Consider the following 71,838-nt stretch of genomic DNA (forward strand, 5'->3'; position numbering starts at 1 on the left):
TCCCGGGCCCCCTCTTTTCTGCTGCCTGCAGAGGGAGGGTCCCTGTGCTGTCCCTGTGTTTCCGAGTCTGTGCGCTGCAGGCCGAGTGCCCCTTCTCCGGCACGCTTGGGACCCCAAGTGCTTGGTTGGATTATTTTGGGGGAATTTTTGCATATTCATGATGTGATATCTTGAGGATGGGGCCCAGGTCTAAACAGGAAATTCATTGCTGTTTCGCATACACATTGCCCGAATGTAATTTTATACAGTATTTTTGATAATTTGTGCATGCCTCAAAGTTTGTGTACATTGGACTGTGAGGAAGCAAAGGTGTCAGGTGTGAATTTGCCGCTTGTGGCATCCTGCCCACATCAAAAAGTTTACGATTTGGGAGCGTTGCGGACTCCCAGGCTGGAGCTGCTCAGTCTGTTTGTCAGTTGACCATCTTGTGCATAAGACAGGTCAAGATTTGCACTCACTTTTCGCTGAAAGTGAAGCGGGAGGCCTGCTGAAATCACCTGGCCTCTCACTGCTTGTAAGTGCCAGAGCCAGACTGGGACCCAGGGCGTCTACACTGTGTTTTTCAGCCTCCCTGTTAACTTTTTAAGTTTGAGCCACCTGTGGCCTTTGGTCACCCAGTTACACATATCGTGCCAGCTAGCAGCATATTTTATTTTTTACTGTTGATTAAGTCATTTTGAAGCAGCCACTTTATTCAAGGGAAACACTGTTACAGAGCTCGAACTTTTATTATGCTGAAAGTGTTGATGAATATCTGTTATTTGTCTTGGGAGTAAGTGGTGAGGAATATGAAAATGAAAATAAAATTGTATCCAGCTGCAAGCCTGACACACTTCAAAGGAAGGCCACTTTGGAAATGGATTTGAAAACACAGAAAAGGGATGTCATGAGGGCTGGCCATGGAAATGAAAGTCAGAATAATAGTGTAACATTTGTGTTGAATATGTAATTAAATCTTGCTGAAGACTGTATGACAACAGCAGGTAGAAGAACTGAAGCCCTCTATGAGTTTGTGAGCCCTTGACTAAATTACTTCCATCTCCCCTGTCTGTCTCAACTGTAAAGGGGAGTGATGGTTTTGCCAGCCTCACGGGGTTTGAAAGGATTAAATGAGATGACCGTGTCAAGCTCGGAGCATATCCTCAGAGGCTTCCCTTTCCAACAACTTGGTTTCAATACAGACAAACTTTGTTTTAATTGATAAATCCACAGAACATGTTTTGTGCTTTATAGGTGCATCTGTTAGAATATTTTGAGTAATTCGTAAATAAATCACCACTCCTTATTGCTCTTATGCAAATATACATTTTTGCATAAAACAGCTTTCATAAAGCAGTGAAGAAGTACATGCATTAATATAGTCTATGGCACTTCAGACAAGCAGCCTTGTCCTGATTTGCTTAAGGACATCACAACCCCTCATGTTGCAAATCAGTAAAATAAGAACTGTTTGAACCAGATGGACTTTGAGGTTTTTTCTAGATGGGACCTCAGAATTTGTGACTTTGTCTTGGGACACCCTGGTGGAAAGCTCATCGATTTTTATAGAGCAGCAGCTGTGCTTTTTAATATGGCTTCCTAGGAAACAACACGTGAAACTCCACATGGAAATGCTACAGTGACTTGCAGGAGGAAGAGAACATTTTAAATCATTTCCCCAAATTGGAATACAAAGTTAGGTTTGTCTTTCTGATTTTTGTATCTCTAATCGGGGCCAGTAATAAAATAGAAAACTCAATGCGATATACAGGGCAGATGGGTAGAAATGGATGAGTGCCTCGACCCCCTTCCTCAGGAAGCTTACAGTCTACTTTGAAAGCAAGACAGACCCATTCAGCTAATTACCTAGGCAACATGTTGCACGTCTTGTGTCAGGAAAACTAGCTGAAACATTTTCTTTTTCCCATTTTATTTTTCGATCAAATGCCTCAAATTAAGGAAGCCTAAGAAATGCAAAAGGCATAAGTTGTCTGCCCCATTCATTATCTTCAATGTTGCATTTTTTAAAAATAAAATTTGATTTCTTACCAAAGAGAATTCAAAGTAAGAAAGACTGCAGTCAGTGATTATAATTTCTGAGGAATATTCGGAAATATTCGAGAAATTAAGAGATTAAGGGATCCAAGTTTTTACTCTGAAGTTTTAAAATGAATTATTCAGGTTAAAATACATAATTCTATTGGTAGCAATACAATGTATTTCTTTTTTTTTTTTTGAGTCGTAGTCTCACTCTGTCACCCAGACTGAAGTGCAGTGGCACGCTCACGGCCACTGCAGCCTCGACCTGCTGGGCTCAGGCGATCCTTCCACCTCAGCCTTCCAAGTAGCTGGAACTACAGGTGCAAGCTATTGCACCTGGCTTATTTTTTGATTTATTGTAGAGACAAGGGCTCACCAAGTTGCCCAGGCTGGTCTTGAACCCCTGAGCTCAGGTAATCCTCTAGCCTCAGCCTCTCAAAGTGCTGGAGTTACAAGCTTGAGCCACTGTGCCAGGCACAATGTATTTCTAAAAGTTTTATAAGTTTGATTTTTTAATTTTTATTTTATTTTATTTTTTGAGTTGGAGTCTCACTCTGTCGCCCAGACTGGAGTGCAGTGGCCACTCCCGGCCACCGCAGCCTTGACCTGCTGGGCAACGGCGATCCTTCTGCCTCAGCCTTCCAAGTAGCTGGAACTACAGGCGTGCACTACCACACCCGGCTAATTTTTTGATTTATTGTAGAGATGAGGTCTCGCCAAGTTGCCCCGGCGGGTCTCGAACCCGCGGGCTCAGGCAATCCACTCACCTCAGCCTTCCAAAGCGCGGGATTACAGACTGAGCCACCGAGCCTGGCTTGTTTGGTTTTTAAAAGTTGTATTACATGAGTACTTTAAAGGGACTTTAAAATTCAATGGAAATGGGGACAAAAGGTAGACTAGCATCACAGGACTTGGGGGAGTGATGCGTCATGGATCTGGCATACCTTTGAGGGTGTTCTGAAATGAAATAGCAGTGATGACTGCACAATTAAAAACCAATACCCAAACCCACTGAATTATAACCAAAATTAGGGTATTTGCCTTGTGACCACAGGAGACTTAATAAGTTGGTGCCATGTGGCCTCCAGTGTCTTTAGCAATGAAATGGACCTAATAATATTCACCTCCATAAAGTAAAGGTAAAATAAAGTGTTAGGATGCTTTTTTAAAAATCCTGTGGAGAATACACATGCAAAGTAGATCTTTTTTTTTTGGAAATGAATTCTCTTTTTATCTTTTGTGTCATAATATTCTAGATCACATTTGAATTCTCACATTTATTCACTGCTTGGGTGAAGGTCGGTCACAGTCCCAAAAGCAGGGCCACAGAGATGAAAAGGACATGGCCGGTCCTCTAACCATCCCTGCAGTGGCACTGGGGTCTCACTGTCTCTTTCTCCATATCTGGCTGCCTCATCATCTTGTCATCTTCTTGGGGCAGGGCTCAGGTCTGGTCTCATTCACATTGAGAGTGCCCTCAAAGCTGCCACTGACTCATAATTGGTGCTTAATCACTGTTCTTTACTTGACTTGGCCTAAGCTTTTTTCTTTTTTCTTTTTTTTTTTGAGTTGGAGTCTCACTCTGTCACCTAGACTGGAGTGCAGTGGCACGCTTCTGGCCACCGCAGCCTCGACGTGCTGGGCTCCGGTGATCCTTCTGCCTCAGCCTTCTAGGTAGCTGGAACTACAGGTGTGCACTACCACACCAGGCTAATTTTTGATTTATTGTAGAGATGAGGTCTCGCCAAGTTGCCCAGGCAGGTCTCAAACCCGTGGACTCAGGCAGTGTACTCATCTTGTCCTTCCAAAGTGCTGGGATTACAGGCTGAGCCATCTTTTGATGAAGAGAAAATAGAAAGGAAACTAGGAAACTTTTGAGCCTCCTTTGAGTTAAGTCTTGGTTGGCACTTTATATGTATTTTCTCATGGAATTCTCACTACAGCACTAATGCATCACTTTCATTTTACAGATGAGAAAAATAGGTCAGTATGAATGACTCCAGAAGGGTGACTGCTTAGACTGAAGGCCTTTCCATAGTCAGGATCCTGGCTGCTGGCCATCACAGTCTTCTCTGCCTTTTTCACTCTGGCAGGCACCATGTCAAGGACTTTTCAGGCTTGGCCCTGGGACTTCCCATCTTAAAAATAAGAAAACTGGACTTAGATGAGATGATTGACTTCCACTGCCATGGAGTGAGCGACAGAGCTGGGTCTCACAAATCAGTGTGTGCCTTTACCCACCATGGAGCACAGTGGTTCTCGGGTTCTCAACCTGTGTCAGCATGGAGGATTATCTGTGTGTTCACATGCGCACACACACAAACGCCTCGGGCTCTCCAGGACCTAGACTGGTGGCTCTTTTTTTTTTTGAGTTAGAGTCTCACTCTGTTGCCCAGGCTGGAATGCAGCGGCTTGCTTACGGCCACTGCATCCTTGACTTGATGGGCTCAGGCCTTCCTTCTGCTTCAGCCTTCCAAGTAGCTGGAACTACAGGTGCATGCCACCACACTTGGCTAATTTTTTTTTCCTGATTTATTGTAGAGAGGAGGTCTCACCATGTTACCCAGGTTGGTCTTGAACCCCTGGGCTCAGGGAGTCCTCTTGCCTCTGCCTCCCAAAGTGGTCTCAGTTCTGACTGCACTTTAGAGTCAAGTGTCACTGACTGAAGCAGAACCGCTGCTTCTTTGTTCTTACTCTTTAAGTACAGGTTCCAGGGCACCACCCCAGGCCAGTCACATTAGAACTGGGGGAGGGTAAGCCTTTCTAGGTGTCATGATCTGGCTGGAGTTGAAAGAACGGTGCTGGGAACTACCCAGAGTTTAAGTGCCTTCTCCCATCTCTCATATTTAGGCAGAATGCCTTTAATTAGCTCCTTGAATGAGGTAAGTGTCTTGCAGGGTTATTTGTGGATTCCCGTGATGTTTGGCCTTGTCCCGTCCCTGGAACATAAGAAGTGCTGAAAGTGAAATTCGGGCTGGATGTGGAGCGTGGGTTTCAGAAAGCTGATTTTTCTAAGTAGCATCATGTTAATAGGTAGTAATACAGTTAAATTCCCCTCACAACTGGTGGGGTAAATTCCTTTGGTCAAGATGAAAATGCAGAATGTGAAGGGTGGTAAACAGTGGTATGACAGGAAGCCTGGGGTTTCAGGAGAGCACAACTAAGTGCTCCCTGTGTCTCTTCCTGTGAGTGAACAGCCGAAAGGTGGCCACGCTCAGGAAACCCATGAGCACTTCAAGGGCCTGATTTCCTGAGGCCTCCAGGGGACCTTTTTGCTTTGTACATTTGTTCCGACAGTCACTGTGGAAGATCCCTCAACCATTGCATGGATCTCTCGAGAGGATCTATTGACCTCCAGAAACCTTCCTGAGGGCCTGACACATTCAAAACACAGGGTCCCCAGGTCCAAGGCTGTGGACAGTGGGCTCTCAGTGTTTCTCAGTCTGTTTTCATTATTGCTCCCACCCCCATGCTTCTTACACTTTTTTTTCCTTAATCACCCTCCATAGATGTACTATCTACTGGCTTATGTACTGTGTATATATTTGTGCTGTGTACTGACAAAAAGAGTAAGATTCCCCCATCCCCAGATCCCACTTTGGCCCTTCTGGGGGCGCTGTCTAAAGTCATGTCCCTGCCACCGGCACTTCATCTGACAGCAGGCTCAGTGATTCCTGATCAGGGACATGGAAGCGTCCCAGGAGACCTTAGCACTTTCCTGTCCTAGGGCTTTGCTGCTTAAGCCCTGGCTGAGGGCTCTTTGCTGAAGCAGGGATTCCAGTAAGAACACAGACCTAGCTTGCTTGCTGGGAGTGCTGTGTCATGGTTTCAGCAGGAGTATGCAGAGCAGGTCTCATGCATGGCCTGCTACACTTTTGGAGGAATGAGAAAAGAAAGCTCGGCACACATATCTAGGAGGTGACTGTCAGCATGTGCATTCACAGGGCACACACACCAGGATCAGGAGAGCATGGCTCGTGGGACCTACCCCGCCCCCCATCCCGTGATTCTGGAACTGCAATGCAGTGTGTTTTTGTGCCTTTATCTGTGCTAGTGCCTTTTTTGTGTTTGTTACAGGAAACATCCAGGATGTGGGAACATTGTGACATTTGCACAATTTTTATTTATTGCTGTGGAAGGCTTCTTCTTTGAAGCTGATTTGGGAAGGAAGCCACCAGCTATCCCAATAAGGTATGATACATTGAAGTCTCTTTTAGCTTTTGGTTTTTTAAAAAAGTTAACAAGTGGTACCTGTATAAGAGGAGTAGAAGACATCCTTTTATAAAATTTATGTTAAAAATATTGACAAAATAATCATTCCTTTTCTGAATTTAATATGTTGTGAAATTCCAGGGAGCCTATTTTCAGAATAAAATTTCTGCCACAAGATTTAAGTAACTGTAATGAACAAGAGAGAAAGAGAGAGAGTGTGTTTATATCGCATAGGGTCAGTCAGGAGGCCTAGTGACCATAAATTTTTCCTAGTTATGTATGTGGTCTTCTGTGTTGGTGAAGCTATCAAACATGCTAAAAGAGTGGTATCATTGTTACTTTTACAAAAGGAATGACTTTTGGATATAAGTGGAGGTGGTGGCTTTACAACATTGTGAATGTACTAAATGTTATGTGAATTTCACCTCAATTAAAAGAAAATGAATGACAAGCTAAGTCAGGATCCATGATGCCATTAGTCTGGAGTTGCATAAGCACCCTCATGGGGCCCAACATAAGGCGGGTAGCTCTTGTGACAATAAGTGTATTGAAAACTCTGCGTTCCTGAGGGAGAGGCTTGTGATGAAAATGGGACCCACCTCCCTGTGAGCATTTAGTCGAATAGTATCATGCCCTCTGAGAGTGACATCCTTGTGCAAATGTATCCGAGTACTAAAGTTTCAGTGGGGTTCTTCCCCAGTGTTCCTGAACAGCCCGTTATGGAAAATCTGCCTGAATTTTGTTATTAATATTATACTTTCAAAGTGTCCCAATATGAAGCTAAATATTCTGAATACTTTAGGTTTTCACTGGCCTGCATTTGCTTTACAGCAGGCGTCAGCGTGATTGACCCCAATGACCTTGCTTACTCTCAGGATCTCACTCCATTGCCTCCACCACTGGTGTAGGTCAGGAAGGATGCACGGTCACAGTGACTTTTATAGCAGTGTACTAGCATACATTGTCACCCTGACTTTTACAACAGTGTTCCAGCATGCACTGTCACCCTAACTCTTACACTAGTATTCTAGTGTGCAGTCACCCTAACTTTTATAAGTGTTCCAGTGTGCACTGACATCCTAACTCTTACAACAGTATTCTAGTGTACACTGCCACCCTAACTTTTACAACAGTATTCTAGAGTGCACTATTACCCTAACTCTTACAATAGTGTTCCAGTGTACACTAGCTCCCTAACTTTTGCAACAGTATTTTTGTGTGCAGTCACCCTAACTTATAGTCGTGTTCTAGTGTGCACTGTCACCCTAACGCTTACAATAGTGTTCCGGTGTGCACCATCACCCCAACTTTACAATACCGTTTTAGTGTGCAGCTGTCACCCTAACTTTTGCAACAGTGTTCCAGCATGCCCTGAACCCCTAGTTGAACAATAGTATTCCAGTGTGCACTGTTATCCTAATTTTTACAACAGTGTTCTAGTGTTCATAGTCACCCTAACTTTTGCAAGTGTTCTATTGTGCACTGTCACCCTAACTTTTACAAGTGTTATAGTTGCACCATTACCCTAACTTTACAATACTGTTCTAGTGTGCAGCTGTCACCCTAACTTTTACAACAGTGTTCCAGCATGCCCTGAAACCCCAGTTGTACAATAGTGTTTCAGTGTGCGGTTACCCTAACTTTTACAACAGTATTCTAACATGCATGGTTACCCTTTTACAGTAGTGTTCTAGCACGCACTGTCTCCCTAACTTTTACAACAGTGTTCAAGCATTCACTGTCACCCTAACTTTTACACCATAAGTGTTCTAGCATTCACTGTCACCCTAACTTTTACAACAGTGTTCCTAGTTGTACAATAGTGTTCCAGTGTGCGTGGGTACTGTAACTTACAACAGTGTTTTAGTGTGCACTGTCACTGCAACTTTTACAACAGTAATCTAGCTTTCTCTTTCACCCTAACTTTGACAGCAGTGTTTTAGTGTGTACTATCACCTTGACTTTTACAACACTGTTCTAGCATGCACTGTCACCCTAACTTTGACAGCAGTGTTCTAGCTTGCTCTTTCACCCTAACTTTTACAACAGCGTTCCAGCATGCACCGTCACCTTGACTTTTACAACAGTGTTCTACTTTGTTCTCACCCTAATTTTTGCAACAGGGTTCTAGCGTGCACTGTCACCTCAACTTTTACAACAGTATTCTAGAGTGTGCTGTCACCCCAACTTTTGCAACAGTGTTCTAGTGTGCACTTGTACCTTGACTTTTACAACAGCGTTCTAGCATGCACTGTCACCCTAATTTTTATAACAGTGGCCCACCTTACTCTAACTTTTGTAACAGTGTTAGGCTGGGCTTGGTGGCTTAGCCTGTAATCCCACGCTTTTGGGAGGCTGAGGAGAGTGGATTGCCTGAGCCCACGGGTTCGAGACCCGCCTGGGCAGGCGAGACCTCATCTCTACAATAAATCAAAAAATTAGCCGGGCGTGGTAGCGCATGCCTATAATTCCGGCTACTCGGAAGGCTGAGGCGGAAGGATTGCCGGAGCCCAGCAGGTCGAGGCTGCGGTGGCCGGGAGCGGCCACTGCACTCCAGTCTGGGCGACAGAGTGAGACTCCAACTAAAAAAAAAAAACAGTGTTAGACCACCTGCTCTAACAGTAACCTACCTTGCTCTAACTTTTACAGCAGTGTTCTAGCGTGCACTGTCACCTTAACTCTTACAGCACCTTAACTTTTACAGCAGCGTTGCTCTTTCACCCTAACTTTTGCAACATTGTTCTATTGTGCATTGTCACCCTAACTTTTACAAGTGTTCCAGCATGCACTGTCACCTTGACTTTTACAACAGTGTTCTAGTGTGCACTGTCCTAGCTTGCTCTTTCACCCTTTTACCTCAGCGTTCTAGCATGCACTGTCAACCTAACTTTTACAATAGTGTTCTAGCTTGCTCTTTCACTCTAACTTTTACAACAGTGTTGTAGTGTGCACTTTCACCCTCATTTTTGCAAGTGTTCCAGCTGCTGATCTCACTGCTGCTTCACTTCCACCAGTTTATCCTGCTGCCCCCTCTCTGTGGTTACTGTGATGTCAGAATATTTTCCGTACTCCTCATCCCACCCTCTGAGATGGCTGTGACCTTTCCCTAACAACTATACTCCCATGCATGTTCTATGCATGGTAGCTATTTTTTTTTATTTGAAACAATAATGAAAGTTATGCTTATGTCTTTCATCCCTACAAGTGATTTCTAGGCAGTGATAAATGGGCAACAGTGTGGAATAATTGAATTAATTATCCTGAAAGACCTTGAAAAACTGTGTTTCTCCACGTGGCATGTCTTCAAGATAGGACTAAGAAAATTTGGCAAGAAACTTTGTGATGTTGCCAGTAGTATATGATTTAGAAGCTGCTGCTGGTAATTTTGCAAGTGTGCTCACTGTCAAGCTCTTTGAACGTTCTAGGTTGTGTTTGTGCAGCCTTTTCTTGGCTGCCTGGCATGGTATATAGCTCCATGTCTAACCAGCAACACAGAATTAGTTCTTGTCAGGAAGTTCATTTAGGACTCAGTGTGTCACTTTCTCCAGATGTGCAGAGGGGAAGATGGTTGGGAACTGGTCAGAGATCAACATTGCCTGAAGAGTGTGTATCCACTTAGTTACCTTTGCCCTGCATTCTTAGCCATTTCTTTTAAGTATGATTTTTCCTCTTACTGAATATATTAATTTGAATCACATGAAATTGCTGATATTCAGCCCTTTTTGATGTTTAAAAATGTAGCAGTTTTATATGGTTTAGCATAATATGTGTGAAAAACATGTATTTTCTTTCTTATTTATTCATTTTTGAGTTGGAGTCTTACTTAGTCGCTCAGGCTAGAGTGCAGTGGCATGCTCACAGCCACTGCAGCCTCGACCTGCTGGGCTCAGGTGATCCTTCCACTTCAGCCTTCCAAGTAGCTGGAACTACAGGCATGCGCCACCATGCCTGGCTACTTTTTGATTTATTGTAGAGATGAGTATGGGTGGCCATTTATGGAGGGCCAGCCCCTTCAGAGAGATTTAGAGAGTCCCTAGAAGGTGGGGCAGTGTCGGTGATTATTCTGGAGAAATAAAGAGAAAGAAAGAGAAAGGGGGAGAAAGAAAGAGACTGGATTCTGTCTAGTGCAGAAGCCAATTCTGTAGTAGGTACAGATGTTGAAAGAAAGATGGAGGGATAGATATAAAGAGAAAGAAAGTAGACAGCTGTTCAGTGAAATGAGCAGAAGCCGATTTAATGGGGCAGACCATAAGCCTTTTATCCTAAAGTTTCACAGGCAAGATCACAAGATTTTTGCGTGAACACAAAGCCAGTTGGATGAGGGGCGTCCCCCCACCCACCAGATGTTTCCTCAAGCATGAGGAAGGACAGTCCCAATATTATTTCACTGTTCCTTATGCTTGGTTAATGTTCCTCACAAACAATACAACAATTCTAACATCATAATGTTCTAATAAACAATAACTTCTAAAACGTATGCATTCCCAACACCTAATGACTGACTTAAATCCTAATACCTTTCTACTCTGTGCTAATTTTACCTGTACTATAAAAAACTCTTAATTATAGCTCAAACCAGTTCCTAAAGAATGTGGCCCAGTCCAAAGATCATGTGGGGCCATTTACAGGAACAGTTGATTATAATCTCTTAACAAAATGGCTATTCTCAAGTCCTATGTATCTATCTTAATTTCTATAAAAGTTTCTAATTCCTAATCCTAATATATAAAACTGATCATCAGTAATAAAGCTTCTAAAATAAAACCCAAATACGAACTAAATATACTAGGGTCAAAACTGCAAGTAATAGAAAGTGGGAACAATGAAATTTCTAATGTTAGCTTTATTCTTATAAAACCTTAAAGTATCATGTTTGATCATGCTTGAACTAACATGATTCCCTCACGTAGCATGACCTATTCTACAATACTTTCTATGAATAAAATAAATTCAGTTTCTATTATAAGTAGAAAAAAACCTACATTAATTGTAGCTAAAGACAGTTTAAAAGAATGCAGCCCAGCCCAAAGTGGACACTGGGCCCTTAGGAATGTGGCCCAGTCCAAAGTTCATGCTGGGCCATTTCTGGTAACTCCAGATAATCATCTATACCATCTAAAGCTGGAAACAGCTCTCTAAATGTATATATTAATTCTACAAATATACTTTTAAATCTTATAAAGAAGCTTTTATCATATATAAGGCTCCCAGATGTGACCTGAGCTTGAACTGTGTTAAGTTTAAAGCCGAAACTGCAGTCTGTGAGAAACGGGAACAGTGAATCCCTTAGAGTCAGCCATGCCTGTCATATTCTCAGAACTTTATGCTTAGATCATCAAAGTCCCTGCTAGTGGGTCATGCCAAACAACAAAGAAGGGAGGAGGGAATGGGCCTTCAGCTCCTGAATGCAACCTGGTGGTCTCAGGGTCCGCAGCCCACCTGGATCCCTAACGCTCAGGTGGACCTCCACGGCCGGCTCCCAACAGATGAGGTCTTGCGAAGTTTCCTTGGCTGGTCTCGAACCCTTGGGCTCAGGCAATCAATCCTCTTGCATCCACCTCCCAAAGTGCTGGGATTATAGGCATGAGTCATCGCACCCAACCAAGACATGCATTTTCTAGATCACAGTGGTGACAAATAATCTTTTTGTAAGATTATTTGTTTAATTTATTTGTTCATAATTGTTTGTATTTATCCCTTTATCTTTCTGGGTTATTAGCGTTATCGGATTTTTTAAAGGTTTTGTTTTTATTAAGATTTATAAACTTTCAAAAAACAGGGACCTGATTTTAAATAAAAATCTGTATAAGTCAAATCATGTCCTCATTAATTTGGAGGCCACTAGGTTCAGAATGTGGGACAATTTTAACAGTTGCTAGGCCGAAAGTAACCCTTGACTTAGCAAATCTTTTCTCTAGAAATAGTAAACATTAATAGTATAAACAAATGTATAGAGAAAATATTTGAGAGAATTAATCATTTCCAAGTTCTTCAGAAGTATATGAAATACAAAGGATTAATACAATGACAAATTATCCACTCACTTTAAAAAAAACCTATTGATATATTTTAGGTAACATTTTTAAAGCCTAGTTTTAAGGTGGTGTGTATTCTTGAAAATACTAAAATAGTGTTTCTTTAAACATACTCAAAGTTTTCACATGTTAGTCTGGTTTTGTGAAGTATTTTGATATGTACTCAGCATTTGACTTCACATGATACTAATGATACGATCTTTTAATGCAGAGGAAGTAAGCAAATGCTTTTTAACCAGACTGCGTATTTCTTTCTATGCTTGACTTTTTGGAAAGAGCAGATTTTGTGTGAAGTGCTGTTCTCTCTGCGTTCCAGGTACTACGCCATTATGGTGACCATGTTCTTCACTGTCAGCGTGGTGAACAACTATGCTCTGAACCTCAACATTGCCATGCCCCTGCATATGATATTTAGATCTGTAAGTGCTTCCAACTCAACACGTGTATGTTTCTCTGAAACATATAATTAAGTAAGTAGATTGTACATATGGCAAAAGTAGGAAAATCTTGGCAATAAGTGAAGTCTGGCCTATAAAACAGGTTTGTGAATGAGTGAGCAAGGAATGGCTTTCCTCTGGGAAGTGTGGCACAAAGAGAGAAGGATGAAAGTAGATGGCTTGCTTTTTTCATCTGAGATATAATGAGTAATTAATAAAAATCTGGGAAACAGATTTTACCTTTGATTGCCTATATCAGGTTGGTTTTATATTCCAACACGGCTATTAGTGTGATTTAACTTCTTATCACTTCTTGTTTTTTCTGTAAAATTACATTCACTACTAGTACCTAAGAGATACTTGTCTTTTCTGATTTTGTTTAAGTGGAGAGATAATAAAGGGAAATTCTTGATAAAGGTGGGGTTTCTCCCCAAGCAGCATGAGTTCCCTTCTGTACCTAATGTGTGGTGGGAGACCTGTGTGCAGTGTGTCTGTAAATAAGAACAGAGTGTTCCCTGAAGCACAGGAGAGACTTTAAGGGTAATGTAGTCAGAAATGCAGAGGACTGTAGAGTGCGTGATCCTTGTAAGATGACATCTCCACATGTGGACTGAGGTTTTTGTAAGATTGAATATGTTCTTGAAGGGACTTTTTCAGAGCTAGTTGCAGTGATTAAGGTGAACTTCAAAGCACTGAACACGTGATAGACTTTCAATAAACACTTGTTGATTGATTGATACCAGAGATCCTTGCATGATTTCTTTCATTAAAGCCAGGGGTAAGGAGAAGCTTATTAAAAACTCTTATAGACTAGATAGATGGAAAATTTGACACAAGTCTGTAATATTTATTCCTGCTAGCCGTAGCTTCACCTATGACCAATCACAGTTGACTCTTGGACAGCATGGGTTTAAACTGTGTGGGTCTACATACATGTGGATTTTTTCAACCAAATGCAGATTGAAAATATAGTATTCCTAGGATGTGAAACTGCATATAAGAAGGACCAACTTCAGGATTTGAGTGTTTGCAGCTTTTGGCACAGGAAGTCTTGGAACCAGTTCCCCAAGTATACCGGGGAATGACTGTGTTCAGAGTTGATCACTTTTATTCTCATTGTCATCTTTAAAAGATTTTATTCTGCATAATAGATTTTTATGGTCTATGCTTTTTGCAATTGTTGGTACAACTGAATTTTATTAATTATCCATTGTAGCCTCCTCCATTCATGTTTCCCCTTATTCATGTTCATGTTCATCCTGGATTATATCATTTTCATTCTCTGATGCCCTGAAACTCCTGTTACTGTTGTCTTCTTTTGCAGGGCTCTCTAATTGCCAACATGATTCTAGGAATTATCATTTTGAAGAAGAGGTAAGCAACACACTTTTGTTTTATGTTTAGAAATGATGTCCTAGTCACCATCCATAAGCTAGCACCTGATGTCCTTTCCCATAGTGGTGATAAGGTTGCTGCTGGCCATCTACATGTTTTCTCTTTTCCTAGTACTTTCTTTAACAGTGATGCACCAAGATGCAGTCTCCTGAGGTGGTTGGCCAGGTAGGAGGCCACCTGTGGCTCCTGTGTGTCGGCCTGTTCAGCTCTTGTCGCCACTGAACCTTAGTGGCACACAATCCTGTGAAGCCAGCTGGTCTGAACTTTAATGTGTAGTATGGCTGCACCAGCCACATGTGACTACATCTACAATACTCCGGGTTCAATGAAACTGAATGTCTAGTTTCTGTCTCATTAGTCACATTTTAAATGCTCAGTAGCCACATGTGGTTGGTTGCAGCCATATCGGAGAGCCCACATGTGGAGCATTCCAGCATCCCAAAAGTTCTGCTGGACAGTGCTTGCCTAGAACATGCCTGTCAGTACAACAGAATGAACCAAGGAATAATCAGTACTAAAAAGGAAATTCCTAACAAAGGCCAAATAGCCAAGAAGATGAAATGAAAGATTCATAACTGTCCTTTGTGACTGTCACCAGTGACTTTCTGTGGGTTAAGGATGGAAACTACCAGAAGTGCCTGGGATGATTTTTCAGAGTATGTGTCTCCCACCTTCATTGTGACCTCGCCTCTCACTCCTAAGGAGGAGGGACACTAAGGGGAGAGAACTTATGTTCATGTTCATCCTGGACTATGCCGTTTTCATTCTCTTATGCTGAAAAATTTCACTGTCATCATTAAGACCAAAATTGCCCAAATCAATGGCAGCTTTTCGATGTGCTCAGTATCCAGCCTCAGCATTAGAATGCTCTCTGCCAGTTTGGAAAGTGGCTGTCGGCTCACTGGCTCTCAACGTGAGAACTTAGAATTTTTGGTAGTAGGGCTGTGTCCCTCAAAGCACAGTAGTTCTATCTTCGTAGGCGCCTTATCATGGACCCTTTGTCTCTTGAGGCTTGTGTTTTCCTTGAAAAATACCATTGTAGTTGATTTCTTTCTCCTAGGTTCTCTTGAGTTAAACATACAAATGTAACGGTCAGGTCTATTACATTTGAAGTGACCATTGTGCTTCTTGATAGCATAGAATTCACTTTGGGACAGGCCTGTGGTCCTTCCCAATCGTTGATTTTGGCCCATAACAGGAATATATATTATAAAAGGAATAGTATTCTCCTGATATTGCCCCAGAATGTCAGGGGACTTTCTTAAACATCTGTTTCCCTTAAGAATTTTTTTGAGTCTGTCATCTGGAATCTATATATCTAAGCCTTTCTATATGTCTCACCCATAGAGCAGGCATTTTCATCAATTAACTATTCAATGTAGTGAGTGAGTAACTCGTTACCCTTTTGTTTATCTTGGGTAGAGGTCCCTCAGGATCATAGTGTGCTCCTTGTTCTGGGATTTGAAGACTAAATCTATATTTACCATACCGTGCCTTCCATTATTTTATGGCCTCTTTCCAGGTGGAAGAGCTTCATTGTTTTTGTAACCACCTACAGTAATGCCTGCTTACTCCCCTTCCTCTCTTCTCTAGCATGGTCCCCCTGGCCCTTTTAGTTTCTTTCTTTGCTTCTTAGTTCTCCTGGCCTTTTATGAGGTTCTGTGACCAGAACAATATGATGTATTTGAGTAGGAAACCTCAAAAGGTTCATCTTCTACGTTTAATTTGTATTAATTCTTGCCTAAGGCCTTTTACTCATCAAGAATCTGAGAGGAATGCTAATGATACTAATTTAGTTAATGTGAAACGCCACTGTTAGTACTGCCCATAGTTCTGTAAATTGACAGAATAGTCCTCCCTCTTATCCAGCTATGCCAACATTTAAAATCAGCATCGAGTCATTCAGATTTTTTAATAATACCCTCCCCAGAGTGTGGCTGATTGGGTCGTTTTCTGAGTATTGGATCCTGCTTCTTGGGCCGATAGTTTGTTCTTTCTTTTGTACTGGGTGAGTCTTATTATTCAGATTTGGGACCCCTAAAGATAGAAACAATAGACTGCAACTAAGACTGGATCAGGCTTTCATTTGGATTCTTGAGAGCAGGATGGAACATCATGTCTGGTCTGTATCTGCTTCTGATGAAATAATCAATTGGTCAGCAAACTATTGGAAAAAGACCAAGGAAAAGTGTTTAGAAACCAATCAGTATCCTGATTCCTTCATGGACATACGTAAATGGACTCCACTGGCAAGTGATCCTCTCATATTTTCATGACTTGTACTTCCTTACACCATCTGACTGTAAATACCATTTGGAAATTTGTATCTGTGTTTTTTCTAAGGTGTTTTTGTTCTCATTTTTGCAGATACAGTGTATTCAGATATACCTCCATTGCCCTGGTGTCTGCAGGGATATTTATTTGCACTTTCATGTCAGCAAAACAGGTGGTAAGAATTAGCTCACAAGTCATCTACATTCACAGCTTGTCACTGGGGCCCAGTTTCTAGGCACTCATTAATAATAAAATTAATTCAGATCCTTATGAATATAAGGATTCTGAAAGATAAGAGTGGACAGAAATGGGTGACGTAACTGTTTCCCCTGTACCTGGGCACCTTGCATGTAGTCCTGCTCTCTGTACCGAGTATATTTTCTTATTTCCTAGACTTCCCAGTCCAACTTGAGTGAGAATGAAGGATTCCGGGCCTTTGCGTGGTGGTTACTAGGCAAGTATAGTGATTATAAAGAAGCTAATTGCCTCTGCAGTTGTGTTTGCTGAGATTTCTCTTTTAAGAGACACATTCTTGGCAAGAAGCTTTAGCTAAACAAATGATGCCATGGAAGAGAGGCACCTGGGATCATGTCTCTCTGAACCTTAGAGCTCAAGAAAGGAAACAAAGCACGTGTCCTCACTCAAGGCAGTGTGTTCTGTAACCCGGATCCGTGCATTTCTTGGTCGCCACTGGTGTGGAAAGCAGTTTCTACTTGCCCATCCCACTCTTACCGTTATCCATCTCTTCACAGTCTGCCTGCCAAGTTGGAGCTCATACAAGAGAAGGGAGCATTAGAGCATTCGCTCTCCAACTTTCCAAGGGACCCATTTCTAAATCTTAGACTCATTTTCTTCATAGGTTAGCTATTCCATATGGCAGTGTTCCCAAACCTGACTGACCATCTGAATCTCCTGGGGAATTGTTTACAATACAAGGATCTCTGTGTGGGATTAATTAGGTGACTCCTAGAGCTCTGTTCTCATGTCGTTTGATGTGGAGGTGAAATTCTTTCCAGGTGCTTTCAGTGATGACAATAACAGATTGAAACTGCCCAGTGGAGGAGAAATTAGCAATAAAAGAGCTGTGTTCTCCTTGCTTCTTGGCTTTGAAACTATCCCTTCAGCTTGCTGTCTGAACATAAAGAGACCTTCATGAGCTATTAGAAAAACACCCAATGGCAAAAATTTGCAAAGGATAGGAACATAACCATCACGGGGAAAAAATAATGTCCAGTAATTCTATGTTCAGCCTTACTAGTCTAGTAATCAAAGAAATGCAAATTGAAGCCAAAATGTATTAAGTTTGTATTTTTGGCCTATCATATTGGCAAGATGATTAAAAGTCATATTCATTGCTGCTGAGGATGCAGTAAGACAGCTATTTTTATATTAACCTGTTTAGGGTGTAAATTGACACAGATTTCCTGGAAGAAGATTGTGTATAGAGTTTTTTAAATATCTACAGCCTTTGACTCAGTAATTTCACTTATGAGAGTTTATCCTAAGGCGATATCAATATTTGTTTAAAGATCCATATATAAGGATGTACATTGATTTTAATGATGAAACAATTAGAAAAAACCATTCTCATAAGATATTTAAGTATGGTACATCTGCATGATAGAGTAATATACAGTCATTAAATCATGCTTTTGAAAAAATTTTGATGCATGATTTGAAGAAAATGACCAGGAAAAAGATGATTAAAATAGCAAGATATGAAACTGTATATACAATCTGATCCTGTCTTAGTGTAAAAAATATTTACATAAATGAATATAAAGAGATGTAGAAAACTATTAAGGACTGGATGATAATATCGTGGTTGGTTTTTACTTTTTAAAATTTGTACATGTTCTGTAATTAGTCTGCAATAGCTATAGAACTTTAAACAATCAATAAATGTTTTTTAAGAAAACACGTGGGAATTACAAATGCAAGCATCTTACAACCCGATGTTTGTCTTCCAGGTATTGGGGCACTGACTTTTGCTCTTCTGATGTCAGCAAGGATGGGTCTATTCCAAGAGACCCTATACAAGCAATTTGGAAAGCACTCCAAGGAGGCTTTGTTTTATAACGTAAGCAACTTCTGATGTACTTCAGGGGTCTGTTTATCATTAGTAAACGGCTTTGAGTTCCATAGACTGAAGTGCTTTTGATAGACTCCTGCAGGTGTGCGTTCCGAGCCATGGTTCTTGACACGAAATGATCATGATCAATCACAGTGAATAAAATGAGTCTGTTAACCAGGGTCAATCCCAAAGGATAAGCAACCCTAACCTGCAGCATTCATATAAGAGAAATCAGGCTAAAACCTAGAAAAAGAAACTCCCCCTAGCAGCATGCTAGGGGGAGTTTGTGCAGGAGCCTGTGGGATATCAGGGAGGCTGGGGTTGGGAGGAGTAAGTCCCCCAAGTAGGCTGTGATCATCTAATAGAGTTTAATTGACTAACGCTACATGCTTACACCTCCCAATTCTAACTACCAACCTAGTCCCCCTCCCCCAGTCTCCTCTTCCCCTTCCTCCTCTCCTGGTGGAATACCCAGGGCACGGCACCTCTCGAGCAGGGCGAGGGATTCCTTCTCCAAGGATTTCTTCATGGCCAGGGTTTGCACTGGAGCTGCAAACAAGCAATCAAGATACCGGATTAGAGTCAGAGGATGTGGCTGGGAATTTTTAAAAATTAAACATTTTATATGGTTCTCATCTTGTGTTTAAAGCAGTGCCTGGCACATAGTAACTGCTTAGTAAATACTGGATGTGAGTCACTGCCATGTGGTGGTGGGGGGGTTGCTGTTAGCAACCTTAACCTCAACTTATCTGTTTTTATCCTCCTCTTTGCCGCCTTTTTATTCTTTCATTTCTTTTTCCGTGACTTCATATTGTCCTCAGTATCTTTCCCTACTAGTTTCCTAAACTCCCTAAAATCCGCTTTTGCATTCTTTTTTAATTTTAAGTCTATTATGGTCACCTAACCTTTCTCAAAAGTAGTAAAATGTAACAAATCCTTTTGTGCAGAATGGTGATGTGTTTAAATTTCTCCATTCCTTCTTTTTGAGGAAGGGATGCTGGCCATCAGATTCCATAAGGGCAAAAACCATAATTTGAGGGTTTAAACCATGCCATACGTTGTCAAGTGGTCAGAAGCACTGTATGCAGTTAACTTAGGTTTTCTTTGCTTTTCTTTATATTGTTTGTCAAATGAGTTATACAACTTTTAGCCACTGTCAAGCTGCTCTAGTTTTTCTGTAATGTTTTTCCCTTAAATTTATGTAGCCTGTTTCTTTCCGTAGCACGCCCTTCCACTTCCTGGTTTTATCTTCTTGGCTTCTGATATTTATGACCATGCAGTTCTGTTCAATAAGTCTGGTGAGTTTGGGAATATACAGTAGAATTACCTGAACGTTTCTGAAATGAAGTCTCACTCTTGCCTTAACCACAGCTTTTTGCATGATCTAAAGTTGTCCTCTCAAAGCTGCCTTCTCACAGGAGTATAGTGCTATGAGTCATTGCTATCACTTGCAGCAGCAAAAGCTTTTTACAGGGCTTCTCAGCTGTTTACAAATGAAGTGGGAGAATATCTTTGAATTTTCTATGGTACTTTGGCATGTGTGTATTTGCGTCTGAATGTGGAATGTTTGACGTTTTGAGAATGCCAACGAATAGTAAGACCCTGCAGAGTGGAGCCTGCCACGTTGGTACAGTACAGCTCACTCTGTTGCTGTTCTCTCTTGAAAGGCAGAGCTGCTCTCAGGTCCAGCCTGAGCAGCCTTGGAGCACAGCAAGAGAGTGCAAAATGATGACAGTGATAGGTGAGATCGACAGCAGGAATGAGCAAAATTAGTTTCAAGTGTCTGCAGTATAAGCCAGCTATTACTTTTTAAAATGACCATTTAATAAAAATTATCTGTCAATTGTCAATTAACTTGAAATAAATCACTTAAGTGATCTTGTGACTAGATATAGAGTGTTATACAGACAGATGGACACACAAGAAGCAAACATTTTACAAATCTAGACTTAAATTACCCAGGCATGGTGGCACATGCCTGTGGCCCCAGCTACTTGGGAGTCTGAGGTGGGAAGATCACTTGAGCCCCAGAGTTCGAGGATGCAGTGAGCCAGGATTATACCACTGCACTCCAGCCTAGATGACAGAGCAAGCCCCTGTCTCAAAAAATAACCAAATAAAATAAAATCCCCTCTTTATGATGCACACACCTCAAATGGCAGTTGCATTGTTGGAGTGACAAGTCCTCAGGAAGCATTTGCCATCTGGGCATGAGTTGTGACGTTATGACTGGTCCCTGCATTTGTAGTGTTGCCTCTGCCATCTGGTAAAAAAAAAGTGTGTTGAGCATAGTGTGTAAGAACGTTTGTAAGACGCCGAGTGACAAACACAATTGTTTCTAATAATTCACACATAGCAAAGCACTGTTGAAATCAAAATATCCAATTTCATGGAATTGGTTTAGTTACTAGAATGCTGCTTCTGAAAGTCACAGGGCTGGGTATTGCTGGCAAAATATTTTTTTAAATCTGCCTTCAGCTTCTTCAGAATCATCTCAAAATTAAATATACATTTCTCCTCTTGCTTTTCTTGAGGTTGGGCATCTGAGATCCTTGAATTCTCCAAGAGAGCTAAATGTTCACCTAAATATTTTAGGTCATCCTGATTGTCTCTTTCCACAGCAAATTGATTCAGTGGCTCTCTGGAGTTATTAAATAGTAATCACACTTGTTAATTTCTTTTTCAATGCTTGTTAAGTATATCAAAGACAATCAAATACCAGATTACTGGCATTGCCCACTGGTCCAGAACACAGCTCCAAGAATTTGTGTGTGTGTGTGTGTGTGTGTGTGTGTGTGTGTGTGTGTGTGTGTGAGAGAGAGAGAGAGAGAGAGAGAGAGAGAGAGATTTTTGGCAAAAGAAACTTAATATTTATTTCCTTTCCAGTTCTCAGTATCACTTTATCAGAATTTCTTAAACTATATATGTAATTCAGAACCCTGAAAACAATTTAGCAGTACAAAGAAACTGACCCTTTGAGGATTATATGTCCTTATTCTCTTTGACCTTCATGTTTTATTTCCTCTCAACTGTTTGTCATATTATATAAAACTAACACAAGAATATATCCAAAGGAAAAAGTTATTCACAGTTTTGTCAGCCTACAAATCTGCTAGTTTTTTTCCACTGGTTTTCTTCCACATACTGTCTACTTACATGCATTCTTGCATAGCTGTATTCCTTGTGTAGATGTAATTTTCCATTTCTTTTTCACTTTTATTCTGAATTTTTTCATGTAGCTGTATTATCTCTGTGGTTTTTGTTTTTGTTAGATGTATAATGTGTTATGTAATTAAAGTGTCTTTGTTTCCATAGCCATTGTTCCACTGAGCATTTAGACTGATTTTGAGTCAGAGTTTTTCCATATTATGAACAATGCTGCAGTGGATGTAGAACTTTTTTCTTTGCTTGAATTGTCTAGGATTAATTTCTAAGGATGGGTATAAATACATTTATGCCCCTTAATAAGGCTTGTGAAATTGATTTTTAAAAGAATAATGCCAGTTTATACTGCCACCAACTGAAAGGCTGCCAGTCTACCATATTTGTGCATTTTGAATTGCTAATTAAGTACATATAAAATGGCAAAAGGATACTGTCTTGTTTAATTTGTAATTCTTTAATTACTAGTGGAGTTGAATATATTTCCAAATGTTGTTTAGTTATTGCAGTCTTTTCTCTTGTGTTGATTGTCATTTAAGGCCATCTCATTTTGAATATCTGTTTCAGTCTTTCTTTGTAAAGACTTTACCATTCAGGTGAAGATTAAGACAAATTATCCCTTGTTTGTGAACTTGCTTAATGACTCTTGTGGCTGGCTGCAAGCAGGTAAAGTGAGGTTTGGCCCAAGCCTGTCCCAAGGGAAATAGTGTTGCTGCCCCTGTTATGCTCAGTCTGTGTCCCCTGTTCAAAAGATGCAATGCTCATCTGTCAGAAGGTGATCTGTCCCCTCTCTCAACTTTTGCAGAGCTCTATCAAGTCCCCATCATTGGCGTGACCGTGCCCGTCATGTGGCTCTGCCTCCTCTTGAACGTCATCACTCAATATCCTTTGGCCACCTGTGGGAACGGGTACTCTTTTCTTCTAGCAGGAGGGCGGTGTGAGCTTGGCTTTTGCCTGGATTTATTCTGTATAAACAGGAGACAAAGAGCCCATTCAGGGAGCACCCCTGTTGGGGCAGAAGACAGAAGAGGTGTTAGTGGTGCAGTGGGTCAGAAAGTCTCAGGGCAAGAGAGGAAGGGCTCTGGGAGGAGTGTGGGAGTCCCTGCTTGGCTGGAAACCAGTCTGCAGCCTGAGGGATCCTGGATGCCCACCTGCCATTTTTTGGTACCCTTGGATATTTCCAGTTATCACAGCTGCCACAAGTTTTGAAGGACATGTCAAATTAATCAACTTGTTTTTTTAATGGGTATTTTTAGTGACCTTAAGTTCATTGTAAATATCATTTGAAATAGTGAGTGAGATGCATGGCGAGTGACCTCATTTCTCTGAAGTCACTTCACAGATTTGCTATCTGGAGGCCCTTTCTGGAAGAGGAGGTGGAAGGACTGGGGACAAGGTAAAATAGAGTGGATGGGATTGCCTCTGCAAAGTGTCTCCCTCCACCAGTGCCTCAGGGTCAACTTCCTTATCCAGAATAAGGATAATGGAAGTTTCTAGGCCATTTCAAATTGAGGTTATAAATGGAGTGGTGGGGCAGAAAATCTGCAAGGTGTGGCGCCTGAGAGGAACCCACAGAAGCTCTGGCAGACCCTCGTGCTTTCTAGGGAATGGCAGCTTGAGCTGAGAACCAAGCCAGAAGGTTCCACAGACCCACAGTCTACAGAAGCTGCCTTAACTGCCCTCCAGGTATGTGTGCATCCGGGGCGTGTTCATCCTCACCACAGAATGCACCTCCCTCACCGTCACGCTCGTTGTGACCCTGCGCAAGTTTGTGAGCCTCATCTTCTCCATCTTATACTTCCAGAACCCTTTCACCCTGTGGCACTGGCTGGGCACCTTGTGTGTCTTTGTTGGAACCTTAATGTACACAGAAGTGTGGAACAGACTGGGGACCACAGGAAGGCAGCCTCCGAAGGGTGCCAAGAAGAACTGAGGCCAGCCTGAAGCCAAGCTAGTGTTGTGGTGAGGGGAGATCTGGCAAGGTTGGCTACCTTCACTGCCAAACGTGGCAAGAGGAGGGGGCTTCTCAGCCTCCTCGTGGCTACACAGACCAACATCTGTAGACCAAGTAGGATCCCGGCCCTGAAGTCGCAGGAAGAGCAGCTCTGAACTTTGAACAGCTCGTTCACATGTGGCTTTTGTTTTGTTTACCAGAACATTCAGTGTTAAGCCTGTTTGTTGAATTCTGAGTCCCACAGCTCCTGGTTTCGCATCCATGGACCGGGCCGGGGCCATCCCTCAGTCGCCATCCTGAGGCGTCTGCCTAGCAGTCGTTCCCATCCCGTGGCCTGTCCTCCTGTCGCCCCTCCATTCTTCAGCGGCACCTCATAGTCAGTGTCCAGGCACATCACCATCAAGGGTGGCCAGGCACACTGAGCCGCTGGGAACCGCGGAGTGAACTTCCCAGCCTGCTGGGAACGAAGCAGCTGTCCTGTGAGCCTGGCCCTGAGGGCGCTGGCGCGGGACTGGCGGCATCCCCATTCTACATCTGGCTTTTTTTTCACTATGCAAAAGCCAGCTGATGCTCGCGTCTGCTGCTTTCTGTGCTTACAGCAGTCTGTACCCGGTCTCAGGTGGGCACAGTGTTAATAGGAAGAAAAGGCTGTCAATGGCATGGGAGCCCATGAAACCCGTTGTCCTTGACCCAGATGCTGAAGGCTGAGGCCCCGCCCACATCTGGGGAGCTGCAGCTCCCCCTGCCGGCTCAGCTGGGCGCTCACAGCATGGGTCCCGGGTGGCAGGGTCTCTGGAAGACCTAGTCACCAGGAGACCCAGCTAGACCAGGCAGCTCTGAGAGTCAAAACCCGCCAGGGGAGGGAGTAGGCTGAGGTACACGGCATGGTGTGAGTCAAATGGGATCCCACTGCAAAGAGAGCAGCCGCAGGTTACTCTTGCTTTTCCTGTAAGGCACCTTAAAATCGTGATGGGTGTGCTGGGATGGCAGTGTGTGCTCTGTAAGTGTGGAAGCATGCCTCTCTTGCTGATCGTTTCGAAAGCCTAGCCTTCCTCTCATGGGTGGGTCTTGAGGAAGAGGCGCTGTCCCTGCCTGCAGTATGTGGCCCACGTGTAGTGTATGCTGAGGAGCACAGGAGTCGGTGGCTTTTTTTTGACTGTGCAAAAGTCAGCTGCTTCTCGTGTCTGCTCTTTCTGTGCTTGGAGCAGTCCTGCAGCTTGTCTTGAGGGACACAGTGTTAACAGGAAAGAAAGATGGTTGATGACCTGGGAGTCCATGAAACCCTTTGGCCCAGAGGGAGGCAGCATGAGAGCCTGGCAACCACCAGCTTTTCTTCATCTACCATCAGCTGGGCCTTCTGCGAGTCACTGACTTGCTGGCTGTGTCCCTTCCTGCCTGCAGATGACCCAGCTTTTTGCTTTCACTGGTGCAAGTTGTGCTCTTAGCTTGAGATGTGACTCTCAGGCCCCCTGGGCTCCCAGGTGTGGTGTGTTTAGAGTATTCTCTGATGGGTCTGAGCAGCGGCAGTGAAGACAAATGTCCTAGAACCATGGCCGGGGGGTGGGGGGCTTGGAGTAGTCATTGAAGCTGCCTTTGTTTTTTGTTACTTAAAATGAGAATATTATTTCTCCACCTTAATCACAGGGTTTGCAGAGTGATTTGTTTTTCTGAACATTGACAGCTTTCCAGGGCCAGTAATGGTCTGTTCTAAAAGATGCTGAATTAGATGTGAACCCATTCATGGAATCAAAAGCCACTTGCTTTGAAATATATGGAGTTCCTCAGAATTGATGGTGCTATAAATATCCAAGTGTTACATAACCTCTTAAGAAATGAAGACAACAAAAGCTACTGTTTCTTATCTCTTAATAGAATAACCTGTCCCTAAGGGCTACTTGAGTGCTACATTTCTGAAGTCTCCGAGTAACTCTTTAACAGGATGTAACCTTATACAACATAGTGTTACCCCTTTTATGTTGATGGAAAACATCTTAATTTTTAGTTGAGATGTGTTGATGTACTCAGGCAACATTTGGGCCCATTAGGTTTTAGATTGTGATTTTAGAGTGTTCCTGTTCCTCTCGGCGTGAATACCTTGGCTGGCATTAAGGATATTGTGGACAGATAATAGATCAGAGCACAAGAATACAATAAAACAAGCACAAGAAGGAGCAGAATGCCTGAAATGTCCTGTGAATGGGTTTTCTCTCTAGTAGGTGGGTATTAGGAGATATGGCTAATGGATACCAGTTAATACTTTTTTTAACTGCTCTTTTAAAAATCCACATTTATTCTCCTTGGTTAACCGATTGTTCAGTCTGGATTGAAAATTTTTTCAACCTTTATTCAAAGGGCAAATAAACCATTTTGTAGAGGATCAGACTCATACCTAACTGGAGAAGAAATGTCTATTAAATGCTTCTTCTCTTTCTGTGGTCCCAGACTATGAAATTTTGTGCTCCAGAGATCCAGGATATATATGTTTACAAGAGAGTTTGGTGTTTAAGACATTCAAAATGATTGGTCCAAAAATCGTGTACGGCCATACCACCCTGAACGCGCCTGATCTCATCTGATCTTGGAGGCCAAGCAGGGTCGGGCCTGGTTAGTACTTGGATGGGAGGTCCAAAAATCAAACAACAAAGGACACTAGCCAGGAAATGCGGTGTCTGTGCCCCGGGCCCCCACTGAGCAGCTGGCAGTCAGTGGATGTGTAACAGGAGAGGACAGTGGATGCATGAGTTATGTTTGTTTAATGTCTACATGTCTTCAGTTGAATTCTATTGTCACATTATAAATAACATCTTTTCCATGCTTATCGGTAATTTCTGTTTTAGATTATTTGTGCTTGATTAATAAATGCACTTCATAAGTATATACCAAGTTCTAAAATATTTAAACACACTCCAAATAGTTGGCTTTGTTTGTTTTTGTTTGTTTGGTTTTTCTTTTTTTATTCCTTCTTTCTGTCCTGTGAACCAAAATGAAATGCTGCAGTATTTTTACTTTGGTCATGCCACAAACAGGAAAACCTTGAGTGCCACCCCGAACCCACCCTTCCATTCTTCCAGGAGGATGCCATGGCATTTGGAAAGATGCTAGTAAAGATCTGGTTTCCTCTCTGAACACCTTCCTCTGGTTTCACTTCCTGACCTTCCCTCTAGTTTCTTCACTGCAGCCTCTACTGGCTTGCCATGCTTTCTACTAAGGAAGACCTAAGCCCTATACTTGCTTATGCCTCTATTCTTTGGGGCCTCTGGATGTTCTGTGGATTTTTACAGGGTATTTATATCTGCACAGCATGCATTTTGTTATATTCTTATAAACATGAGGAGTGTGTATTTATAAGGGTGAGACTATCTGGCAAAGTGTGTGAATACTGTATGTGTAGATGGGTGTGAATGTGGAGGGCTAGTATAGACATGTCTGTCACAGCTCCAAGTGGGGGCCAAGAACCTTTACTACCAGGCTCTTCTGTATTTGGAATACAGTCGTTTTCTTATTCTCTTTTCACCCCGCCATTAACTGGCTTCACTCACAGTGCCAGATATCTAAAGATGAGGGAAGTAAAAAATCTGAGGTCAGTCAGGAATGATTCTGAACCACAAACGAGCTCTGGGCTATGCACAGGCTGGCACTGACCTGAGCAGATGCACAGGTGCATGTGGAGAGGACCATGTCATAGGGATCTGGAATTAAGAGCCTGTGTGTCGTATTTTGCTTCACTTGGGCTTGGAATCAGTAGAACCATGGATCATGAGTAATTCTGCCCTTGTTAGATAACCAAAACATTTTGGTCTCAGAAGCTTTCTCCTGAAAAATGTGATTGAATCTTATCTGTGGCAGCTCACTCTTGGAAAGAACTGTGGATATGGATAAAATCCATTCATTACTATTTGTGATTGGTGTGGTGTGTTTAATGAGCTTAAACGATACCTGTATGTAAAAGAACTGGTCGTGGCCTTGGAATATGGTCAGTATGTCCAGCCTGGTGAGAGACTGGCCCTGCTGACTTGGCAGCTTTCTCAGAGCAGCCATCCAGGGACGGGCGGTCCAGGGTCCTGTCTTCTCCGTTCTGTGTCACTCATATCTGGTGTCATGTCTGACTTGTGTGTGGATCATTGAATGCTTGCCGGGATCTCTCCTTCCCTCAGGTTTCTGGAACCTTCTCAAATTGTTCCCACTCTTCATCAGCTGGTTGACAAGGAAGCAAATAAGGGAACACTGTGCTAAGATTTCAAGCCACAGAAGGAGGACTCTGGCGACATACACCAGGACCACTGTTGTGTGCAGCCTGCTCCCAGCTTCTGCTCTCTTGACTGCCTAGGGGCAGAAGCGGATTCTCTGTTCAGCACCTTACATATCTGATGCTTAGGGAGAAAGTGTAAGGAGATGGCTGCTGGAGCACTGAGGATTCTTAGAAGTTTGGAAGCTGGCTGCCTGGGATGGCCAGCACCGCTCACATCCCCATAGCTGGTGCAAAGGAAGCCTGTTCGGACTGTCGGAGAAATAGGACCCATACTTTTTCAGAAAAAAGTTGTAATAGTTCCTTTGGCATACTGACTTGTTGATGTTTTGAGATGTAAAGAAGATTCCTGTGAACCAGAGAGCGGCAGTTGTTGTCCCAGCACGGTTAAATGTCTTTGTGCATCACTTGCAATTGTAGTTTCTGTGTCAGTTGCTTTCATTCTAGAGAATGGCCTCATCCTTGAAAAAGAGAGGATGGTTTTAGAGGTAGGATTTTCTAACAAATTATGGGGTGTAGAGAGGGACGGTGGGATTTTGCTTATCAGCCTCAACTCTTCATTCAGTGTTTTGACTGCATTTTAAGAACAAAGATGGCAGAGGAGGGAGCAGAGAGCTGCTGAGAGTGCTAAAAGGCACTAGCGAGTATTCAGATTCTGAGCCACAGTCCGCTTCCTGTCTTAGGAGTTATTTGAGCAGAGAGTCGAGGAGAGGGAGATTTTGTGAATAAAATGTTCTGCCAAACTGAATGAGTCTTTTTACCATTATTTCTTAGATCTAGCCTTTTTTTTTAAACCTTCTAAAACGACTCATTAGACATCTGGGGTTTATCTTGAGTGGTATAATCATTGTTTCTTAATAAAAGTGACACATTTCTTGCAGGTGTTTCCAATCACCCTCACCTTTGAAGAGCTTGTGAGCAGTTTCAAAAGCTCTCCAGTTTTTACCTTGTGTAGTGGCGGTGGCATATTTTACTACAGATGGCTGTCAGCAATCGTATTCCTCATGCCTGGCAGTTGGATCAATAAGAAACCACTTCTCAGGCTACAAGCCCATTTCTGCTTCAGGAGTTTAAAGAGGGTCAGCCTGCTTTGGCAGATTTTAGAGGTTCGGGGCAGTAAGTTTCTGTGGCAAATCTCTCAAAACCTCTTTTCCTGAATAGAAATACACTGATTTTTCTAAGCTACCATGTCCAGCTCTCTCTGCCTCCAGTATGCTGCTTTTAAGGAAACCTTAGCTCAAAAGTGACTCTCAAAGCAGTTTACTTCACCCAGTCTATTTTTAATCATGTGGTACCCCTCAGGTACAGAACAGAACAGGAAATGAAAAAAATAAGAGAGTGTGTATACTAAATACAGCACAATTAACATTCATCTCCTTGGAAATCACAGCCCGCTTTTATCATGACAGGGCTGGGTGTTCTTCATCAACCCTGGCCTGTAATCGCAAGCGGGGTGGTCACACGGCCTCTGAAGCCCCTTCACCCCGGAGTCACTCCAAAGTGTTATGAGCCACAAACCCACAAAAAGGCGTAAGTCACCTCTAGCAAACTGTCATCTCATACGTGGAGCAGCTTCTACACAGAAGCCAGTGATCCTAGTGCTGCAGAAGCCCATTGCAGGTCGTCGCAGCTTGGGCGCCTTTGTTCACGGGGGCACACGCACACAGGTGGTAGTTGGCGGAGAACCAGCGTCTTGGACCCAATCCTACAGTGGGCATTCAGGCAGCCATAGGAAGTGAACACAGATCAGAGAACTGCGTGTACGTGTCAAAAACTCTAAAAGAAAAAACACATCTGGCTATGCAAGTGTTGGTTAATAGTCAAAGCTTTTCAGTGATGTTCATCTGCAAGTTAATAAAATCATCAGAAAAATTGTTTTAGGGTCTGATTGTTTCTTAGCATTTCAAGGAATTAGCAAATGGCTCTGTTATTACATATGATGCCATGATGCACAAATGCATTCTAAAGCTAAGTGAGCTTATGCTTATACTTACTAGAGCTTTATTATTTCCTGTCATAGTTTTGAATAAAGTTTATTGCATGAACACATTCTTTTTAAGAAACTGTAAATATGTATTGATTTCCCAGAATCTTTAACACTGTTAAAGGGTTTCATTTCAGCAATTAATAAAGCGACATAGTAATAATAATAAACATAGACCAGGCTCGTTGTAATCCAGCCTATAATCCCAGCACTTTGGGAGGCTGAGGCTAGTGGATTGCCTTAGCCCGTGGGTTCAAGACCAGCTCAGGCAACTTGGCAAGAGCCCATCTCTACAATAAAAAAATTTAGCTGGGTGTGGTAGCATGTGCCTGTAGTTCCGGCTACTCGGAAGACTGAGGCAGGAGGATTACCGTGAGTGTGCCACTGCACTCCAGCCTGGGCAACGGAGTGAGACTCCAACTCAAAAAAAAAAAAAAATAGTAAACATACTTACCGTGTGTGAAGTACTTACTAGAGAGGACCCCAAAAAACCTGGAATTATCTTTTGGAGGGCATGCCCCTTGAAGTACAGGCTTCTCCTGCAAGGTAAGTGTTCTAGGAGCCCACCAGCTAGCATTGTGAGAGACTGCAATTGGCTTCAGTGAATTTTTTTTTTTTTTTTGAGATTTCCTTCAATGCGTTTGCCCATTTCATGATGGGTGATTTACAGTCACACCTACCCCTACCGCACTGAGTGTAGAGCAGTTTCTGACCAAAAAAGGGAGCTTGACCTCCATGCCTCACCCTCTCTATTCATCCAATTTGACCCCCAGCAACTTTTTTGTTTCCCTGGATGAGAAAAGTCCTCAAAGGGAAATGTTTTGCAAATGTGGAAGAGGTGAAACAAAAAATGGCAGAAGCACTTTTTGGTGCTTTAGTATCAACATTGATGAGTTCAAAAACTGTTTTGACCAGTGGGAAAAACATCTCAGGTGTATTGCATCAAACAGAGGGGACTTTGACGTTTAAATGTGAGAATAAATAAACAATTTTCTGTAAATTTGGGGGGTTTTGGGTCCCCTCTCATGTTCATTTATTTAATCCTTACTACAAATCATTGGCATTAGAAAATTATCGCTCGTTTACAGATAAGGAAACCGAGGTGCAGAGGAGCTGCCTATATTGCCTCAGTTACACGTGTGTTGGAGCCAGGATTTGAACTCATGAAGTGTGATTCCAGAACCCATACTCTTACATCACTGCATTATGCTACGTCTAAAATCTCAGTGATGAGACTGTACAGTCTCATCAGTAAGTCCTGAATCTGTTTTCTTATCACATATCTGAATTCATACCCTGTTTCCTCTCTAAGAGCTTGTGATCTGTAGTTCAGCCAAGGAGAAAATAAACCTAGGAAGTCAGTAGCAAAACAGGACTCTGAAACCATTCTGATTCTTAAATGTCCACATCAAAATGTGAACATTTTCCCTGGTGTCTGAAACACGTGACATTCAGGTTAATCAGTAGTAAATATGCAGTATAGAAATGTAGGTAATTCAGTCACACAGCCCTTATCAACGACTTGCTTAAGTAGCTGTAATTTACAGGATGTTTAATGTATGTGTTAGCCAGTCTTTGAGTTTCTCCAAGTCCTGTCCCAGAAAACATTTAAATTCTGTGATCTCTTCTACCCGGCTAAATGCCATCTCTGAATCATACTTTTATAATAAACCTTCAACCGTTATATAAGGGCTATTACAAGAGTTTTCATTTTCAGTGATTCAGTATCTCTGGCACAAATGGAGTTTAACACATAACCCATTATCCACTGGAGTGCCTAATGTCATCCATTCAAACAAGAATCAGTGTTACAGTATTGTTCAAGTTTTGGTTCTAGAAAACATGTGTCTCTGCAGATGTGATAGCATATGTCATTTTGTCTAAATATGAAAACTAGCTGTCATCCCTCTTAGACAAACTTTGTCAGAACCATGCGTAACTGCATGTAATAGAAACCCAGCCTTCTCTTACTTAGCCTCATGGTTTATTTTTCACTGGAGGTAGGCACGTTGGGGCTGGCTCAGCTGCTCAAAGACATGGATATATTAATATCACAACATTAGCAATTTGATGTCATTATCAGCACCAAGTTCACCCCTCCACTGTATATAGGAAATGTGGTTGACTTTTAATTTTTGGCTCTAGGTTACAGGGCTATCAGTGGTACTGCAACCGAACGAGAAAGGAGTACAGCCCTTATTAAGGGGCTCCAGGCCTCCGTCTGGGGGGAATGATGGCGCATTCACGTTTGAGGGGCAGTCACAGCTCGTCGGGGTCATCTGCAGAAGCCCACGCGTGTGCCCACTTTTGCCAGAGGAACAGTCGGATGGCTCATTTCTGCCTTCCGCACCTTTTCGGGGTCCCGTCACTTTAGGAATCCCTGAACCCTGCTGGCATAGTCTGTGGGAAATGTAAATTGCAAGACTTGTGTCAGAGGCTGTTCATGGGCCTCCATATCTGTTGTGACAGCCATCGTGTTAGAGGATGTTTCCTTTGTCCCCTGCCAGCTCCTCAGCTGGTCTTCCCTCCGCCCCTTCTGCTGGCTGTGTTGTCCACTCACTTTTACCTCTGAACGTGAAGGTGCTGAGACAGCACCCAGGGAATATCTCTTCCTTACGTAGTGCGAGCCCCACTGTCCCTCTGACAGCCAGGATCCGCTTCCCTCACAACTGCAGTCATCCTCTTGCCTGCTGCTCCAGTGTCACCAGGTGGCAGTCTCCTCATTCACCAGCCACTGCAGAAGTTGTTAAGTATGGAACAACACCCTCCTCCATGGAACCTTTGTTGCGTTCCTGGGTGACCTCCCTTGGGGACTGAGACTTCCAGACCCGCAACCCTTGGCGCTGTGGGCATAAGAAATAAAACTTTTGCAAGTGGGTTATTAGCAATAATAGTGAAAAGTCACTTCATTTCACCTCCCAGGTCTTAGACCCGCGTTTTCCACCCGTGGGTAAAAGGCCTCATGTTAACTGGCTGCGGTTCAAGCATATACTGTATCTTGTGGGTCCGCAAGTGTGCATTAATCTCACAACCAGCCTGCACTGGGACTGAACAAGCAAACCACGACGTGTGGACTTACCAGCTCCTCTTCTTCTGGCTGGTCTCAGAGGTTTGTTACTGGTCTAAAACAAGCAACCCAGATCTCAGGTGTTTGTTACTGGCTTAAAACAACTTGAGTTTTTAAAAAAGAGACGGCTGCACTTAATCTATACCATCATCCTTAAACATTGCTTAAACACATACAAATGAACATACATACGTTCGCAGCGTTTCTGCTGTGAATCTTGAAAGCCGTCTTTTCTTCTGAAGGCTCCCAGCTCCCCCTTCTTTCTTTGGTGGGCCCATCTTAAATGTGTTAAATCTAGGAAAAGATGTCATCAAAAGGAGAAAAACAGGTGGGGAAGAAAGAGATGAAAACACTCTTTGACAGTTCACTTGTTTTTGCAGCTGTGCGAGCCATAGTGCTGAATTGTGTTTCTTCCCTCACCAAGCTAATTAATTCTCTTTTTTCAAAAAGCCACGTCTCGTTCCTTCAATCAGTGTCAACAGCCAATTACAATCTTTCATCACCCAAAGTGTAATAGCGCAAATGATATCAAGGAAGAAACAGTTGGACTGACAAGATTAGCAATTCATTCCTTCTTTCTTAATCTTGTAATCACATGGCCTGCAGAAGTTTACAATAATACACGCCCAAGTTTGCTAGTAAATTACTCTATAGAGGCAGTGTGTAAATTCCCCATCATGTCATGTCTACACTTGGCACAGAAGCGTGTGTTTTCCGTAGGAGACACGGGCGAATTAAGATCGCTTCCCTAGAGTGCTTTCTCCTCACCCATTAACCACTGCAGAAGTTAAGTGTGTGAAGGAGGGAAGGAGTAGTCGGTAGAAAATACAACCATGAATGGCATTTAGGGGCAACAGAAAACCAAGGCAGCTGACAGCGACAGAAGGTGTTTCACCGGTGCCAAAGCTAACACTTTGCTGTCATCTGTCGGAAGACAAAAAGCGTCTTGCTTTGTAGGGGTCAAATATTTGCTGATGTCATTTGGAATTCATCCCTAAAGTCTTTGGGAAGCCCAACCGGGTTATCAGTCCTCAAGAACCACACTCCCCACACCCCAGAGGTGTGAGTGTCATGGATGGCTGAATTTTGAATTTTGCACCACAGACTGGGTTGTGGAAGGAATGGCACATAGAATTGATATATAGACATTGATTTAAAGAATTCATTCCTGGCCCCCCTTCTGCCAGGCTGGAGGGGGGCTCAAGCTGCACCTTGGCCAATGCTCCTTCATCTCCTTTAGGTAGAACAAAAGCTCGGAAGCTTATGTGACCTTGAGACAAGGATTGAATTTCTGCCCGTTCTTGGTTACTGGGGTCCCAAAGCCTGGGGACCCTCCGCCCAGTGCCTGGCCCTGGAAACACTGCCTTGCCTCCCCTGGGTGTGCTACTCAGAGCATTTCCCGGGGTCCAAGCCCCAGGCTGACCTCAGGCAAGGGAGCACAAAGGGCCCGGAGTGGGGACGCTAAAGCCAGGGCTTTTGACGAAGAAAAAGAATGTGAGGGCAGAGGCAGATTCACTCCAGTGCTGGAAGTGTAGCTTCCATTTCTCCTGCTTTGCGGGGCAGGAGGAATGGGGAGCTTCCATGATTTAGCGTTTCCTGTGCCCCTGGTCTTATTTTAACTTCCAAGGAGACTCCCCACCCCCTCCTCCTGAGGGAGATCTCTCTTTGACAGGAGATGAAATAGCTGTGCCTGGGTTGTCTGTAGGGGTCCCCTTGCTGCCGCTGCTGTGTCCACACCCAGTCTTTGGCTCGAGGCCCTGAAATAATTTCTCCTCCCTGAGTGGCCACAGGAAGGTCAGGCCATCTTAGAAGGTCTCGTCTGAAAGCAATCACACTTTTTTCAGACCCTGTCTACTGAGGAAGCTGAAACACATTCCCTCCTTTCACAACGTCCTCCTCATCATTTCTGCCAGGACACCTCGAGGGTTCACATAGCCAGGAGACTTGTGATCCTATAACTGAAAACCCCAGGAAGACATGAAGCTCCCAGCCTTCCAGTAACCACCCCAGCATCACACACGGTCGATACAGGCTCAGACCTTGGTAGCCAACGGGTAATCCAAGAAAATTAAGAGTGAAAACACATTCCCAAATCACCCTTAAACAGCCAATGTGCGGCCACGGTGATCACGGAAGGCTTCATCGCCGAGCTCAGTAAGGTTGGTGCCTTGTGCTTGATGGTCTTCTTCCTCCAGGAGTGAATGAAATGTATCTATGTCAAATCAAGCAAAAACACACACCCTCTGCCATAGGTGCTCCATGTAGAGTCGACATCACGCAGCCATGGCACAGGCTTACTCAGCGCCCCGGTCTGCGGATGTTCAAGGTGCTGGTGAAGAGAGTGGTAGGTACCTCTGCCGTTTCCACTCCCAGAATGCCCTTGGTTGCAAGCAGGAATATGTGATCATCACTGAAGGTCTAGAATGCATGATCACGAAGAAGGTGGGGTCCCTGGAGAGCAGGGCTGCCTGTGCAGATCAGACTTCAAGGAGATCTGTGTGGCCCCAGGCTCATTGTTTAAAGGAAAATACAGGTATCACCCCACCCCAGGGGCTAGTACCTGAAGATAATCAGTTGCTCTGCTGAAGCAGTTGTGTGAATGTTCGTGCAAAGGGGAGAGCAAACTTAGAAGCAACAGATGTGCTCGTTTCTAGTCAAGAGCTGTCACTTTGCAGGGCTCAGGTCTCTTCTACAGCTTTCACCATGTGGCCCCATGTTCATTTGATCCGGGCATTCTAATTAGTGGATCAAAGTGCTCTCATTTTTCATAGTTCTCGATCAACAAAACTTGCTGCTTATGAGTGTTTTTAAACAGTGGTGCCCCAGATTCTGCCTGCCACTCTGCCGATTGTTGTACTGAGTAGCCATTCCTTGTGTGTTGATTCCATCCCCTTTCTGAGAGGGGAGATAGAAACTGGTTAGGCAGACAGAGAGGGAAGGTCTCGGGGAGACGTAACACCTGAAGGAACGCCCCCTGCACCACCCCCATTATATAATTATTGGCTGAAAATGTGGTTAGTGTGATTCAGAACATCCTGTCAACCCAGGATGTACAGCTAAGAGGGACTTTTTGCTGCTTGAACCCAGATGCAGTAGCTTAACTAAATGTCCTAACTTGACCTTGGTTTACTATAATATTATTAACATGGCATTTGCATTGCGGTCTTAACCCCGCCCCCCCCCCCAGTGGGCTTTTCTTGTGGTACTTATGGGTAACACTCAAGATGAAGTAACTTTGGTCAAGGACACATATGCATGGTAAGAGGGGCGGATGAGATGTAAATGAGGGAAACGCCCCCAGAAAAGATAAGAGGAAAACCACAAAAAGAACTCCTAATGGCAGACAACCCACTCCGGACCCCTCTCCTTTTCTAGAGAGCTTTGTTACTTAATAAACTCCTACTTTCACTCATCATTTTGGTGTCCATGTTCCCTAATCTTGGTCAAGGGACAAGAGCCTGAGGTGGCTGGTTTAAGCTGACAGCGGAGTTCAAAACTCCGGCAACATTTCTAAACAATACCCCATGCTATCGGTCGCATTTGAGATTGGGTTGTTTTCATCAATCAAATACTTTCAGAAAGTTTTTCGAAAAGGTATGAAAACAAAAGCATACAAGCATTTGGAAATCTAAGAAGCACATAGGCAGATGTGCACACAACGTTTCACCAGCCTTGTTCTGAGAAGTCTGTGCCAGGAGTTGGATGTAGCTTGGGGGAGGAGCCGTCTTCCCCCGAGACCCTGCTTGAGCCCTGCACTGTGAGCCAATCATCTGACCACTGAAAATATTGCTGCTTGTGGACTTCCAGCTCAGGCCCAGTGTTCATTCCCCCCCCCATCTCTTCTTTAGTTTTTGGTTTATTTGTTTTGCTAGGAGATAAATATTATGTAAATAGAAGTATATTACTAATACAAGCAAGCATATGTGTGTGTCATGCACAGATGTATTGTTTTAGTGATTTTTCTTGCTCTATTTTTAGGGTCTTCTATTTACATTCATCCTATCTTACAATCTATCTATTTAAATCTTTAGATTTTCTATTTTGTCTTTTTAGATTTATTATTACATGTCTTAATTTTATACTTTAAAAATATTTATTTTGAACTTCTGGTTTAAGATAGCTCTTTTAATTTCTCAAAGGCTTTTATTTAACAAGTCTGATAAAGAAATTTTCTATATTATGATATTTATTCTTTTCTTTTTAATTTGAGGTTTTATTCTTGATGTCATGGTTTTGAAATTCTTGTTCTTAAGCTTTAAAGTATTCTACCAATTCAGTTTTTTATCCTTCTATATTTAAATTATTTAATTTCTCATAGGTATGACTAGAAACAGACTCCCCTGACCCGCACATAGAGCGATCATAGACATTACAATCTGCGCTAGAATACTTGAAAGTGTGAAAGGGAGCTCTGCTAATAATTCTCCTGCAACAGCCACAAGCAAGCCAGGAGGCATGATTGCTCAGTCCCAAGGGAGTTTTTTGGTCTCCCTACCCCAGCATTCCCACACACCATGGAAGGCAAAGGAGATGACTGGTATTTCCTAATAGACCCTCCATATCTTCCAAATCCATCTTGCCAAACATACTTACAAAAGTATATATAGCTAACGTTTATTGGCCATTTATCATTTGATAAGCAATTTACATGGACTGCTCTGGGGGAAAGGGGTGTAAGTTTTCCATGAAGGCAGACCTAGCCTCTCCCCAAGTTGGGACCATGCAGCTTTTCACAGCCTGCCCCACCCATGCTTCTGTGAGTCTCTGTGCTCAAAACCCAGTGACCTCTGATGCTCTTCCCAGTGGATCTGGGGCCAGCCTTGCCAACAGTGTGCTATCACTCAGGAGGGAAAGGCCAGAGGAAGGTCTAGCCCTGACTTCCCAGCAGTCCTGACAACTCGATGAAAAAACGCAAAGCTGTGGGGACAGGGACCTAGAGAGGCCCCTGGAGGCTGCAGTGGACCTGCTCTTCACCGTCCTCAGATATACTTGCTCTTACGCAAAAGCAATTTCCTGGTCTGGGCAGGTCCTGGTGCCTCTTCACCATGATGAGGAATTGCCTAAAGTCAGAATCTAGCAAGTGGCCGAGCCAGGATTTAAACTCAAGCGTTCCAACAGCAGTCTGCCTCAGTTAGCCATTCTGTTGTAAAGCCTTCCCACGCCGTGAGGCTCTTGAATCATTGCTAGGTGAGAGTGGTGGCAGGGAGAACTATGATTTTGTATTATGTCGTCTACATTAGAGGACAGCACAAGAAATGACCCTAGGATGTTGTGTCTTGTAATAGACACCATCACTTTATATTCCACCAGCAGAGAAAAACAAGGGCTAGCTCCAGAAGGCTTCTTTTTCAGATAGGAGAGTGTGTTTCTGCTGAGCGCCTTCTCACCTGACAGCACCCCAACTGGACGGCCGTGGCCTCCCAGACTGCCAGAGGTTTGGAGAGCCCCTCCCCACCTCCGTGGACAGTCCTGACTGTCCCTGAGAAGCAGCTGGTCTCACAATAATTGTTGCTGACGTATTTGATTGACTTTAGGATATTGTGCATTGTAATGTACACCACTTTACATTCCACCAAGAAAGAAAAACAACGCCGCCAATTCAACTATGGCACGTCATCAATTTTAAAATGTGCCCTGAGTTCAGAGACATTAAAATGTGAAAAATGTCTCTCTTAGAATCAATGACATTCGTTTTTTTCCTTCCATTTTCCACCACTGGATTATTAATTCTCTTCCAAGACCGGCCACAGGGGATTGGGGACTGGAGTCTGGAGGCCTGCCTGCTATTGTTCAACCTGATTCATTGCAGCCCATCCATTCCTCAGCCCTCAGGTCTGTGAAATGACATCTCCATCAGTCCCTCCGTGACGGAGCCCTAACAGCTGAAGGAGCAGAGAGCTAAGCAAATTACCTAAAGTCAGAATCCTGGCAAACGACTGAGCCAGGATTTGAACTCAGGAATTCCGACAGCAGTCTCCCTCAGTTAACCATTCTTTTATAGAGCCTTCCCACGTGGTGAGGACTCCCTCTCGAGTCACTGCTTGGTGAGGGTGGTGGCAGGGAGAACTGTGATTTCATATTGTGTAGTCTACATTGGAGGACAGCACAAGAAATGGCGTCATCAAACAAGGCTGAATTTAGTATAAGGTACTGAGAATGTGCCCCCCGTATCCCTACAGTGCCCTTTTGAGACTGGGGAAAGGAATGTCTTGGGAGTTACCAGGAAAAGCTGCACAGCTCCTAGGCAACTCGACCTGGTCTTAAGGTTACTGTGAATCCTGAAGCTATGGAATTAATCATGCTTCTGTCTTTGCTGTGGCTACCAGGAAGCTTAATTTTGTGACTGGATAGTCAGAATAAGTATTTGGTACTCTAACAATTAGGCCTTGCACTTGATAATTTGAGCATCTTTTTTCTCCCTGCCCTAGTATCCTTACCTTTTTGTGTTTTTCTCTGATTGAATTGAATTTACCACTGTCAGCGTCCTCAAATATTTCTGGAATGGGATGATGTAAAATATATAAATACATACATCTTTTTGAACTTTTGAATACTTTGTGCTTTCTAGGTATTGGAGTACATATAAACAGGTTAATATGGCAGGTTATTAGCAGTTGCCTATCCTAACTTCCCATTCAGTGAATTATGAAAGACATCCCCTTTATAAAATGCAGGGGGAAAAAGGGGCAGTTGGAATAAAAGCTACAAGTTAAATCCATATGCCAAAGTCTTGGTACTTCCACTGAACACAGCATCCTGGGCACAGCAGAAAAAAAATATATATCCTAGGAATAGCAAAATAAATTCAAAGAAGAAAAATGCAGTCATTTCTCACCTCTCAGCTTTCCTGCTAGAGTGCAAAACCAAGCCGACTCCTCTGTGACTGTAGAACCATTTTCTTCAATACTCCCCGTGAAAGCCATTTTATACAAGAGCCACCTTCAACTGCTCAATGAACAGGCTAAAATCAAAGTTGAATATTAACCAATCAGAACTGCCTCATTTACATGGCGAGAACTCTAGTACATGATAGGAATCCCAGAAGTCACCCTAACTGAAAAGAACATCAAACTCCACTGGGAAGAAACCCCAAGCCAGCAGCTCAGTGCAGACAGCTCTCTTGTGGCTGTGTTGTATGCTATCTCCCTTTCAGTATACTTGATAAACCTGTTTGCAATCCAGTGGTCTCCAACTTTTTTGGCACCATGAAGACAACTTTTCCATGAATGGGGTGGGTGGGAGGGAGCATGTGCAGTCAAGCCTTACTACCCATGTTCATCTGTATTTGCAGCTGTTCCCCAGTGCTAGTATCACCTCAGCTCTACCTCAGATCATCAGGCATTAGGTTCTCATAAGGAGCTGCAGCCTAGATCCCTTGCATGCACAGTTCATAGCAGGTCTGTACTCCTATGAGAATCTAATGCTGCCCTGATCTAAGCCTGACAGGGAGTGGAGCTCAGGTGGCAATGTGAGCCATGGGGAGTGGCTTTGCGCTGTTCACCTGCTGTGCGGCCTGGGCCTGCTCTTGTCTGACTTGGGTGAATTCCTTCAGTCTCGGGTAAATTTTCTACACCAGAGTAGAATTTTCTACTCTCATCTGACTTGGGTGAATTCCTTCAGTCTGGTTGCTACCGGGGACACTCCCTTCCCTCGCTTTCCCTTCTGGCTTTGAGAGTAAGAATTTGACAATGTGAAAGCTATCACATAAAAGAATTGACAGCAAAAATAATTGAATTAGTAGTGTGACAGAATTTCATGTTATAGATTTTGTTTTCAAGTTCACTGATGATTTTATAAAATTGGGCACAAGATAAAGCATAAAGATCATTATTAAAATTTATAAAATATAAACTACATGAGGCATATTTTTATTTCTTAATTATATTCCACCAAAACTGGAATTTATAAGAAAAAAAAATTCTCAAAGTTACTATTTGGTCAACAAAAACAATACTATGATACTAAAGCCTTTAGAATTGCACTGTCCAGCCGGGCTCGGTGGCTCAGCCTGTAATCTCGCGCCTTTGGGAGGCTGAGGTGAGTGAATTGCCTGAGCCCGCGGGTTCGAGACCCACCTGGGCAACTTGGTGAGACCTCATCTCTACAATAAATCAAAAAATTAGCCAGGTGTAGTAGTGCGTGCCTGTAATTCCAGCTACCTGGAAGGCTGAAGTGGAAGGATCACCGGAGCCCAGCAGGTCGAGGCTGTGGTGACCAGGAGCGGCCACTGCACTCCAGTCTGGGCGACAGAGTGAGACTCCAACTCAAAAAAAAAAAGAATTGCACCGTCCAATAATCACACATGGTTGTTTACATTTAAATTAATTAAAACTAAATAAAATGAAAAATTCAGTTCTCTAGTCCCACCAGTTCCGTTCAATTGCTCAATAGCCACATGGAACTGGTGGCTACCACAGTGGACAATGCAGACATTTCTATACATTTCTATCATCACAGAAGCACTATGCCTCTGGATAGTTGAGATTACAAGAGTGGCTCACTCTTGTAATCTCAGCACTTTGGGAGACTGAGACAGGAGGACTGCTTGAGCCCAGAAAGCATAGTGAGGCCCCATGTCTACAAAAAAATCCAAAAAAGTAGCTGGGCAAGGTGGCATGCCACCTGTAGTCCCAGCTACTTGGGAGACTGAGGCAGAAGGATCACCTGAGGCCAGGAGGTTGAGGCTGTGGTGGCCATGAGTGCGCCACTGCACTCCAGCCTGGGCAACAGAATGAGACTCTGACTCAAAAAAAAAGAATTCACAAGCATCCACAAGCAAACACTACATAAGAAAATACAGTTAAAAGCTTCTCTGTTTAAAATAAATACAAGCCAATAACAAGTTGAGATGAGTATTTGTAACAAATGGGGACCACGTAGCTAATATTTAATAGACATAGCTCTCACAAAAATATGAGGGAGAACACAACATCCCAGGATAAGATCATCACAGTGACGTGAACAAACAATTCGTGGCTCAACTAAGAGTGAAATACTAATAAAAAGTAAGCATATGGAAAACAGTAAGCCTGTCCAATAAAAAACATATTTGTCAACCACCACATTAGTAGTGATAAAAATACTAATACGGTTCATGCTAATGAGGGTGTGATGAGATGGTCTTAAACTGCTGAAGGAAGAAAAAATTGACAAAATTATTCTTTTTTTTTTTTTTGAGTTGGAGTCTCACTCTGTCACCCAGACTGGAGTGCAGTGGCCGCTCCCGGCCACCGCAGCCTCGACCTGCTGGGCTCCGGCGATCCTTCCACCTCAGCCATCCAAGTAGTTGGAACTACAGGCGTGCACTACCACGCCCGGCTAATTTTTGTTTTTATTGTAGAGATGTGGTCTCGCCAAGTTGCCCAGGCGGGTCTCGAACCCGTGGGTTCAGGCAATCCACTCACCTCGGCCTCCCAAAGTGCTGGGATTACAGGCTGGGCCACCAAGCCCGGCCCAAAATTATTCTAAAAAGCCCACACTCACCCTCCAGGAGCAGTGGTTCTCAAACATAGTTATGCATTGGAATCCCTCTGGGGACATTTAAAAACACCATGCCTGAGCTGCCCCAGGTCCTTATGTAATAGGCTTGGGATGGAGACCTTGGCGTTGGTATTGGCATTTTGGGAGTGCATGCATGGTCTGATATGCAGACCAGGTTGAGAACAACTATCCAGAGGCATAGCTGCAAGGTACAGGGTGCCCTAGAAAGCCCCCTAAGCGAGAGACTCCAGCAGGGCCTGCGTCCCACCTGGAGATGGGCCAGGAGGGTTCACTGGCTCCCAGAATACTCAATGATGGGAAGTTGTCCAGGCAAGATGCCTGCAGGAGTGTCCAGGCAGGGAGGGCCGAGTCCGACCCCTGGGAGCAGTTGTGTATGATGCGTTCTCATGATGAGAACCAATATTTTACTCCCCTCTGAATGTTTTAGTAATTTCAGTATTTACTACCAAGTAATAAAGCCTGGAGGGGTCAGGATGACGGGGCAGCCACAACCCTAGGCACAACTCTGGCAAACAGGCCACACCCTAGGTTTTTTCCAGGAAGGTAGGGACCCCATGACTTGAAGCTCTGGAGCCCCCTGGAGGCTGGGTGCAATCGAGGTAAAAAGCAAAACGGGGAAATTGTGAATTGATTGAGATTGTCCTGAATTGAGTGAAAATTGTTAGGTCAAATGGACAGCTCAACAGTAGCACAGGTTTATTCCAGGGAGGACGACTTGCGGAGGGGACTCCAGATAAGACGGAAGCCCGCCTGCTCACAGACTCAGGGCAATCTACAGGGGTGTGGGGAAGGGGTGCTGGTTAGCTGGTTGCTAGGGGGTAGCTAAGGAAGAAGCCTGTGGTTAGCCAGCTGCTGCTTACAGGATGCACTCTGTGGTCAGGGCTCAGCTGACCAGTCTCCATCCCCATTTGTGTTAGCAAAACAGCAGGGACTATCTACAATGGCGTCCTAAGGCTAACAAAAGTAAGATTTCTTTCACTTTGGCTTTGAGCTTAAAATTGAGTGTGTGTGACCTGAGGTGTTCATACTCACCACACATCCATTGTCTAGCTGTAATCATCATCACAAGAATTCCAAAAGGTAGTTGTGTGAAATCCCAGTTCTATAGATGCTATTAGGTGATTCAAATACGGTCATTGACATTTCTAACATTTTGCTCTGTATACTTTGATGTTACACATCTCATTAGTGTTGATGACTGTTATATCTCACTAATGGGGTGCACCTGGCTTAATGTAAAAGGGTATTTTTGTGTCATCTAATGATTTTATCTTGACTTCTTCTTTGTCTGATTTTAATATTCTTACCCCTGCCTGCTTTTTATTTGTGTGATATTCGCTTTTGATGCTTTGGTAAACATTTCTTTTATGTACCACTGACTTTTCTGCAGCCACCATGTAATCCAGGAAGAGAGAGAGTGGTCAAAAGGGAAAGAAAGGTAGGAAGGAGGAAAGAGGAAAGGAGGGAGGCATGAAGAAAGGAAGAATGAGAGTAGAAAAAAGGAACAAAAACCCGATTGTGGTGTGAAGTTTTTGACATATCACTATAAGTAGGAAAAATCTAAAAAGGAAGTAAATGGTTTGAATATCCAATTAATATGATTGAATTAATACCTACCTCACATTTTTTGCCCTATAAAACCACCTCTTATCAACATTTATTCACGGTAAAACTCTTAGTAAACCAAGAAGAAAATGAAACTTATTTTTCCAGAGAGGCAAATCTCACACTTAATAATGAAGCATTAGAAATATTCTTTTTAAAATTAGAAACGAGACAAGGATGCCGACTATCAATGCTTCTATTCAACATTGTATTGAAAGTTCTCTCCAGTGCAGCTTGTAAAAAAGACAAGAAATGAAATGAAATGAAAGGAAATAAGAATATAATAACAAGAATGGGGAAAGGGGAAAGCTGTTATTTTTTAATATCTCCGTAGAAGTCCTGAAATAATCTATAATATTTGTTAAAATAAATACACATGATATCTGTAGAAATGAATTGTGTTCTATACACCAGACCCAGAAAAGATAATCTTTAAAAATATTCCATTTACAATAACCAAGATAAACAGTACCTAGGAATAAATCTCACTAAAGATACCTATGTCCTTTATGGAGAAAATTATACAAGTTTATAAAGAAATGAAAGAAAACCTACATAAATGGAGCAATGTGTATGGATATATCCAGTATCAGAAAAAAGAGAAGCCTTCTCAAATTTATGACTTAAATGTAACTCCAGTTAACGCCAGACAAGGCATTTGTAGAATGTGAAAAATAGGGTCAACAATTTATGGAAACAACAAATGAGAGACATGGTCTTACACATTAGTGGGGTAAGGAAGGGGACAACTGGAATAAAACAATTTCAGTACTGCCTCACATCATACACAAAAATCCATTCCAGAAAGAGAGACTTCAACTGGAAGAGCCAAACTGTTTTTTAAAGAATGTTTAGAAGAATATCCAGGATATTAGGACTGTGGGATAAGACACAGAAAGTGCAAGTCATAAAGAAAAAGATCGGCAAATTTGGCCATATTAAAAGCTTTTATTCACTAAAAGATAACATTTTAAAAAGTGAAAGGCAGGTCACAATGTGGGAAAAGACATTTGCAATACACATAATTAACCGAATTACTAACCAGAAGATATAAGTAGATTCTACAAATTGATAAGAGATAATAGCCCAATTTAAAACTTTTCAAAACATATAAATAGGCAAGTCACAGAATGGAAATCATAAATGGTCAATAAACTTCTTCTTTTTTTTTTTTTTGAGTTGGAGTCTCACTCTGTTGCCCAGCCTGGAGTGCATTGGCATGCTCATGGCCACCGCAACCTCTACCTGGCTGGGCTCCGGCGATACTTCCGCCTCAGCCTTCCAAGTACCTGGAACTATAGGCACATGCCACCATGCCCAGCTATTTATTTATTTATTTATTTTAGAAACGAGGTCTCACCAAGTTGCCCGGTCTGGTCTCATACCTGAAGGCTCAGGTAATCCTCTCACCTTGGCCTCCCAAAGTGCTGGGATTATAGGAATAAACTTTAAAATGTTCAACATTACTAGATAATTGGGGGAAATGCAAAATAACATCACAATGAGATTATAATCAACACTTTTTGGATTAGTAACAAAAAGACTGTCAATGCTACTTGTTGGTGAAGATGTGGAAAAAGGGGAACTCTCAAACATGTTTGTGAGAGTGTATTAGAGCCACCACTCTAGTAATATCTGGTAAAGTTGAAGATTTTTATACTTATAACACAGCAATTCTGCACCTGGACAAGAGTGTTTTTAGCTGCATTCTTCATAACAACAAACATGTGGAAACAAATGTAGTGTTCATCAACAGAAAACTGAATAAGTAAGTTGAAATATACTCTTACATTGGAATATTATATGGCAGTAAAAATTTAAAACTATAGCAATGCAATCTATATAGATTAATCTTATAAACATAATGTTGAGGAAAGTTAATTGCTGAATTCAGGCAGTATAATTTGAAGTTTTAAATCATGGAGAACAAATGTACATATTGTTTAGGGATAGACACGTGCACCAAAAGTATAAAGAAATACATGGGAATGATAAACACTAAATTGAGAAGATGGTTATATCTGGGTAGGAAATCAGTGGACTATAATCAGGAAGGATACAAAATGGGCTTTAACTTCTTGGTGATGCTTTATTTATTAACGTGGGTGCATTATGGTTTTTATTATATTATTATTTTTCTCTTATAACATACAAGTCTTTACATTTAAAAAAGAGTCACACTTTATTTAATGATTGTAATTTAACTTCTGTTTCCACATGTTCACTGATAGTGAATTAAAAATACAATTGATTTTTTATATTGACGATTCCTGAGACCTTAATGAACTCATGTGTTAGTGGTAAGAATTTTTCTTTTCTAGATTTCTTGGGATTTTCTAATGTTATCTGTAAATAGGGATTTATTTTTTTTTCTAATCTGTATTCCTTTTCTTATCTTATTGCACTGGCTTATTTTCTTATTGCATTGGCTAGAACTTCCAGTGCTGTGTTGAATAAGTGTGTGAGAGTGGTCATTCTTGCCTTGTTCTTATCCTTGGGGAGAAACCATTCAGTCTTCAACCATTAAGTCTGATGTCAACTGCAGGTTTTTTGTAGATGTTCTTTATCTAATTGAGGAAGGTTCCCTCTATTTCTAAGTTTTTATTATGAATGGGTGTTGAACTTTGTCAACTGCTATATCTGCATCAATTGATATAATGTTTGGAAGTTTCCTCTTTACCTTGTTAATATGATGCCTTAATTGGCTGGTTTCAACTATTGAACCAGTCTTACATCCCTGGATTAAATCCCACTTGGTCATGGTGCATAAGTCTTTTATGTATTGCTGAATTTTATGTGCTAATGTTTTGTTACTGGTTTTTGCATCTTTATTTATGAGTGGCATTGGTTTGCAGTTTTCTTATATTGTCTGTCTGATCTTGGTGTCAGGGTACTATTAGCCTCATAAAATGAGTTGGGACATGTTTCTTCCTTTTATGTTCTCTGGAAGAGATTTTACAGAGATTGTGTGAATTTCTCTGCAAACATTTGTTTCTCCAGTGAAAGCATCTGGGGGCCTGAAGTTTTTGTTTTGTTTTGTTTTGTTTTTTAGACAAGGTCTCATTTTGTCAAACAAGCTAAAGTGCAGGGATGCAATCATAGCTCACTGCAGCCTTGAATGCCTGGGCTCAAGTGATCCTCTCACCTCAGCTTCCTGAGTAGCTAGGAGTATATGCACACACTACTATACCCCAATTTAATTTTGTGTGTGTGTGTGTGTGAGGAGACAGGGTCTCATATAGCCCAAGCTGGTCTTGAACTAATAACCTCAAGCAGTCCTCCCACCTTGTCCTCCCAATGCACTGGGATTTTAGGCACACATCACTGTACTCAGCCCTGGACCTGGAGATTCTTTTTCAAATTCAGTTATACATTCTTTAATTCAATTTAATTCATCAGTTTCTTTAATATATTTGTTGGGCTATTAAAATTATCTATCCTATATGGATGAGTTGTTGTGGTTTTTGACTTTTGAGGAATTGGTCTGTTATATCTAAGCTGTCACATTTAAATGTGTAAAGTTGTGTGAACTATTCCCTTATTATACTTTTGATGTCTGCAGAGTGTGTAGTTTCATTTCCTGTTTCATTCCTGTTACTGGTAATTTGTATCTTCTTTCTTTCTTTGTCAGTCTTACTAAAGAGAGTGCCAGTTTTATTGATATTTCAAATAACCAGATTTTTGTTTTATTGAATCTTCTTTATGGTTTTTTCTGCTTTCATTTTCATTAATTTCTACTCTTATCTGTATTAGTTCCTTCTGCTTGATTTGGGTTTATTCTTCTCTTTTTCTAGATTCATGAGGTAGGAACTTTAAGATTTATCTTATTTTCTAATATATGCATTTAGCACTATAAATTTTCCTTTCAGCACTGATGCGGCATATTTTCGTTTTCACTCAGTTCAGTATTTTTTAACCTTGAGACTTCATTATGGACCCATAGATTATTTAGGAATGTGTTGCTTAGTTTCCAGATGTTTAGAGGTTTTCCTGTTACCTTTCTATTATTAATTTTTAGCTTGATTCCATTGTGGCCAGAGAACAAACTCTACATGATTTCAATCATTTTAAATTTGTTGATTTTTTTTATGGCTCAGGGTATGTTCTATCTTGGTAAATCTTTTATAAGAACTTGAAAAGAATGTTTATTGGGCCATTGCTGGATGGAATGTTCCATAAATGTCAACTGAATCCTATTGGTTGATTTATTGTTGAGTTCTAATTGTTCCATTGTTGAGAAAAGAGTGTTGAAATTATAAGAAACATTCTGATGGTTCATTTTCAAGGCCTGTCTAAGCAGGCTGGTGGATATGTTAATCTGTAGCCATCAGTTCTTGGCGGGCTCCTAAACAATTAGGAGATGGAAACAGGCCAATGAGAAAATAGCATGCTATTCTTAAGAAAATAGAGACTTAATCAAGGAAGACTTAATCAGGAATCACCTTATAATGGGGAAAAATGGAGCTTAGGTGACATCTGAGTAGATTGTACACGCCGTAGTACTTAACCAATGAGGAACTAGTGGAGGAATTTGCACACTAGGGAATAAATAGCTTGCTGTAGCCAGCCCGGGTGTGTCTGCCTACCACACACCTGATCTTGCTACACTGCCATGAAAGTCTCGCTTCTGCTGTACTCCATGTCTCCATGTCCATCCTTTGATTTTGGATGAGTGAGTTTGTTTCTCACAGAAATCACCAACTATAATTGTAAATTCATCTATTTCTCCTTAAATTCTACCAGTTTTTGCTTCACATATTTTGAAGCTCTATTTTTTGGTGCATGTATAGTTATTCTTATGTCTTCTTGGTCTTTATCATTATGTAATGTACCTATCTCTGGTAATTTTTTTCTCTGAAGCTTACCTTATCTGATAATAATATCACCATTCCTACTTTCCTTTGATTAATGTATGCAAACATTTTCCCATCTTTTTTACTTCCAACATGCCAGCATTGTTATATTTCAATGAATTTCTTGTAGACAGTATATACTTGATCATGGGGTTTGGGTTTGTTTGTTTTGAAAGACTTGATTTTTTTAGAGCAGTTTTAGGTCCACAGTAAAATTGAGAGGAAGGCACAGAGATTTTTCATGTAGTCCATGGCTCTGCATATATGCATAACCTCCCTATTATCAACATCTACTACCAGAGTGGTAGGTTTGTTATGATTGGTGAAGCTACCTTGACATATCTTTATCACCCAAGGTCTGTAGTTTACACTAGAGAGCACTCTTGGTATTGTATATTCTCTGGGTTTTGACAAATATGTAATGACACATAGCCACCATTATTGTATCATACAGAGTATTTCTACTGCCTTAAAAATCCTCTGTGCTCTGCCTGGCTTTTCCTTCCTGTCCCCTCTCTCTGGCAACCACTGGTCTTTTATTTGATTTTTTTATTTACCATCTCCACAGTTCTGTCTTTCCTAAAATGGCATCTGATTGGAATCATACACTATGTAGTCTTTTCAGATTGGCTTCTTTTACTTAATAATATGCGTTTAAGATTCTTCCATGTCTTTTCATGGCCTTATAGCGCGTTCCTTTTTAGTGTTAAATAATATTCCCTTGTTTAGATGGATCACAGTTTATTTATTCATTAACATACCGATGGACATCTTGATCACCTTTAAATTTTGACAATTATAAAGTTCCTATAAACATCTGAATGCAGATTTTTTTTTTTTTTTTTTTGAGTGGGAGTCTCACTGTGTCACCCAGGCTGGAGTGCAGTGGCATGCTACCGCCACTGCAGCCTCGACCTGCTGGGCTCTGTGATCTTTCCACCTCAGCCTTCCAAGTAGCTGGAACTATAGACATGCACCATCATGCCCAGCTAATTTTTCTTGATTTACTGTAGAGATGAGGTCTCACCAGATTGCCCAGGCTGGTCTCGAACCCATAGGCTCAGGCAACCCTCTCACTTCAGCCTCACAAAGTGCTGGGATTATAGACATGAGCCACCATGCCCGGCCCTGTATGCAGATTTTTGTGTGGGTGTACATTTTCAGTTTTGGGGGGTAAATATCAAGGAACACAGTTGTTGGATTGGATGGTAGGAGTGTGTTTAAATCTGTGAGAAAGTGCCAGAGTATCTTCCAAAGCGGCCATATCATTTTGCACTCCTACCAGGAACAAATGAGAGTTCCTGTAGCGTTTGATGTCAGTGTTCTGGATTGTGGCAATTTTAACAAGTATGTAGTGGTATTTAATTGTTTTCATTTGCATTTCCCTAATAACATGACAGGGGCACCTTTTCAAATGCTTATTTGCCAAATGTCTACCTTCTTTGGTAAGGTGTCTGTTAAGGAGAGTTGGAGTCTCACTTGGTTGCCCAGGCTGAAGTGCAGTGGCACAATCATGGCTCACTGCATCCTTGACCTCCTGGACTCAGATGATCCTTCTGCCTCAGGCTTCGAAGTAACTGGAACTACAGATACCATCATGCCTGGCTAATTTTTTTTAAAATTTTGTGTAAAGATAAGTTCTAGCTATGTTTTCTAGGCTGGTCTCAAATTCTCAAATTTTCCAGGCTGGTCTCAAATTATAGGCGTGAGCCATGGCACCTGGCCCATATTTTAATCATATTGTTTGTTTTCTTATTGTTGAGTTCTTTGTATAACTTGGATAACAGTTATTTAACAGACACATCTTTTGTAATTTTTTGTGTTTTTTTTTTTTTTGGTTTGGGTCTTAATCTGTCACTCAGGCTGGAGTGAAGTGGCACATTCACAGCTTACCACAGCCTGGAATTCCTGGGCTCAGGTGATCCTTCTACCTCAGTCTCCTGATTTGCTGAGGTTACAGGCACAGGCCACTGTTTTTTTTGTTTTTGTTTTTGTTTTTGTAGAGACGAGGGTCTCACTATATTGCCTAGGCTGGTTTCAAACTCCTGAGCTCAAGCAATCCTCCTACCTTGGTCTCCCAAAGTGCTGGAATTACAGGAGTGAGCCACCATGCCAGGTTCTTTCCTATTAATTCTTATTAATTCTTGGATGTCATATCTAAAAATTATCTCCTGTATGTTTTATAGTTTTACATTTTATCTTTAGGCCTTTGATCCACTTTTAGTTAATTATTTGTAAAGAGTGTAAAGTCTGTGTCTGGATTCTTTTTTTTTTTTTTTTTTAAATGCATGTAGATGTCCATTTTTTCCAGCACCATTTGTTGAAAAAACTGTCTTTTGTCTATTGGATTGCCTTTACTCTTTGGTCAAAGACCAGTTGACTATATTTATGTGCGTCTCTTCCTGGGATCTCTATTCTGTTCCATTGATCTAGCTGTCTATTCTTTTGCCAATATCAAACTGTCTTGATTGTTGTCATTTTATAATAAGTCTTGAGATTGGCTAGTGTCAGTTCTCCAACTCTGTTCTTCTCTATCATGTTTCTTATTCTCTTAACCTCTGTCTTTTAATTGGTGTATATAGACCACTTACCATTATTGTATGTAAGGGCTTAATTTGCTTTGGGTTTTTTGTCTTGTTTTCTCAGTTTTTTGTCTTCTGTTTTCTTTTTTATGCTTCCTACATGTTTCTTGACCATTTTTGTAAACTCTATTTTTTCTTATCTGTAGTGTTTTTTGGTGCATCTCTCTGTGAAGTTTTTTTAGTGGCTGTTCTAGGTATTACATTATTCATGTACAACTTATCACAGTCTACTGGTGTGGATGTTTTACCAGTTCAAGTAAAATGTAGAAATCTTTTCTTCCCTTAATCCCTCTTTGCTCCCTGTTTGTAATTGTCTTAACTTATACATATCTTTGACATATATTGAGAACCAAATCAGTGTGATAATTTTTAATCAATCATCAAATATAATTTAGAAAACCCAAGATGAGAAGAAATTTCTCTTGCATTTACCTGTGTTGTTGCTCTTTCCGTTTTTCTTTCTTCCTCCTGTCCCTTTAATTTCCTTCTTGTGTCATTTCCATTCCATTTCAATAGTTTACTTCAGCCATTCTTTTAGGACAGGTTTGCTGGTAACAAATTCTTTTGATTTTCTTTCATCTGTGATTGTCTTGATTTCTCCTTAATTCCCAAAGGACATTTCCACTGAATATAGGATTCTGGGTTGATGGCATATGTTGACTGTCTTTTCTTATTCAAGTTGAAGTTTTCCTGCTTCTTGATACAAGTGGTTTAACTACATCTGGGACATTTTGAATAGAGCGTTGCAAGACTCTGGAGTCTTATTTAGACTTCTGTCTTAGCAGGCCTCCTCTAATACCACGCCCCTGGAGGGAAACGGCACTGATTTATTCCTGCCAGGTGGAGGTAGACGTTCAAGGTCCTCACTTAGCCTTTGTTGACACACAGGGTGAAAAGAGGGAAATGATATCTCATGAATGTTCGGTGCGGGGGTGGAGTTTTAGGGTCCCCACCAGGGCTCTGTGGGACCCCTCTGGGAGAGGGCCTTGTTACTGCACCACGCATGGCCTCTACGGACACTGCAAGGAAAGGGCCAGTAGGAACATCTGTGCCATCCACCACAGCTTCTCTGATGCCGTCCAGTGGAGAGTGGAGGTGGTGCCTCATCATGATCAGGTGGGTGTGGACCCAGGCTCCCCAAGAGACCTTCAGGGATCTTGTGGAAGACCTTTCTGATACTATCCTAGTAGGGAGGAGGAGGAGGAGGAAAGTCTTGTTACAGCCAGAAGAGGTTGAAAGCCTTTGCTGACTTGGGTAGAAAGTAAGAGTGGAGCCATGGTTTCATCATGGTGATTGGCTGGAATGGGGCAGCGACTGTCTAAAAGTTTTCTGTCTTTTGCAGTTGCCCTTTCCTAGTCCTCTAGCTAAAGAGAACAGGCTTTCACTGGGGCTTGTGTTGACACATCCATCCGTGTTTTGGAACTGTCGTTTCTCCACCCCCCACCAAGCATTTATGAGCTCTCACTTCCCTCTTTCCACCCTGAGTGTCAGCTTAGGATGAGGGAAAGGTAAACCCAGGGAACTCACCGCCATGTTGTTACTCAGTTCTGAGATCCCTGGTCTATCTGTCTTCTTCTTTTCACCGCTCAGAGTCCTCTTATGTTTGCTTTGTATGTAATGTTCAGGGTTGTTGCTGTACTTCAAGTGGGATAAACAGGGAAACATGTACTTCCTCCATGTCATCTCAAATTGAAACTATTTAAAAAATATTGTCTAGTGTCCCTAAAATATTTCATAATTAAAAAAAAAAAGATTGGATGGTATTTGTGAAAGTTAAACTGCTCTTGAAGATTCCTGGAGTACCGTGACCCCTCACCTCGCCTCCCCACTTTTCCAGAGAAGTTGATCTTCTTATCCTGCTCAGCTCTGTCCTCTCCCCTGTGCCTTCTGCACTCACCAACCCCAAGAAAAGTGTTTCAACTCCTGCGTAAGACCAGGGCTAGGTGAGGGAAGACAACAGCAGATCATGTTGCATCAAGCTGGTTTTGGGGAGAAGGGTTATTAAAGGGGGTTTTGGTATTTCAAAAAAGGAAGTCATTGGAGGATTCTGATATTTAAAATATTTAACAATTAGTAGAGTACAATGTGGAGGCTCCTGTTTTCGTTAGTCATTGTGCACAGAGGACTCAGAGAAGAGACCACTGGCCAATCCAAAGGGATGTCTTTCAATGCTTTAACAGTCAGGGTAGCCTTACTGACATATTAGTTAACACCAGCCTTGTCTCTAACTACTTAGTGAACTTTCTTCTGCAAAAGGCAGATAGCAAAACTATGAAGATAAGTGAAGTTGTTTACAGACACTTCTATGACCAGCAGTCCATAGCAGAGTCAGAAAAAGGTGGAATCAAAGAACCGCTGGCCACTCTTTATTTCTTATTCCTTCATATTGCTAAAGCAAGTCAGGGACCCCCAAGTGACATTAACTGATTCCCTTTGAAAGGAGGAGTCAATATCAGGTTGGTCACAAGTCAAATGGCACTCTACGATCCTTTTATAATCAGAACAAAATAATTCAATCCCCTAGAGTATACACTAATGTTATAAATGAACACATTGAAATTTTAAGAGCATGATCTCAATTGGTTATATTCAAAAATCACTATGCATATCGCAATGCAGAGATCTTGAGAGATTTTGCCATCTGATATTTCAGAGCAGGAAGCAGCTGAAAAAATCATTTATAACCATGGGAAAAACTGAAATGACATTTTTAAAAGCTAAGAATAACTCACATTTTTATGAGACTGACGCGCTGCCTACTGCACTAACGAGGCTCCCAATTCACATTTTTAAAAAAGAAAAAATAATGTAAGAACTTAAAAAGAAGTAAATAAAAGACTATTCAGAGAATCACAAAAGAAACTGTTTGAGAGAATTAAGGCAGATGAAACATTCTTTTGTAGGTAATTGGTTGAGGAACAGGGGATCTGTGACCAGGCAAGGCAAAGGGGTTAGACGTTTCAAAGCAAAGTCTCCATGGTAAGATCAGATGCCAAGTGCTGGTCTACTTGTGGCCCAGAGGAATTGGAGGGAAGATGGGTTTGACATTGGAACCTGGGCGACTGACGGCTGAGACCGAAGACTGTCTTTTCTGTTGGCGAGACTCTTTTTCATGTGAAAATGACTGTATAGTTAATGCTGTAAAACATTCAGAAAAAGAGACACAGTGCATATAGTTAATCCCTTGCTCCGCTAAACAAAGACAATAAGCATTGCCTAATGTAAGCACTAGAACCATTTTTAGAATTCATTCAGGACAAACTATAAAATGCAAGTGAACATCCAAAGAAGAAAAGTAGTGGATGAGGTTAGAAAGTACTAGGTGCATGGTGGAACACATCTTAGGGTGTGTAGACTTGTCCAACGACTAGACAGTTGCTATAGCAATTGCTATGGTGTTCTTCCGCCTGTGCATGCCTTCCGTTACAGGGCTGGACAGCCACACACGTGCAGATTCAGCACAGACACTCCCTGCCCACGTACACAAGCACACACGCACACACGCGGCCCATGAAGTCCTTCCTACAGAAGCTTCACCTAATACCCTCTAACACGGGCCTGTTTACCAAGCAGGAAGCCTCCTTTGGGGACTGTGGGAAACAGGAGTTTGGAAGATGGAGAGTAAAGATCAACAGGCATGGTGGCCACAGAGAAAGTGGAATTCTCACTGGAGAGAAAGTGTCATGGGGCTGAGGAAGTCACGCGGAAGATCTACAGAGTGGGCAAAAACAGAAACAACTTACAAGGTAGGGAAGACTGCACTGATTGGCCAACCCAAAGCAATACAAAGTAAAAGGTAAAACGGACCCATCTGAGGTCCAGTCTGAGCAAAAATGGGGCACTACTTGGGAATACAAGCTCATGTTAACAGAGGACCAAAAAAAGAAAAGGAAAGAAAGTGCCTCTGTGTTTGCTTCTTTTTCTCTTTTGCCATGGAGATGTTTAAACAGGAAAGAGTAAGGCAGACATGTTAAGAGAAGGAAAGAAGCAGGAGAGGAACAGGCCTCCTTTTTCAGTCAGTTCAAGTTTCCACAGCCAACAGTTTACACCTCAAGGTGGTGAAATCACATAAGTCGTCTTAAAGTATCTGAGAATTCGTTGACGTCAAAAAAAGCACTGGAGACAAATAATATTGCCATTTGAAAAACAGGAATAAAGATGAATGAACCAGTACATTTGACTTTGAACCTTAGCGAATTTAAGTTTGTTGAAGAAATTATAAGGTAGAGAGTGATGAGTGTTGGAAGGAATTTGCGAAGGAACTTTACTTCAGATTAACATAATTTCCCTATGACTTTGCCGGGGTCAACAAATTATAGTCCGTAGGCCAAATCTGCCCTGCAGCTTTTTTTTGTAAATAAAGTTTTATTGGAACCCAGCCAATGCCCACTTCTTTACATGGTGCTCTAGCTGCTTTCACACTCCAGTGGGAGGCTTGAGTGGCTGCAGTAGTGCCCGTATGGCTCACAAAGCCAAAAGCATAATTGGGTGGCCCTTTACAGAAAGCTTGCTGGCCTCTGCATCAGGAAATACCACCGATATAAAGCATCTTGATTTCTGCAGGGCACCCATCAGAACTTCTCGTATCAACCCGGTAGGGAGGTGTGAGCAGTGATCACACACAAGGTGGACTCTCTCTGAAGTTGAGTCTCCAGATACATGTTACACGATGCTATTCTTGGCCAAGTCCTGGGTCCTGTTGCTGACAGTGACTATGACAAAGGCAGATGTCTCCTTCTTGCTGGCTTTACAAATGTAAAAAAAAATCTATAAAACCATGAATATGGGAGATGGTCAGATCCATCTGATCAGACTGGAATGTAGGGCTGAAACCAAAATGATCAAAGGACAGAAATAAAAGGTGCGTTAATATTAAAAAAATCTGCTCATATAGTGGATGATGGAGATCTGGTTTGGCAGCTCATGTGAAAAAGGCAGGAGCGTCTGGCTGCCCCGGAGGCAGCAGTGTGATGTGGATGCCAGAAAACCCCACACACAGCAGCAAATGGCAGCCTAGAAAGCTCCAAGCCCTCGCTCAACATGGAAATATTAAGTGAACACCTAGAGACAGGCTAAAATAGCTTCACAGGAGCTCCAGAGTCAGCCAGATGTCAATAGCAAGCAAATACCCAACCAAGAAAAAGCCATGTGAACATGGCAGGAAGTGTCCCGTGTCACCTGTCCTTGCTCCTCCCAGCATGCTGTGGTGTAGTCTGCGGAGAGTGCAGGCAGGTCCCTGGTCATATTCGGGAGTCAGGGAGAAGAGCAGTGCTCACCTGCCAGGGCTGCCCACTGACCTGTGTCATGGATGGAACCTCACACCATGGTGCCACCGTGGGCACTGCTTCAGAAAACCACAGAGGCACATGAGAAAAACAGCGAAAGCCCCAAGACCTCAGGAAAAGGAAGACCTTTAAAAGCGCACTCACAAACCTGGGGAATGCATACCCGGAAAAGGCCTGAAAAGATATGAAGCTTCCACACAGGGCTGGTCCAGGGCTCAGCACACGCACTGCTAATTAGTCTTCCCTGCATAGAGCCAGTCTGCAGCCTTGGAAATGTGGCTGTTTCTTCAAATGCCCAGTTTTCAACAAAAGATCCCAAGGTGTACAAAGAAACAGAAACATGCAGCCCCTTCACAGGGACAAAATACATCTACAGAAGCTATCCCTGAGGAAACCAACACAACCTTCTGCTGTGTGCATAAAATGTACAATCACAATATCTAGCAGGTGTCTGGCAATGTACTTCTTACACAATAACATCATCTTATCTGGTCCTATATTATACATCATGTTATGATGTACATGTCTATATTATAGAAATAAATGATGATGCTATATTACTATAGGATATATATTTTTATTCCCAGGGCTCAATCACTAACTGATTTGCCCAACATTATGCAGCCAGATGGTGTAGAAATGGAAGCAGAAACCAGGTCTTCTGACCCCTAGTCTAATGCTCTTCCACTGCCTGGCCAGGCTCAGTCTGGAATGCAGCATTTGACTCCAAATTAAGGGAGGAAAATGGGCAGACGAGAAAAAAGTGAGGGGGGTGTCTAGGAACACTGTCCTGTGAGAAGCGAACCGTGATGAGCCTTGGTGCCATGTTGGTCCAGGGCCCCTGATCCCCTGAGCCCCCAAGTGATAGGTCACAGTCTTTCAGGGATTCCTAGCACATTTTCCTGTGAGATGACATAAGGTCCATTGGAGGATCTGTGATTGCTTCCTGGAGCTTTGGTCTTGGAATTCTCACCCTTATTGCCTGTGACCTTACAAGTACAGTTTTTGAGGATGCCTCGGTCCGCCAGCCGTCCTGACACTATAGCAGCTGCAGGGCGTCCACCTTTGGTGTGGTGTGAAGAGCCTGCTCCAGTGAACCCCTCTTTGTGGAGCCCCCATCTGCTGTGTCTTCATGTCCAGGCAGCTTAGGGGGCCTGCATTCTCTGCCTAGCTTCTCTGGTCACTGAGCAAACAGGGTTCAGGCAGAGCGTCCTCTCGTGGGTTCAGGCAGACCCCCAGGACTACACGTAGCAGCTGCCTCCTGGCCTCCGGGTCCTGGAGGACTCTCCCACTCCCTCACTCCCCAGCCCCACCTTCCTTACTGAACCAAATCCCTTCCTCCCACTTCTACTTTTGCCCCAGCCCTTCAACGTCCCTGCCCGTTCAAGGTCTTGATGCAGTGGTATTTGTGAACGCCGCCACTGAGCCAAGAGAGGACAGTGTTGGCCATTTACTCTCTGCCTGGACATGCGCACTCACGTGTGTGTTGGGGAGCCAGGGGCAGAAAAGGAGGTGCTGGGAGGCCGGGCCAGGTCTTTCAGGCCTAACACCATCAGAATCCTGCCAGCCCCGTGGTAGAGACTGGACAGGAGTTCAGACCCCTCCGTGCTTCTCTTTCCCTTCCTTAAATGGAGTCTAGGTCACTTCCACCAGGGAGCGTGTGCCCTGTGCCCCAGACCCCTGCAGGTGATGAGACCAGGTGGGAAGAGCTGCAGCTTCCTAAGTAGCTAGGTGACCTTGGGCATATTCCCCACCTCTCCTGACTTTGTGACAAAATAACACACCCTTCCTCGGGAGATTCCAACTTAATACACTCATTGAATTAAAAAAAAAAAATTGGGACCACTAGAAAGACAGGAGGAAACGTATATCAATACAGTACATATTTACAGAACTGTGTATCAAGCAACTCGTACCTTTCAGGGCCGGATCCGTCTCGCTGTCACTTACTCTTGATTCTGGGCGTGAAGAAACGCTGCCCTCTGGAAGTTGAAAAGGCAAGTTTTTTGCCCATGGAGAAGACTGAAGAAATGACTGTTTCATGGAACCATAGGAGTTCTTGCCACTGAAAAAGTGAGAAATGAAAGATCTTCGTGAGATGCAGACTGCTGGTGGCCACACCTCGTGTTCCTGCAACTTCACTGGGTCACCTTCATCCAGTCCTGCCAGTAGTTTGCAAACACGGTGTTCTCCCTATGCATGCTCTGTGTTCAAAGCACTCATTTTATGAGGATAGTCACACTGGATGGGGGGTCCAGCCTACTCAGTATGACCTCATCTTAATGAATCACCTCTGCAAGGACCCTCTTTCCAAATAAAGTCACGTTCTGAGGTTCTAGGTGCCAGGGGTAGGGGGACACAGTTCAACCCACGACACACGTTTTGGTTCCTTATTTTTAGAAAATACATCCGCGTTTAAAACACATACCAAGAAAGGATTGCAGGGCAAGTGGTGCCTTTCCACGATTGCGTTTCCTTTTTATCACAGTATTGCACGGCTGTGCATTGAACGTCAGAAGGAAGGAGGCAGCAGAGGTGACAGGCACAGGCATGGCCATGTGTGGAGCCTCAGGCGAGCCACAGGCCTGCCCTGCCACGGAGGAACACGACATGCAAATCCACTGCATTGCCAAGCATCCTGTTTTTGCTCTCCCACTGTGTTCCCACCAGTCCGCCTTACTGTGCTTCCAACTCAGACCTCAAATGAGCCCTTGGAGGTTCACAGTCTCAACATGGTCACAGAACGCGAATTCAGTTTTAAAGTGAGGGTCTGTAGTATTATTATTGTGCAGATTTAGAGGGGACCGTTTAGAGGGTGCCGTTATTTTTTGTTATCAAGTTTATTAAAGAAAGTCCTGTGTCACAACAATGAAACTCATAAATGAAAGCAAGCATTACTCATTTTTAAAACTGTCATTCTCATTAGGACACACCACCCTATAAGATAGCCCTTTGCTGTGGGAGATTTTTAAAATAACTTTTAAAAATTATATTAATAATTCAAAAATTATAAAAACGCTCATTGTTGAAAATATGAGAGAAAACAAAAATAAAAATAAAAATTGGCTATAATCCCATTATTAGATGATGATAATATAATATTTTGGCGTAAGTCTTTCCAGTATTTTTTTCTCATTTATTGAATATTTCATCAAATTGTAATGGATTTTTAATAGTTTCTATAGGATATAAAAATAAAATATATATCCAGCGTAAACAAAGTATAAGATCCAGGAAAAAGGAGAAAGACAAACATTAAAATACTCGGCAATCCCAGAGGCATTCCCTATTAACATTTTGGTGCACTTCTCCCAGTCACATTCTTGTCTATCGCATTGCCATGTGTTTGGATACTCCAGAGAGAATGCAGGATCCTCCACTGCCTTCTGAAGGGTTTTCACTTGATCTGTGTCACAGGTCTGGCCACAAGAGATTGGCTAAAAGATAGGTGCCTGACCCGGGGCAGCTGGTGTATAGGTCAGCGGTAACCTCTGGGCCCTGGCTCGAGATCGCCATGCAAGAGGGGCACTCTGATGTCAGTGGCAGTTAGCCCACCCAGCCAGTCTCTGCTTGGGAAGCGTGCTTCCAAGATCTCAGGTGATCAGTTGTAGTGGCAGGAGCAACTGAAGGAGAAACAGAATGTGCTAGAATGTCTGCAGAACCAAAGCACTAAAACGAGTGGTAGAGGCCCTGTGGAGGCCCCAGCTTTTGGACCACATGGACATATGGAACATGGGGACCCTGAGGTGGCCTTATGTATGTGGGATATCAGTTGGCAAACGTTTTGAAATACAGCATTATATTAATCAGAAATGTTGGTTGCAAATTACAGACATCCTCTGATTAACTTGAATATTTCAAAAGAGAGTTATTGGAATGCTATTGGGTAGTTTATAAAATTAATGGAAACTAGAGAACCAGGTTTGCAAACTGGCAGGATCCAAGGCGAACTAGGAGTCAAGAGCACAGCCAAGTCGCAACACAGGAAGAGGCTAATAGAACATCATTGCGTCACGACCACAATGGTTAGCTGGACTATTCCTCTGGATTCTTGGCTCTTCTGCCTCTGGAGACTTGAATAACCTCTAACTGCCCCTGCATCCTCGGGTCACCTTCTCAAGATTCAAGTTCCAGATAAAAGCTTCCAGTGGCAAGAATGTATGCCTGTGCCCTCCCAAGAGGGGCGGGGTCTACTCCCTACACATTCTATGGTGGAGGGGGTGGGTCCTGCTTCCCATCTTAGGATTTCTCTGAAGCCTAGAGATGAGTCCTGTGATGTTAACCAACTAGCAGAAAATAGCCAATATCCAACAAAACTCCTCGACTCACCTCTTTTCAGGATATGATCCAAAAGGAGGTTTAAGATTGTCTTCACAAAGCTCAAATTTTTTCTGTAGTTCTTCCAAAGTTGTAAAATAGTGTAGATCATTGGTGCGTGATACTGGTACTGGACCCCTGAAATTGGAAATTAAAAAAAAATTCGAAGGAGTCTGTGATGATACCAAGTATACACACATGTAATACCTAAATACTGACCATCATAGCCCACATAAATGCAAATTCAGTGAAATCTCTGTGAAACAATGTAGTGTATCCACTCAGAAACATTCACATCTGAGCTTGTTTTAGTCATCGGCATCAGGAAACTACTGAATTGGCACAGAGGGCACCTGCACACCTTCAGACCAGTTTGCAACCTCGGGCTGAGTAGCAGTGAACTCAGCAGCTGGAGCAGTCCGTTCACCCTGAAATTCTTCTGTGGTCACAGCTTTTTCAGCAGCAGCCTGCTCTTCCTTTTCAGTCACTTCGGGATCTCTGTAGAAGTAGAGATCAAGCATCACCTCCCACAGGTGTTCACGGAAGATGGTACCACACATGCGCAGAACTTCCCGAGCCAGCACCCACGTCAGACCCACTGAGTGAGCTCCCTTGGTGTTGCACGGGATGGCAATGTCCACGCAGTGCAGAGGAGAGTCTGTGTTACACAGAGCAATGGTGGGCAGGTTAACATAAGATGCCTCTGTGAGAGGGTGGTGGTCAGCCCTGGGATCAGTAACCACCAGCAGATGGGGCTCCCGGAAGGCTGCCTGGATCTGGTTGGTGAAGGTTCCAAGAGTGAAGCGGCCTGCAATAGGAGTGGCTCCGGTGGCAGCAGCAAACTTCAGCACAGCTCGCTGGCCAGTATTCCTGGAGGATATGACACTGACATCAGCAGGGTTTTCAATGGCAACAATGGCACGAACTGCAAGCAGAAGCCTCTCCCAGGTCCTCTTCAGATTTATGATGAATATGCCATCACTCTTCCTTTTACAGATGTACTGTCCCATTTGGAAGTCAAGGTTGGTGCCACCTAAGTGGGTGCCTGCTGCAAGGAATTTGAGGACATCCTCCTCCTTCATTTGCAGGATGTCAAGGGCTCCGGACATTGTGAAAGTTTCCCTTTAAGTTACGACGGGAGTTGAGAACAGCGCTGTATGGACCCCTCTGCAGGTAGCACAGAAAGGCTACAAATGTACTATTGTGAAATTTCTTATCATTAAACTATTAACAAAGGCCATTGTCCTCCTTGAGAGTTATCTATATTCTAGTTCATTTATTATGCAAGGTCCAGCAGTATATCAACTAGTATAAACACTGAAATTGACATTTTCCAACTGTTTATAATCGAACACTTTGAAATGGCATCCAAGTAAAATCTTCCTAAGAATTCTAATATTATACTCTCAACTAAACTCGCATATAAAATATTCATGTACTGTGTGCTCGCCTGTTCCCGAGAATGACTTGAAAGAAAAATAATCACAAACTATGTTTAGTGAGTAAACCGGCTGGGATCCACCTCAGACTTGCCAAAGCTGTGATGTGCAGAGCAGCCCAGTGCGTGTCAGCACAGCCGGTTGAAGCACCACTCGCCCTCGTGGTACTCCGTTTGGGGCTCCTGTTTCACATTGACTGGCTTCTCAGTCCAGGATGTCTAGACAGGCAGGGTGATCTACTGAGCATGGTCACACAGGCCCGAGCTTCAGCTGCCCTGGGGGACACGGTCTGTCTCTTGGTCACCACCCCCCCGACCCCAGGCATATACAACATGTAACCTGTTTTTCGAATCAGATCATCCAGAGATAGCCTACCAACATGGAGCAAATGAATCATGATTTTTTTGATATGGTGGCAAACAAGTGAACAGAAACTTAATTCTATTTATATTGATTAAAGATTCTCAACAGATATCCTAAAATTACAGACAAAAAGAAATTGAAATTGCAAATAGCTTTCAAAATTCTATTTCCTTGCGTCATTGTATTCTTAACTTTACTAAAAAGTTGTATACAATGCTATAATTAAGATTCTGTCAGACATCGAGTTGGTAAATATTTTTTCCTAGTCTGTGGGCTGTATCCCTGCTCTCTTGATGATTTATTTGGCTTTGCAGAAGCTTATCAGTTTAATGAGTCCCACTTGTCTATCTTATCTCTTATGGCCCATGCGTTTCAGGTTTTGCTCAGGAATTGGATGCCAGTTCCAACTTCCATAAGGGTGTGTCCTGCATTTTCTAAAGTTCTTATGGTTTGAGGTTTTACATTTAGGTCTCTGATCCATTTAGAGTTAATTTTTGTGTATGAGGATAGATAGGGGTCTTGTTTGAATCTTCTGCACGTGGTCAGATCATGGAACCAACCATGCTGTACATTAAAAGAGGACTGCATTAAAAAAATGTGGTAAATATACACAATGGAATATTACACAGCCATAAAAAAGAACAAAATCATGAATTTCATAGCAACCTGGATGGAATTGGAGTTTATAATATTGAGTGATCTCTCACAGAAACAAAGATCTGAGTATCACATGTTCTCACTCATAAGTGGACCTTGAACATCTATCGTAATACTATAAGAAAAGGATTGACAGTAGCGGGAAACTATGGGGGGGCAGGGAGGGGAAGAGAGGTGAGATTAACGATATCAATATCTGTCTGGGGACGGGGGGCACACCTCATCAACATCAAATATGTACCTGCACAATACATATTTGTATACCTAACCTTAACTATACCCCACAATTTTAAAATAAAAAAATGTTAAAAAAAAAAAAGAGATTTTGTCAGTGATCTTAGTGGCTTCTGAAAACAGGGACTTCATCATTTTATTATTCAATTATTCTAAAAGGCCACATAAAAAGAAAATATACTAAAACCTGAACATCAGTGAGAAAATAACATGCAAACCTTCCACAAATATTCTGTGATCTGGTTATTCATTGTGAGTAAAACTTAAAACTTTCAGGCATATGTATATGCCTCTTTATAAATAATAATAGAGCAATAATCATTATAGCTCCTAAGATCGGTGAAGCCGTCTTGTGTGGCAGGTACTAAGTGAAACATTTTATACTAAGGATTAAGAATCCATGGATTAATAAAGAGACAATGGTTCCCATCCTCAAGAAATTTCATATTAATGGAAAACAGACATTAAACAAATGATTCCACAAATAATTAATTACTGTTGCTCAGAGGTCATGACAGCCAAGGACAGGGCACTCAACAGGATATAATTGATCTTCAGTCATGAATAGCCTTGGTGAGGGCTGAGACTTCTATGGAAATACCTCCAGAAGTTGCATTCCCTATAATCTCCAAAACATCATCAGTTTCCAGCAGCTATGAGCATACTGTGCCTTTTGCAAATATATATAAGTAAAAAGGACATCCAAGTTCTGGAACTGGGTTTCCTACTGAATCACTGGGTCCAGTTTAGTACTGAGGTCTCTGTTTATGCTGATGGTGTAGGATCCATTTGGTATATTTGAACACTAGAAAATCAATCCAAAGTTGCTCAGGTATAGATACATATGATAAATTACTACCTTTGAAACAGGAGTGTATGATCAGGGGGTGTCTTTCCCATGAGGGCTTGCCGGGCTATTTCATACTGTCTGTGTATGGAATCTCTTTCCTAGGTAGGAAATATCATCAGAAAATTATATGATATTAAAAACATGTCAGATAGTTACAAAAGATATGATAATTCTCTTCTTAACAGACACTGACAAATATGTAGCAAGAAAAGGGAAAAAAGACAAGCATAAAAAATAATTTGTATTTGTTTGGTGTTAAAGAAAAAACAAACTCTATAAACAAAATCAAAATAGTTTTTATAAAGAATGCAATTTCACATAAAAACTGGGCATATAAATAATAATGTGGTGATTTTTATTAACATCTCATGCTTGCATTTTTATCTTTCTAATGACATTGTCTTTTTTTTTTTTTTTTTTTGAGTTGGAGTTTCACTCCATCATCACCCAGGCTGGAGTGCAGTGGCACGCTCACGACCACCCCATTGTTGACCTGCTGGGCTCAGGCGATCCTTCCGCCTCAGCCTTCCAAGTAGCTGGAACTCCAGGTGTGTGCTACCATGCCTGGCTAATTTTTTATTTATTGTAGAGACGAGGTCTTGCCAGGTTGCCGGCCTGGTCTTGAACCCGGGCTTAGGCAATCTACTCACCTTGGCCTCCCAAAGGGCTGGGATTACGGGCTGAGCCACTGAGCCTGACCTACTATTGTCTTTTTAGTCTTCCCAGATATTAGCACACATAGTAGCTAACTGACTAAATGAACATATCTACTGAAATATGGCAGGATCCAGAAACAGGGAAGCCTTGGAGGACTTTCTCCTGAACTTCACCAGCATCATCATCCCATACTTAGTGAGCATCTGGTGAGGATGCAGACATGTAAACGATATGGTCTCTGCATTCAGAAGGTTTCTAACCTGGTGGCAAAAGCAATTTTTTTAAAAAAGGTAAACAAAACCAAGATTGCACACACTATTTTGTAAATAATGCAAGGTGTGTTTATGCACCGAACACCAGCTGGAATGTGACCTGCCCAGCAACTGGCCATGGACTGGACTTCCTCAAAGCAAACCTAATATACACATTTTTAATTTACAGAAAACACAAATTAGCAAGTGCTTTTTTTTCTTTTTAACATAAAAGACTATTCTTTGTAAGGAGATTTAGAATAATATTTATTTAAACAAGGGCATTTAAATACACTAACCTTTGCTTGTAGTAACTTAATCTGCAGTAAGCCTTATGTCTTGATTTTATGTCATTACTGGTCTCCTTGTAAGCTGGCATGCCCTTACAACTGCAAAGGATATAGCAATGTGCATGTGTGCTGGGGAAAGGACGCAGATGGAGTGAGGTGCTGTGCAGGGCTGCAGACTGACCCCCCCATCTCGGCCCAGGGCAGGCATGTCTCTGGGAGATTTTTCTAAGAATTAAGTTGATATGATTCTGAAACTTTCTGATATGCAACACAAAGACATATCTGGAGGGGTGGCTGTGCTCTGTAGTGACACCAGGATGCACACACTAAGCACCTGTGAAACAAGTCACATTCCAGAACCCAGAAGCCCCTGCTCTTTCCTGCATCCCCTGCACACAACAGATACACTTTAGCATGAGAGAGCAATGTACATCATTAATGGATAGCAGTATAAATGCCAGGAGCTAATATAAGGTGGGAATAATGTTTGCCATTTTTTCAATTGAGAAAGATAGAATTCTCCCCAAATCATTTTATGAAGCTAACATCACACTGATACCCAAATCAGGTAAAGATCCAACAAAGAGAACTACAGGCCAATATCCCTAATGAACACAGATGCAAAAATTCTCAGCAAGATTCTAGCAAATTGGATCCAACAACACATCTCAAAAATCATCCACCATGACCAAGTAGGCTTCATCCCCAGGATGCAGGGCTGGTTCAATATCTGCAAGACCATAAATGCCTCAACAGATATAAGAACAAGAACCACATGATTATATCATTAGATGCAGAAAAAGCTTTCAACAAAATCCAGCATCCCTTCTTGATTAAAAAAACGCTTGAACACGTAGGCACAGAAGGAACATACCTCAAAAATAGTACCACCTACGATAAACCTACAGCCAGCATACTGCTAAATGGACAGAAACTGGAAACATTTCCCCTGAAAACCAGAAAAAGACAAGGTTGCCCACTCTCACCGCTCCTGTTCAACATTGTGTTGGAAGTTCTAGCTAGAACAATTAGACAAGAGAAGGAAATAAGGAGTATCCAAATAGGAAAGGAGGAAGTTAAGTTATTCCTCTTTGCTGACAATATGATCCTATACCTTGAAAACCCAAGAGAATCTGTCAAAAACTTCCTTGCACTGATAAAGGACTTTGGCAAAGTCTTGAAGTACAAAATTAATGTGCAAAAGGCAGTTACATTCTTATATGCCAACAACAAACTGATAAAAAGCACAATCCTATTCACAATAGCCACACACACACACACACAAACACACAAATGAAATACCTTGGCATCTTCCTAACCAGAGAAGTGAAAGACTGTACAATGAAAACTACAAAACACTGCTCAAAGAAATCCAAGAAGACACAAACAAATGGAAAAATATTCCATGTTCATGGATTGGAAGAATCAACATTGTTAAGATGTCCATCCTACCCAAGACAATCTACAGATTCAACACAATACTCATTAAATTAGCAATATCAATTTTCTCAAACCTGGAAACAATAATACAGAAATTCAAATGGAAGCATAAACAACCACGAATAGCCAAAACAATCCACAAAAGAAACAAAGCAGGAGGTATCACACTTCCAGACTTTAAACTTTAATATAAGGCTACGATAATCAAAACAGTCTGGTATTGGTATAGGAACCAGCATATAAACCAATGGAACAGTATAGACATTCTGGAAGCAAAATCTCAATTTCTCAACCAATTCATCTTCGACAAAGCCTCTACCAACAACCACTAGGGAAAGGAGAACCTAGTCAGTAAATGGTGCTAGGAAAACTGGCTGACCACATGCCAAAGAATGAAACAGGATACCTACCTATCACCAAACACAAAAATCAACTCTAAATGGATCAAAGACCTAAACGTAAAACCTCAAAATATATGAATCTTAAGAAAATGCATGAGCCACCCTTACAGAAATTGGAATAGGCAACCAATTCCTGATCAAAACCCCAGGTGTCCGTGCCATAGAGATAAGATAGACAAGTGGGACCTCATCAAACTGAAAAGCTTCTGCAAAGCAAAAGAAACCATCAAGAGAGCGGGGAGACAGCCCACAGAATGGGAAAAAAAATATTTGCCAACTGTATATCGAACAAAGGTCTAACACCCAGAATCTACAAGGAACTCAACTGTGCCAAAAGGAAAAAAACAAACAGCCCTATTAAAAAGTGGGTCCCCTCCCACTGTGGGAGCTTTTCTGTCCTCTCAAAAAATTATGCTTTCAAAAAAAAAAAAGTAGGCAAAAGACTATGAATAGATACTTCTCAAAAGAAGATATACAGGCAGCCTACAGACACATGAAAAAGCGCTCAGCCTCATCAGAGAAATGCAAATCAAAACCACACTGTGATACCACCTAACCCCAATAAGAATGGCCATCATTAATAAAACAAACAACAACAGATGCTAGTGAGGATGTGGAGAAGAGGGACTGCTTCTACACTGCTGGTGGGAATGCAAACTAGTTCAACCTCTATGGAAAACAGTGTAGCAATTCCTAAAATAACTAGAACTTGACCTTCCATATGACCCAGCAATCCCCTACTGGGAATATACCTGGAGGAACTCAAATCATTCTACAAAAAAGATACCTGCCCACACATGTTTATTGCAGAACTATTCACCATAGCAAAGACATGGAAGCAACCGTGCTGCCCACTGAAACTGGACTGGATAAAAAAAATGTGGCACCTATATACGATGGACTATTACACAGTTATAAAGAAGGACAAACATATAAACTTTGCAGCAACTTGGATGGATTTAGAATCTGTAATAGTGATCTATCGTAAGAACAAAGAACAGTATCACATGTTCTCACTCACAAGCAGACCCTGAATATTTACCATAATACTTTTAAGAAAAGGATTGGCTATAGCGGGATACTGCAAGCATTGGGGGGCAGGGGGCACAGCATCAATGAGGGTACCTGATCTCAAACCAGGCAAAGGGGGAACCAAAGGGAGGCCCAAACTTTGCCTATATGATGTCCAATTGTACACCTAATCCTGCATTGTACCACACATCTTTAAAATAAAATATAAATAAAAAAATAATGCTTGCCATTTTTTGTAATCTAGACTAGAATTTGTGTCAACTGTTCCCAGCTTTAAAGGCTAGGTAAGCTTTTGAAATTGATCTTTGGAAACCAAGACACACAAAAGCTAATGTGGATGTGATGAACACACACTCAGGTAGAGATTTCATTCCCAAGACCACTTTACTCTTCCCTGACCTTTAGCTCTGTGGTTCAGGATGAGGAGAACATTGTGCTGGGGAGGGTGGCAGGGGAGGAAGGAAGGAGACAAGAAAGAAACAAGTCCTATATGAATCTCACCAATGTAAAAACTATATGTTGTGGCCAGGTGCAGTGGCTCATACCTGTAATCCTAGCACTTTGGGAGGTCGAGACAGGAGGATCACTTGAGACCTGGAGTTCAAGACCAGCCTGGACAACATAGCAAGATCTCATCTTTACAAATAATAATTTTAAAAAAATTAGTTGGCCATGGTGGCATGCGCCTATAGTCCCAGCTACTCAGGAGGCTGAGGCAGAAGGATCACCTGAGCCCAGGAGGTTGAGGCTGTGGTGAGCCATGATTGTGCCACTGCACTCCAGTCTGGGCCAAAGAGTGAGACTCCAACTCAAAAAACAAAAAGAAAATATATGTCTCGATGACTCCATGAATAAACCTAGTTTCACATTGCTATAAAATAACTGATTTATTATTATTTTTTCTTTGTTATTATTCGATCTCCGGTGCAACTGGGGAATTCCCATCAAGTAAGATGGAGAAGGTTTCAGGTGATGCAGATTTAGTGCAAAGATCAGGATTTTAGTTTTGGAGGAAGTGAGTGTAGAGATAAGAGAACAAGGGACAAAAGAAAAGAAAAAGGAGAGAAGGAAGGGAGAAAGAAAGGAGGAGTAGGAAGTAGGGCTGAGGCTCCAACAGCAAGAAGGCAGGTGAAAAAAAGGGAGCTAGGAGGAACAGCAGGAAGGAGGGAAGCATGACTGAATTAAGTGGCTCAGACAAGAAGGCTGCTCCTGTAGGAACAGATTGATCCTGAGAGGGAACAGGTGCCAGTGTCAGGAGGATCAAAGACACCGTAAGTTCGTCATTATGTAGTCAACTCCCTGCCCGCCCACCAGTTGGAGAAGGGAGCTTTGCAGGAGGGCTTCTCAGATACGTATTCAGCGTCACCCTTCTGTTCACTTGTTTATTCATGCATGGGTTCAGCAAGTACTTACGGAAGCCATGCAAGGTGTCAGACACCCACACCAGAGGCTGGGAAACCATCTATGAGTAAAGCAGAGTCGAGTAAGTGATCAGCAAGTCGTGGGAAAATTGCAGGATATCATAGTAAGTGGGGGCATTGAGAACTGGCCTCATGAAGAGCTGGGAACATCTCTGAGATGCTCGTTTGTCCCCTGTGGGCCTAACTGAAGCTTTTTATGACAAAAGAAATATTGCAAGTGAAAAGAGTTCAGAGCCATGAGGATCCTGAGTTCAAATCAGCCAAAAGAAAAGAGGACAAAGACACTGGAAAGCGAATGTATGCTTTCAGGAGTCACATTGATACATCAACACTGAAAAATGCACCTGAGTAGAAGAAAGTGTTTTTCTCCTAGAGTCAAAATAGACATTTCTAAGCTGTGTGATTTTGGACAAGCAACTTGCCCTCCCTGAGCTGATGTGTCTCAGGGCACTGAAAGTCAGAAATGGTGCATGGTGGAGGTAGGTGCCCAACACTGCGTCGCCACCAAGCCGCTTTCTCGTTGGCCTTCACACAGCAGGGCACTTCTCAGGGCTGTACTGGCCTTGTGTGCTATACACTTGCATCTGCCAGACTGGCTCTCAGTGAATTAGTCATGTGGCTTTTTTTTTTTCCTGGAGAACTGGTTTTCGGTGACTTCACCTGCTTTGGGGATAAAGGTGTCCTCTGGGGAAGTTATAGAAGGTGGTTAAAGAAACAGATACAATGGAAATACAGTAAGGTAAGTCTCTTCTAGAAGGAAAAGTCCTTATCACAACAACAATTGCGGAGCAAAGGATCTCACCCAAGTCAGCCTAGCCTTTGTGTACGCTTTCCAGAGAGCCAGCCATGCAGGAGGTGCTGGCTTGTTCTCAAGAGAGGGAAGCGGAAGAATGGTGATCTCTGACGAGCAACACAGGAAACAAGAGTCTCCTCCTCATCCTCCTCCTCTGTAACTATTGTCTACATGTGGTGTAAATAAAAGCCTCTCACTGGACGGTGTTTGTGATATACTTTTTGCAACAGTAAGAAAAGAGGTGTGCATTTTTAAAAACTCAAACCTAAAAGGAAAATTTGTGTTTAAGAAGTAAGACTGATTAAAATTATATTTACATTTCTTGAAGAATCTCTTAGAGCTGTTCAGATTGATGGGCTTTAGGAGTCATTCCATAAATGCCATTTAAGATAGGAAGAGAGAAGAAATAAAGCTACAAAGAATTATAAAAGCAAGGAATGAGGCAATGAGTACATTGAATAGTTTATTAAATTATCTAAGTTCATATTGAACTATGATCATATTTATAGAAAGCACTTTATCTTTATAAACCATTGGAATAGCGGTCAAGCAATGTGCTGTCAGTAGATCTCGGTAAGACCTAAGGAGCGAAGAGGTATATTCTCCAACATTTCTCTGGGAAGATGAACCACTGGGATCTAGAGTGACCAGGAACCTCAGGAATTAGAAACAGAGCTGCTGCTGGAGACCGGGAGTCAGTGATGCTGAGGCTGCCCACACTCCGTGAGCCCACGCTCCACTCAGAGAGAGAAGGCAGCGGAAGGGCCAGAGATGCATTGGCCTCACCCCACCTGAGCGAGTCGACCTGTGGTCTCACGACTATCATACATGTTTTCTAGGCGGGGACCAGCTCCGCATTGTTCCAGCATCTGCAGCAGGGTCCAGTTAGCAAACATCTGCTCCCCAACAGAAGAGCAAGTCCTGATCCCACATACATGGCAGGAATTCAACAAATGCGGGAGGGGCAGGTAGGGAGGCACAAGTGAAGGAATGGGGGAAGGAGAGGGA

The 71,838-nt window shown here is 42.4% G+C and overlaps 2 protein-coding genes across 2 annotated transcripts in view; one reads left to right on the forward strand and one right to left on the reverse strand.

The window, feature by feature from the left end:
- Window positions 1–1,599: 1,599 nt before the first annotated feature.
- SLC35B4 (solute carrier family 35 member B4) lies at window positions 1,600–23,843 on the forward strand (the record flags this gene model as incomplete). Its single annotated transcript, XM_021711028.1, has 10 exons — window positions 1,600–1,679; window positions 6,097–6,210; window positions 12,583–12,685; window positions 14,028–14,077; window positions 16,466–16,547; window positions 16,766–16,826; window positions 18,343–18,452; window positions 19,669–19,744; window positions 22,414–22,516; window positions 23,295–23,843. Coding segments are annotated over 10 exons (1,026 nt in total), but the record flags the coding sequence as incomplete, so codon positions are not given.
- A 30,561-nt stretch (window positions 23,844–54,404) lies between these two features.
- The window catches only part of LRGUK (leucine rich repeats and guanylate kinase domain containing), a 97,757-nt gene continuing 80,323 nt past the window's right edge, over window positions 54,405–71,838 (reverse strand). The window contains exons 18-21 of the mRNA XM_008055333.2: window positions 64,555–64,643; window positions 61,015–61,140; window positions 58,602–58,750; window positions 54,405–54,538 (exon numbers count right to left, since the gene is read on the reverse strand). Of these exons, the coding sequence (XP_008053524.2) occupies window positions 54,405–54,538; window positions 58,602–58,750; window positions 61,015–61,140; window positions 64,555–64,643 (498 nt within the window). The remainder of the gene's footprint in view (window positions 54,539–58,601; window positions 58,751–61,014; window positions 61,141–64,554; window positions 64,644–71,838) is intronic.

This window comes from Carlito syrichta, unplaced genomic scaffold (genome assembly GCF_000164805.1).
Source record: "Carlito syrichta isolate Samal-C Ts95f unplaced genomic scaffold, Tarsius_syrichta-2.0.1 Scaffold301825, whole genome shotgun sequence".
Classification (NCBI taxonomy): Eukaryota; Metazoa; Chordata; class Mammalia; order Primates; family Tarsiidae; genus Carlito; species Carlito syrichta.